This window comes from Eucalyptus grandis, chromosome 1 (genome assembly GCF_016545825.1).
Source record: "Eucalyptus grandis isolate ANBG69807.140 chromosome 1, ASM1654582v1, whole genome shotgun sequence".
Lineage (NCBI taxonomy): Eukaryota > Viridiplantae > Streptophyta > Magnoliopsida > Myrtales > Myrtaceae > Eucalyptus > Eucalyptus grandis.
Window position 1 is genome coordinate 11,845,670 of NC_052612.1, and position 72,089 is coordinate 11,917,758.

Below are 72,089 nucleotides of genomic sequence, written 5' to 3' on the forward strand. Positions count from 1 at the left end.
TTAGAGTTACATGTTAGTAGGACCATCAAGTAGTTGAGGCATAACTAAATAAAAATGTGTCTTTGATGAGGCGGGCACAGGATAAGTCTCTGATCCCACACCATCTAGGTGTAGGTTATTGCATTGATGAGGTGGGCACAGGATATGCCTCTGATCTCACACCATCTAGGTGTAGGTTATTGCATTGGGTAGATAAGTCTCATGTAATCTTAAATTGGCACAACGTGCTTTAATGCCATGTGGATACAGATTGTGCTTGTGAAGGTCTTGGTAGGATTTTTCGCTATCAAAATCAGCGTTGGAATGTTGGGCATCAGACATGTATCTAATCCCTCATTGCCCAAACTTAAGTTGTGTTAGTAAATAAGTCTCACATAGCATTAATTAAGACACGGTGGCTAAAGAATTAAGGGAAAATCTCAAATAAGAATCCAAAGTGAGCGTATTTTCTCAAATAAGGACTCGAAGTGGCCGTTGCCCCAAATAAGGACCCGAGTGACTAATAAGTCTCAAATAAGGACCCAAACCCGCTGGCCGGAGAGCGTGTGACATTTCCGGTGGCTGGAATATGGGCAATTTTGTGCATAAAAAATATAGATAAAAATTAACAAACCCTAAAAACAAAACCCCCAAGTCTTCATGTTCTTTTGACCTAAAAAAAACTCTTCACGTTCTCAAGTTTTTCTTCTTCTGCTCTTCATCTTCTTCGTTCTTTGTCCTCTCTCACTTGGAGCACCAAAATTTTCTGTTAATGGAACACGAATTGAAACACATCAAGAAACCCCTACCTTTGTTTCTTCACATCTTCTTCTTTTGTATTTTTGTCTTTGTTTCTTTCCAACGAAGAAGACAAATCTTGAGTAAAGCCACATTTTCATTATTGAGACACTCGTGTGTAACATGAGGGCCTCGATTCTTCATTATCTTTTCCTAGGTTCGCTATACACTTTGATTCACACTCCCGTTCAACTGAGGCCAGTTTCGTTCAAATTGGTGCAATCGATCCTTCATTCGTTCAAAGTGGTTGTAACTTGTCGAAGCAACATGTTGACAAGGCGTGGGTATGTGGTGGAATATCACACAGATGGCAGTGAGGATGGTGATGGTGGGAGGAATTCTTTTGTTTTATGTTGTTCTTTTTGCTTGTTTTGTCGGATTTCTGAGTTAATGTCTCTTTTGTCCAAAAAAATGCATATGAGTTGTGTCCAAACGAGAGGGGACTAAGAACGTAAAAGATGAAGACTAGAAGAAGAATAACATGAAGAGCTTGGGGTTTTGTTTTTACAGTTTGTTAATTTCTATCTATATTTTTTTGGGGACAAAATTACCCATATTCCGGCCACTAGAAATGTTGCACGCTCGTCGGCTGGTGGGTTTAAGTCCCTATTTGAGACTTATTAGCCACTTCAGGTTCTTATTTGAAACAACGGTCACTTCGGATCTTTATTTGAGAAAGTAGGCTCATTTTGGGTCCTTATTAGAGATTTTCCCAAGAATTAAATACTGGACAAGGTGATGGAGATAAATTATGTTCTTTTTCTGTGTGTCTAAAATAGACTCGACTTATTAGGATACTATCGAGAACCACAACAAAAGTTCTATTACCTCACATCTAAACTCATTGACCCATCTAGTTCGACTCAATATCACTGAAAATCTTCTGAATGGATTGGCAAAAGAAATCGCTGGAGAGCTAAATTCGGAGATTGGTGAGAGCTAGCTTCATTGAAGTTTGCTAATGGAGCACCATCTGCATAGGGTGCGTTTGGTTCAACATTTTGAAAGCCCATTGGTAAAATGCAAATTAGTTTAGCTTAAAGAACTTTAGGCAAATACAAATGCCATTTGGTAAATTATACTTTGAGAAACAACTTTGAGAGAAATGCTGTTTGGTAGAAAACACATTTGAAAAGCCCTTTGCATGATTAATATTAGTTTTTTTTTTTAATTTCATTTATTTAAAATTGAAAAATAATAATTTATACAACTTTTAAATATAAATTTTGACAATAATACTAAAAAAATAAGTACATATATAATTTTTTTTAAAAGACCAAACCCTTCATTGGAATTTTTAAATTTTTATTCGTTTAAAATTGAAAAAAAAAATCATGCATGCAACTTTTTAAATATAATTTTGACAATAATGCTAAAAAAATCAAAAATTTATATTTAATTTAAAAAAAGACCAAATCTTTCGTCGGAATTTTTTTACTTTTTATTTTTTTAATTGAAAAAATAATGTATGCAATATTTTAAATATAAATTTGAAAATAATGCTAAAAAATCAAACACATATGTATACTTTTTTTTTTAATTTAAAAAAAAAGACCAAACTCTTCGTCGGAATTTTTTTATTTTTTTTGGTGAAGTTTTAATTTTTATTTGTTAAAATTGAAAAAAAATAATGTACGTAACTTTTTAAATATAAATTTTGACAATAATGCTAAAAAATCAAATATATAAATATTTTTTAAAAGACCAAAATATATTTATTTTTAAGTAATTATATAATTTTGATTTTTTAGCATTATTTTGGCATTTAAATAAAAAATAACAAGGGAAAAATTAAAAATTTGAAGAATAAGTGATGATAGTTTTAGAAAAAATAAAAGTAAGTTTCAGCATTTGGCCAAATGCTGAAAACTCAAAGCTAGTCCCTAGTAGAGTTAGGCTTTCAGCATTTCCACTGTTGATTTTTCACTTGAAAATTACGTTAAAATGATTGCCAAACAATCCAAGCATTTTCTTAATGGGCTTTGAAGACTGAAAACTCATTGGGAATGCTAAACCAAACGCACTCTTAGTCCATGCCTTGGGGGAAGTGCAGTAAACCAAAACACAGCTGCAAAAGGGACTTTCTCCATCGCCCGCCCGCCCCCAAAGCTCCCCCAGGAACGATTGGCTTAGGCAGGGACGGGCGAAAGAAACTAGTCTAATTTTCGGTTGTCTTAAACATAATCGAAAGCAACCCACAACGCCCGTTGGGTGACTTATTCCTTATTTCGCTAATGACAGAAAGCAGCCCACAACGCCCATTGGGCGACTTATTCCTTTTTTCGCTTATGACAGAAAGCAACCCACAACGCCCGTTGTTGTGTTAGTAAATAAGTCTCACATAGCATTAATTAAGACACGGTGGCTACAGAATTAAATACTGGAGAAGGTGATGGAGACAAATTATGTTCTTTTTCTTGTGTCTAAAATAGGCTCGACTTATCAGGATACTATCGAGAACTACAGCAAAAGTTCTATTACATCGTGTCTAAACTCATTGACCCATCTAGTTCGACTCAATATCACTCAAAATCTTCCGAATGGATCGGCACAAGAAATCACTGGAGAGCTAAATTCGGAGAATGGTGAGAGCTGGCTTCATTGAAGTTTGCCAATGGAACATCATCTGCGTCAGATCTTAGTCCATGCCTCCAGGGAAGGTGCAGTAACCAAAACACAGCTGCAAAAGGGACTTTCTCCGTCGCCCGCCCGCCCCCAAAGCACCCCCAGGAACGATTGGCTTAGGCAGGGATGGGCGAAAGAAACTAGTATAATTTTCGGTTGTCTTAAATATAATCGAAAGCAACCCACAACGCCCGTTGGGCGACTTATTCCTTTTTTTTTTTTGCTTATGTCTCAAATGATTCACCATCTAATTTTCTAAGTCTGCATGATCTTTTGCTTGAAACAAGTTCAATGTCATTATTAATTAACAAGGTCGTTTTCTCCTGTGTAGTGATGTGATTTGATTGGCCGCCATTGTGAACCGGTGATATCTCATCCTAATGATTTTTTCGTTGCCAATGGAACACCATTTGCATCAAATCTTAGTCTAGGCTTCAAGATAAAGTGCAATAACCATGATACATGGGAAAGTCAGCTACTTGAATGTGCTAGCGAAAGAAACTAGTCTAATTTTTGGTTATCTTAAATAACCAAAATCGTCTCCTCGGAGACATCTGATAAAAAAAAAAAAAAAAAACCAAAATCAACCGACAATGCCCATTGGGTGCCGCATTCCTATTTTCGCTTATGTATTAAATGATTCACCATCTAATTTTCTAAGCATGCATGATCTTTTGCTTGAAAATTCATTACCGTTCCTGAAACAAGTTCAACATCGTTATTAATTGACAAGGCCATTTTCTCCTGTGTTTTTGACATGACGCAATTGGTCACCATCGTTAACTGGTAATATCTCATCCTTGTGATTTTTCCGTTTTGTCAATGGAACACCATCTGCATAGAATCTTAGTCCATCCCTCGAGGGAAAGTGTAGTAACCAAGATACAGCTGCAAAAAAAAAAGAAAAAAAAAGATACAGCTGCAAAAACGGGACTTTCTCCGTCGCCCACAATGTACGAGTGTCTAAATCAGAACCGAAAGCAACTCACAATGCCCATTGGGTGCCGCATTCCTACTTTCACTTATGTTTTAAATGATTCACCATCTAATTTTCTAAGCATGCATTATCTTTTGCTTGAAAATTCAATAACTTTGCCGAAACAAGTTCAATGTTGTTTTAATTAACAAGGCCGTTTTCTCCTTTGTAGTGACGTGACTCAATTGGCCACCATCATTGATTGGTAATATCTCATCTTCATGATTTTTTTGAGCCAAAAATAGTCCATTCATGTGTGGTCCACAAACTCGCTCATGAGGTCATCTAATCAAAGCAATGTCTTGATCAAATTGGCCTTGTAGTCACACTAATATGCAAGCAGATTCAGCTATATCATGCAGTTCACGCAAAAAATCAAGCCGATCTATAGTCACACTTAAGTGTAAAGGTGACAAACCTTTATTGAAGTGAATATTGTTGAAATTATCATCAAAGGACATTTAATCTATAATAAAACGATGTATAGTCGCACTGAGGTGTAAAGGTGATAAACCTTTATTGAAGTGAATATTGTCGAAATTATCATAGGACGTTTAGTCTATAATGAGCTTATTGTCCTAAGTTATAAGCAAACTCATGACAAGGAATTCTTGTTGTATTATAATATGTGCTCTATGTAATATAAATTGAATTACAACATCGATTTATTTAAGAAGATACCATGGCAACATTGGATTAGAGGGCTTTAATCATCAAGCATATCAAAGTTGATGAAAGGGATTTTGGATATTCAAGAATGGAGGACATAGCGTTGGTACTTGAGAATGGCATGCTCTCTTTGAGCACCGGTTTAGGCGAGATCATGGGATTAAATGAATCAGTTGGATAAGCGACCCAACCCGAAACTTGATTGTCTATAAAAAGAAAATGGAGTATTTCGTGCAAGCTTATCTGTAAACCCATGATTTTTCATACTAGCAACTTCTGTTTTGAAAGAGTTGGCTACTACTAGTCGTGTATTCAAGATTTACTAGCCAATTAAAGGTGCCCCTCCGAATTTCTTTGATTTAAATTTTCCAAATTCGATTTTTCCACCAAAATTCCAGGCTCGACGGAATTTTCCCAAAAGATGAGACGAGATTCTAAAAATAAATCGTGACAAGTTCGAACATTCAATTCCTGAAATTGAGTTCAATTTCGTGGTTGAAATCGACTGGATGCGATTTTAACGCGACCCAACTTATTGGGTAGCTTTTACGGATTTTATCGCGTTTGACCCGTGATCGATAATTTTCGATTCACGTTTGTGTATTTTCAACTCATCGGCGACTCTTGGTTGTCATAAAAATCTCAAGGTTTCAATTACGGGTACCGAGTATAGAATCGATAGAAAATTGGATTAGTGCTGTTCGATGCGAATTTTGCGATCAGGTGGAATCACCCACAATCTAATTACGTGATTCTGTTGAATCAGCCTATATCCAATCACTAATTGATTATAATGGTGCCTTATTGACCCTTACCGATTATCACGGTCAAGTAGTTGATTTAATTAAATTCTCAAATTTCATTTGTGTTTATATTCCTTAATGGCTTCAAATGATAGATCGGTTAACTCATGAGTGATTAGCTCTGAGAAAAAGGACAATAGGTGCGTCGACGAAATGCCCATTTCATATTATTGAGACGGCGTCGAAAATTCAAGATGTCACATGCGCATAACAAAATTTCTGAAACAAAAATTGATTTTTGGCCATAAATCAATTTCTCAATTTCTGTTCCCCAGACAAGTTTCCGAGCAAAGAAACCCGTTTGATAATAACTCAAAATTTCTATTTCTAAAACAAAAATCCGTTTGATAACAGAAAAAAATTTCTATTTCTATGAATCATGCTGTCCCTATCCTTTTACCTCACTCTTCTTGGTGCTTGTGATGGTAATATAATTTGATAAAAGTTGGTAAATCACTTTAATTTATATTGGTAATTCGATAGAGTAGTTAGGAACTTCAAAACATTAGCACTTTATGTAAATAAGAGCTAGTAATTAGTATAAAAAATGCTAGTATGCAAACTATAAAAGATTTGGTATTTTCAAATGCTAATATGCAAATAGTGAATGTATTTATTCTTCTCATTCAAGATTCGGGTTCAAGTCACTACGCTTTTTTGTGCGACTCGCGAACATCATTTTCAGATATAATTGCAATCGTGGAACTATTGTTACTATACTTTTTCTTTTTCATCAGCTCATGGCCATGGTGGTTCGAGACAGAATAGTATCAGATTTTTAGATATAATTGCAACATAAGCATCAGATTTTCAGATATAATTGCAACATAAGTGTTTCGGTAAACTATGCTGGAACTATTCACAGAACTTGGGCACAACTGAAGTTGGACATCTTTCTCATAAACTGCAAAGACTTTTTAAGACTTTAAGTGGAATTGGATTAAATGAATCATGAAACCACATTCGTTACCTTCTAACCATCAGTTTCCGGTGGTGCTTTGCTACGCACATGATACAAGCGAAGGTACCAACAAACTTCCTAGGTCTGCTGCTATTAACAAAAATATATATAACTGGCCAAGAAGAAACAAAAATTAACAAAAAAAAAGGGCACTATTTTTATATTCCGGGAACATGTCAAGGGATGCCAGCACCCTCCCTGGCCTTCATAACAACCTCCTCTGCAGTGGTGCCGATGATCTTGTTAGCATGTTTCAACTCTACGCAGGAATAATTTCCATTTGCATCTGAATCCAAAAACAAGTCACTCCTGGCTTTAGAGTTTGCACCAGCAAGAAATTGATACAATACATAAGACTTCTACTAAGCAATGTCAACCGGGGATCCAAGAGGAACAAACAAATGGAAATGCAAACCCCTTCAATCCATCCCATATCTGCAATAACACAAGCATAGACAACGGATAAACATAACAAAGGTCACTGAGGTGTCCTTAAATATCTCATAGTCCAATGAAAATCAACCAACACCTGCCTTGCCTGCACAACATACACACAAAAATCCACAACCAGAACATGGAGAAAGTTTTCTATGCTATTTAAAATAGTTCCAATAAGAAAACCTAGTCAATCACCATTTATTATGCCGTTCATAAAATCCCAAGTGCCTTGCACCCGAATGATACATGAATGCCCATGGGAAGTTCCACAAGCCATACTTGCAATTTGCAGAGCAACAAAATGCAGTCCAAATAGCCATTCTTCACTTTCCTCATAACAAATGGAAATGCAAACCCCTTCAATCCATCCCATGTTTCTCATTCAAAACGCGGGCTTCTTACCCTAGTGGCCTCGGCGGCGAAACCTATCATAGCTGAAAGCTGCCCCAAGAACGCGGGCTTCTCGCTTCTTGCTCTCGCCCGAGTGAAATCTACCTAAGAACTCGTAGCACAAACACCAACCGTAAATTTGCAGAGCACAAGCATATAACAAGCACAGAACAACCAAAAGAGGCGAAAAGGGAAGGATTGATCGAACCTCATGAGGAATCGAGAGTAGAAAGGGGCGATGACGACTGGAGTTGGGCGACGGCAACTGGAGCTGCGGAATCAAGAGCGGAAGGGGACGCGGACGAATATGGGCGATGGAGATGGACAACTAGAGTTGGGCGACGGCGACTGGAGATGGACGTGGCAACTAGAGATGGGCGACAACGATGGAGATGGGCGACTGGAGTTGGGTGATGGCGACTGGAGATGGGCGTGGCAACTGGAGATGCGTGACAACGACAGAGATGGACGGCGGAGTTGGGTGACGGCGACCGGAGATGGGTGACGGCGACGGAGATGGGCGACTGGAGATGGGCGACGACGAAAGAGATGGGCTGGAGATGGGTGACGGCGACAGAGATGGGCGACTGGAGATGGGCGACGGCGACTAGAGATGGGTGACGGCGACGAAGATGGGGGACTAGAGTTGGGCGACGGCGACTAGGGACGCGGATGGAGGAGGCGGGTCCGACGGGACGGCCGAGCAAATTGGCCGGTCTCGAGGACAACGATGACGAGATGAGTGGCGACAGCGTCGGAGTCGACGGTGAGGATGAACAGTTAGCGTTTGCTAGGTTTTTTGGTTGAGGTGAGGAGAAGGAATGGGAAAGCAAAGGGTAGTGAGGAGAGAAAGGAGTCGATGTCTTGAAGGGAAGAAGGATGGATAAGAAACAATTTCTATTTCTACTTCAGAAATAGAAAAGCTAAAATTTTTAGCTTATGATTTCTCCTCCAAAACAATCTCTGAAACAGAAATCTGTTTTAGAAATAGAGAAATCAATTTGCGTTACCAAATAGATTTCTGTTCCAAATTTATTCCAGGAAACAGAGAAATTGAGAAATTGAGAAACATAAATTTTACCATGCGCTGCCTTAATGTCCATTAGAAATTTCATTAAGATGGTAGAAGACTTAGTGTCTCATCAAAGATGGCCTAGAAAAATTTGATGTCTTGGGAATGGGTTTCATCAAAGATGGCCCAGAAAAACATGATGTATTGGAATCTTTCTCTCTCTCCCAAGTGTTTGACTATCACTATAACTGACTCCGGAGATATGCAACTCCAATAATAACATGGATTTTGTTATTGAGTATCCTTAGACACTCATTAAGAAATCAATTTAATTTTTTTACAGTTTTTAAGATACTATTTGCCTTCGTTTTGTCTTCGTTTTGCTCATAATTGGTCACTTGAAAATGGAATCATTCTAATAAGTTATTGCTTAATAAGTATCTCGAGGGCACTCTTAAAAAGAAAACCTTAATCATATATATTCATTCACCCGAATTTTTTTGGAGAACCCTAAACAGTTTTGCTAAAAAAAAAAAAAAGCACACGACGTCCATTTCGACTTTTGGTCAAACATTTACGTTGACATGGTCGGAGCAATTTTTCCATTGAGTACCAATTTATCAAACTTGGTTTTTGTCCCATACGCTGAATGGATAAAGAACTGAAGGTCAAATAATGAAGGGAAAAGCTAGCATGGTCCAAGCTGCTTTGCTACCAAGGATTTGCACCTACCATTGAACATTAATGAACGCTGGTTCATGGAGGCCCAAGAATTCATTATTGAATCTCTTTCTGGTGAACGATTTTCGTGTGAAAAGCATTTATCGAAAGTCTTTTTCGTGGAGAGTACGCCTCAAATCGCAGTTTCCATATGCTAATTTCCATGCTCCTGTGAATAGTGATCTAGGCGGGCGGTTTGTGGAACATAAAGAGTCAAAGTGGTGATGATGACGACAGCGGCTCTGTAGTTAACGAAGTGGTGATAGGAAGAGTTATCCAATGGGGTGGAGGCTCGTGTAGGTGCTGATATGCCCGCTTTGATGACGACGTTGGGCCAAAGTTTTCGACGCATGAGAACTGAGAAGGTGTGCAGCAGCTAATGTCAAAAGAAGGAAAGGGGTCTGTCCAACGATATTTAGCTAGTTAGTTCAATGCTCACTAGGTTAAAATTTAATGAAAGCTGAGTGCAACTGTATGAATTAATGACTCGGAAGTGAGGTCCTTCTTTGATATCTTGTCAGGATCAACATTCAGACTACCGTTTTTTCTTCTACCGACAGGTAGTGTCATGATCGTTATCGTGTCACCATGCTACGAGGATGAGATATCTTGGTAGAGACACGTGTTTGAAGTAAAGGGTTGTAGAGATAGTGAGCTCAGTTGCTGTATCCTTCCGGATTGTCTGCGGAATTTTGGGCACTTCATGAAGACTCTGTCGGAGCTTTACCCGTAAGATGATGGAGCACATCCGTAGAGAAGCTGACCGATGCGCGGATATTTTGGCAAAGAGAGGGAGAAGACAGTAACAACGTCTGCATGTTTCGATCACATACTGATTGCAGTGCTGGACGCATTGTCCTTGTGCCTTGATCGAAGGAACTGCTGTTTCTTGGAGCTGTTGGAGCTCCTTGTTTCCCTTTGCTTTTAGCACAATGTTGTTTCTCTTCTTGGCTATACCCACAAAAAGAAAAACAAATAGACTAACGCTTAAGGAAGGATTGGGGCTATTCAGCAACTGTGAAATGCTCTACACTTACATCATGGATCACACAAGCGGGCGGGTCCTTTTCTTCCGATTTAGAGTGCGCATGACAAAATTTCTGGAACAGAAATTGATTTTTGGCTAGAAATCAATTTCTCAATTTTTATTTTAAAATTGAGAAGTTAAAAATTTCTTATTTATTTTTCAAATTTATTTTAGAATAGAAATCTGTTCCAGAAATAGAAAATCAAATTGCGTTACCAAATGGATTTCTATTTCAAACCTGTTCCGGGGAACTAAAAATAGAGAAATAAAGAAGTATAAATTTTATCATGCGCGCTCTTAACTTCCACAAGTGGCTCGGGTGACCCAAAACGTGGAAACAGAATTTCTGGTGGGGCGACATGAAGGTAGGTAGGGCAAAGAGGCAAGACCCTATCAAAGAGAGTTAGCCAAACAAGAGGGCAAAAGATTTTCAAGGTCAGCACACGCGGTCTGCGCCCTAATAGAATAATGTATACATGGGATTTTCCCCAACTTGAAAATTTCCAAAGCAGTAATTGAGTTCGGCCCTCCCCAACAAAAATAGAATTTAGACCCGAAAATGAAAAGGAAAAGAAAAGCCAGATAGAATAATGGAGTACGCTCTCATTCCAACCCTTATAAAAACCCCCATGCTTGTGCACTAACTCATCACTTTCCTCCCTACACCACCCACCCCTTCCCTCATTTAAGTTCCTCCTCTTGGGAGCTCACAAAAGCACGCACTCCCAACTCTGCAGTTCTTGGCACTTTCAAGGTACACAACAACTGAGACATAGAATCCTGTTCCTTTCTATTATAAGCTCCATAATCTCTCCTGTTCCCTTCTGTTATAAGCTCCATAATCTCTCTCTCTCTCTCTCTCTCTCTCTCTGTGATATTCCATAGCTGGTTAATCACGGCTAATTTGCATAGACAATTTCATGCTCCTTCAGTGATTTACCAATCACTAGATCGAAAGAAAACGAAGAAAAGTAAAAGATGGGCCGTTTCTGTTTGCCTCGGACGTTGTAATTGAATTGTGTACTCTTTATGTGCGAGCTTTGTGTGGGCGTTTGTTTGGCAGATAAATATACAAGAGAGAGAGAGAGAATGTGGAAGCTGAAGATAGCGGAGGGCGGGCCGTGGCTGACCAGCGTGAACAACCACGTCGGGCGGCAGCATTGGGAGTTTGACCCCGATGCTGGGACACCGGAGGAGACGGCGGAGGTGGAGAGGGTCCGAGATGAGTTCACGAGGAACCGGTTCCGAATCAAGCAGAGCGCTGATCTCTTGATGAGGATGCAGGCTTGCATACTCTCTCTGTCTCTCTAATAAACTTCTTGCAAATAAATTATTCTAGAATTTTAAACTGTTTGATCTAAGCATGATTTAATATTTATATATTTTAACACTTTTCCTTACTTTTACTCAAGAGAAGACAAATCGAGCCTGAAAAAATAATCGAAAAACTGTTGGTTTGATTATACAATAATGAAAGCTTTCCCGTTGAAATTTTCACTTCTTGCATCATCCATAAAAGGTGTGGTTTGCCATGATGACAGAAGAATACTACGAGAGGATTGCTCCCAACAACCCATTTGCTCTTCCTTTTTCATTTGATTAAATTCTTTGGATTTAATTATATTTAAAAAAAAATCTGTAGTGAGTTTATTTTTAATATGTGCCACTGAAATCTAGAGAATTCTTATTTATTGTTCTCGAAAACCTAATAACTCAGTTGGATCTTTAACCTTCTTTTTTCATAACACTTATTTAGTTTACAGTGATTTACTCGTTTTTCTCCTTCAAATTTTATGAATGAAAATTTCTTAAAAAGAACGTTAAAAAAAAAAAAATCCTTACATGCGTGAAACAAATATTAAAAAGAAAAGAAAAAACAAGATCCGTTGACTAACGTGCATGAAAAAAATTCTCATCACTTTCTTTTCACGCCACAACAAATTAAAATTGAAAGAGGCCCCACAAGATATTCCTCGAATTTATAATACGAAATGTCCAAAAAAGATAAAGAAAAAAAATAAAAGATGTCTCACGGGTCGTAAATGGCCTTGTAGATGGACCCATTTCTTTTGTAGTAAAACCAGAAGGTAGGAAGCGACCGATTTACATCTAATTATTTAACCCTTTTTAAGCTGAACAATTTTTCCACTCCTTCCTTTGAGTTTATGGTTTTGCAAACTTAAATGGTTGATCGTGAGTTTCAATTCGATTTTGACATTACAGTACCCGATTTTTGCTACCATTAATATGTGACGCTAACATAGCTTCCACTTTGACCTTTTCACATAAGGCACGTTGCCTGTATTGGCAATATATATATATATAGCATTAATTAAACCACTTGATAACGACATCCTATAGTGATCCGATGGATGCATGAGCTTTTTACTTAGGAGAAATTAAAAGAAATCCACCTCGCTTTTCACCTCAATTTTAGTTCCCATTCTTTACATCTATAATCACTAGCTTGCATGTTGAGTTTTGGGTACTTGACAACAATTTATATCCCGCGTTATTTAACATGGTCTAGAGTTTCAGTCATCCATATGCTACGACAAATTTGCCACTCCCCCGACCTACAAATGCATGAACTTTGATGAAGAAACTTTCGACCCTTGAATCTGCAGCTCACAAAGGATAACCCAAGCGGGCCGATTCCACCGCCGGTGAAGGTGGAGGAGGGCGAAGATGTGACGGAGGAAGCGGTGACCACCACGCTGCGGAGGGCCATCAGCTTCTATTCATCCATCCAGGCCCATGATGGCCATTGGCCTGCAGAGAATGCGGGGCCCTTGTTCTTCTTTCCTCCCATGGTAAACCTCCGCTTCTTTAGGTCCAACAACCATCTAAAAATCTTTGTACGATGGGCAAGCGCCGTTAGATAAACCTCAAATGTATCAAATTCCCTCGTAATCTCGTAGTGCTAAAGACAGCATGAGTCGAAACAACCCAATCGAAACGTCGGATTACAGGATTGTTTGCACTTGAGATCCAAAAGTTGGATTCAAAATCGACAAGTTGAATTATGGATAATTAAGATTACCTTACCGGATCATCACGATTTCATTAAGATAATTTCTCTATTTCTTGCATTTTCTAGTTGATAATATGAAATATATATATTGAAAACACGCGTTGTAGGTCTTTGCACTGTACATTACGGGAGCGATGAGTGCAATATTTTCTCCAGAGCACAAGAAGGAAATCAAGCGTTACATGTACAACCACCAGGTGTGCTTTACTCATTCATGCAAGACTACATTTTTAATTTGATGCAAATACTTTCCAAATGATGATGACGATGTATCAATATTTGTTTGCCGACAAATCAAAAGAACGAAGATGGAGGTTGGGGATTTCATATAGAAGGCCATAGCACCATGTTTGGCTCTGCACTGAGCTACATTGCACTGAGATTGCTTGCAGAAGGGCCTGATGATGGCGAGGATGGAGCCATGGCTAGAGGAAGGAAATGGATTCTGGATCATGGTGGTCTAGTGGGGACTCCATCATGGGGAAAATTCTGGCTCACGGTATACTAATATATGTCTGTTAATTTCTTATTTGCACAAAACTAAGTTCAAATCGTTAATCTAACATTTGAAGAGATCCGAACACGCCACTGTTAGAGAAAGGAAAAAGTTCCTATAAAGAAGTCTTGCTAAGACATCTTGATTAAGTAGGGAAACCGACATGATATCGAGTTCTATCGACCCTACTGAACCGAAAAAAAAAAAAAAAAAAAAGGAAATGGGAAAAAATTGTTCTAGTTAAACAACATTGCATTATGCAAATTTCATGCTCAGCTCGAGAATTATGTTAAGGTGCTAAAACTTACAAAATTTTTGCAGGTACTAGGTGTTTATGAATGGGCAGGATGCAATCCACTGCCTCCAGAATTCTGGCTTGTTCCAAGAAAATTTCCCATCCATCCTGGTATGCTTGAGTTGATATCCTTTTATCGAAAGGAGATTACTTTTCCATAGTTTTGATCAAAGGTTTGATATGATTTTAGTGAACCGACATGTTAACTAACGATCCATTTTAGGTAACATGCTCTGCTATTGTCGTCTGGTTTACATGCCCATGTCATACTTATACGGGAGGAGGTTCGTCGGTCCGGTCACAGGACTAATTTTATCGCTGAGACAAGAGCTCTACACTGAGCCCTATAATGAAATTAATTGGAACAAAGCAAGGAGTACTGTCGCAAAGGTGTGGCTTGTGTATCCTATATATATATATATATTAAATCTTGACTGACTAGTTCTACGTTGCTTAATGATCTAATTATGATCTTTGTTAATGTGATAAATCTAAAATTTAAAATCAGAAATTGTCTCAATTAGTGAATAACTTTAAAACCAACCCTAGTACTGGAAAAAGCCATGGACATTTTGAAGCCATAGCGTCCGGCCGAGGGAAGGAGAAGAAGTGACTTCTCTCCAAAATGCAACAACTCGTTTAATGTCCAAAGTATAATATAAAATTGAAATATGTTTGGTGAACTAGGGAATCCTTCCTGATATGTATGAAAATGACAGAAATGCTCTAGTTAAGTTAATGAATATATGAAGCTTAACCGATGTACTCATCTTCAGGAGGATTTATACTACCCTCATCCTCTAGTACAAGATATGCTATGGGGATTCCTTCACCACGTCACGGAGCCAATTTTGAAGCTTTGGCCATTTTCCATGATAAGAGAGAAGGCTTTGAAAGTGGCGATCAAGCACGTACATTATGAGGACGAGAACAGCAGATATTTGACCATTGGATGTGGGGAAAAGGTTCGAAAAAGAACATGACAAGTAGCTCTCATTCATATGCTAACAAAATGTGTCAAAAACGGGACAATCTTAACGTGTGAATGTGTAATATTTGTAGGTTTTATGTATGATTGCTTGTTGGGTGGAAGACCCGAATTCAGAAGTCTACAAGCGTCATCTTGCTAGAATTCCAGACTACTATTGGATAGCTGAAGATGGACTTAAAATGCAGGTGATGACTTCATATCCTGACCCATATATCTTTGAAATGACAAAAGAGCGCTTCAAGTGCCAAAAGTTGGCACAAATGGACATTTAAGTGCCAAAACTTACGAAAGTGCCATTTTTTTTTAATGAAAAATGGGATACTTGAGTGCCATATCCGGCGAGCCTTGTCGGAAATCCTACATGACATTTTTTTTTAATTAATTTTCTCGCTTACGTGGCTCACGGGAATACTGAATCAACAAAACATACACAAAAACGATGGCATAATTTCAATTTTAATATAATATAAAATTTAATTAATTTGAATTTAAAACATAATAATAATAATAATAATAATAATAATAATAATAATAATAATAATAATAATAATAATTTAAAAAAAATGGAGGAGGAGTAGGAAGGCAGTCGGCGGCAAGGGCTTAGACCTTATCCATCCCTACCTCCCTCCTCCTCCTTCCCCCTTTTTTTCCTTAAATTAATTAATTTTTTAAATTTTAATTTAATTAATATTATATTAAAATTCAAATTATATCGAAACGACGTCATTTTGCGTGCAGCTTGCTGGAAAATTGCCACGTTAGTGTTCTGACCAGATTTTCTCGCCGGTGATACTTAAGTGATCCATTTTATTTCGATTTTAACAGTTAAGTATCACTTTCATAACTTTTGACACTTAAATGTCATTTTGCGCCAACTTTTGGCACTCTAGGGGTCCGGGTGTCTCTTTGAAATGGTGCCGCTCTCAATGGCTAAAGCATCAAAGAGAATTATTACTTTGTAATCCCATTTGGCATGCGGTGGCAAGCAATTTAACCAAAATTAGCATTGGTTTTATGAAATTCTCTAACAAAAATGTCTGTTTGCACAGACCTTCGGTTGTCAGATGTGGGATGCGGCTTTTGCCATCCAAGCAATCATATCAAGTAACCTAACAGAAGAGTATGCAACTACACTAAGGAAAGGACATGATTTCGTGAAAGCTTCACAGGTAATGTCTACTTTGAAAGATCAAACGAAGTTGGTCACTAATTGTAGTTCACACATCTGACCAAAACATGTTCTTTTGAAGGTTCAAGATAACCCATCCGATGACTTCAAAGCAATGTATAGACACATATCTAAAGGAGCATGGACATTTGCTATGCAAGACCATGGTTGGCAAGTTTCTGATTGTACAGCAGAAGGACTAAAGGTAATTAAATCGGTCGTATTCATTTGATGGGGTCTTGGAAGCCACTTTTTGAAGGGTAATTACATCTGTAACACACAATAATATTGTGTCTTTTACAGACAGCACTTCTGTTTTCGCAAATGTCTCCAGACCTGGTGGGTGAGAAGATGGAAACAGAGCGATTCTACGATGCTGTGAATGTTATTCTTTCCCTACAAGTAATCAAGAACTATTTGGATTTCTTTATTCCTTTGATAATCGATAAGATAACTTTAGAATTATGCTACCCAATTTCTGTAATACATTATAAAAACTATTGCAGAGTAGCAATGGCGGTTTTCCTGCTTGGGAGCCACAAAGAGCATATGCATGGTTGGAGGTAACTTTGAGCATTATGCACTCACCAAGTTTACCTTTTAAGGTTCTTTAGCTTTAACGAATGCAAAAATATATCTCGCAACTCTTAAAACCCTTCTTATCTCATTTCCAGAAATTCAATCCTACAGAATTCTTTGAGGGCACCCTTATTGAAAGAGAGTAAGCCCTAACAACCATCAACACTTAAAATCCGAACATGTCAGTTATGAGTACAACACTAACTCATTTGCTAACATAGATACGTGGAGTGCACTTCGTCAGCAATCCAAGGCCTTGCGCTCTTCAAGAAACTGCACCCCAAGCATCGTCGAAAGGAAATTGACAGTTGCATTGCAAGAGCGATAGACTACATCGAAGAAACTCAGTTGCCGGATGGTTCATGGTGAGATACTGAATGAGAAACCTGGACGTGTTGCCTTCTTCCGGTTGAACATAATGTAATATTGACTTAATGTGAGATTGTGCTGTCAATCTAGGTACGGATGCTGGGGAATTTGCTACACCTATGGAACATGGTTTGTAGTAGAAGGGCTTGCGGCTTGTGGGAAGAGCTACCGCAACTGTCCAAGCGTGAGAAAAGCTTGTGAATTCTTGCTGTCAAAACAATTACCTTGTGGCGGATGGGGGGAGAGCTATTTGTCTAGCCAAAATAAGGTGCGCAAGTCATTATATATTTTTTGCATACTATGGAAGATTAAAAAACTATAATCCCACCCACCTGTAGGTAGCTGTGATGGTTAGGTTTTACTACTTCATCACCGAGGGAACGAGTTCGAATCTCTGGATGCTCGCGAAAATTGTTATGGATTAAATTATAAGAAACTTTTGAAGTCAAAATGAGTGAGGGTCCCAGGGGTGGTTTAGTGGACCAGTCCCCGAGGGTTTACATTTAAATAGCAGCTTGCAGCAATGCCCCATTGGTGCTATTGAGCACCGAAGGGTCGTGTGATCCCCGAAGGATGATCTCCGGCGGTCCCTCGATCATTAAAAAAAAAAAACTATAATCCCTTTGTTATGATTGTCGATAATTAATTTTATATAACGATGTTGATGTAGGTTTACACAAATTTGGAAGGAAACCGACCAAACTTGGTTCAGACAGCATGGGCTTTGTTGTCCCTCATTGATGCAGGACAGGTTAGGGTTTAGCAGATATATGACATGATACACCGACTATGAATCCAATTCGTTGAACAATTATTGGAGTGCACCGGATTTGTGTGGGCTGCCTGCCCGAACGACATGCACGTACGCACGCAAGCAATGTTTGATAAGTGATAAGTTACAATAAATTATTGACATTTTAAGCTGACCGGCACACTTGACCAAGAATAGCAAAGAAAATGTTGCATAAAAACAGCAATGGATTTGTCCATTTTGATAATTATGAGATAATCTGTACTTTCTATCGACCCAATCATGCTTATGATCATTTACTTATTTGTTCATTCTTATTCTAGGCTGAGATAGATCCAACCCCTATACATCATGGTGTCAAAGTGCTAATCAATTCACAGATGGATGATGGTGATTTTCCTCAACAGGTAATTACAATAGTGCTTTCCACCATCATTACTAGTTATAAGTTTCATTCTAATGCAATTGCTTAATCTATCATCATCATCATCATCATTTACTTTTATTGCTTACTGGAAATCACTGGAGTATTTATGAGAAATTGCACATTAAACTACTCATCGTTTAGAAACATCTTCCCAATATGGGCTCTTGGAGAATACCGAAGGCGGGTTCTGTTCGCATAAACTTTAGACATGATGGCAGCAATAAATCATCATTTAGAAGCAACAAGTTTGATAATTTAAATAATACATGTTCCAAGAATGTAATGTGCCTTGTCGAGTCTCTTTCTCACTTTCACTTGTGAAAGTCATTTCCCAATTTCCCCAGAAAATATAGGTAAACTTGTATTACTTGCGTACGTCAAGTAACTGTACAAATATCAAGTGTACCGCTTAGCGAAGCTAATTTCATTTCTAGTGTGTAATTCTACCATCTAAACCTTTGGACCACACTAGAACATGAATCTCAAGTGTTTTTATGTGGGGAAATTGTTCAATCAGTCCTATATATATTATATGGACACCAATTCAATTCTAAATTTGCCACTTGGTCCTAAACATTTGCGAAAAATGCCAATTTTTGCTGAAAATTGCCAATACAATGTTGTGTCTCATAAGACAACCGACGATGTCTAGATTGCCAGGTCAGCAAGTTTCGATGAAAACTGGTCATAAGAACTACATAGAATTTCACAAGGAAAAGTACAAGAAGTCTGAAACTTATTACACTTGTAACATTTCAATCCTAAATTTTTCGATTGTACCTATTGAGTCATAAACCCAGTTTGTCAATGTAGTCTATCTAACTATTTTGACAAGAAATTGCTAACATAGATGCTAGCCGTCCTTTGTGGCATAACTGATATTAATGTAAATAATTTTACAATTTTTAATATCTTTTTTTTAAATTTTATCTTTATTCTTTTTTTTTAATTATGGTTGGTAAGAGTGGTCGAGGCGAGCTCTCATGAGATTCAGCAAGGTAAATCCAACCCTATACATCGTGGTGTCAAAGTAATAATCAACTCACGGTCGAATAATGGTGAGTTTCCTCAACAAGTAATTATAACAGTGCCTTCCACAGTCGTTACTAGTTATAACGTTTCATTCTAATGCAACGTGCCTAATTTAATTATTTTTTATTTACTTTTGTTGCCTACAGAAAATCACTGGAGTAGTTATGAGAAATTGCACATTAAACTGCTCATCTTTTAGAAACATCTTCCCAATATGGGCTATTGGAGAGCACCGAAGGCGTTTTTTGTTCGCATAAAGCTTCGGACACGAGGACAATCATGACGTAATAAATCATCATACTTAAACTCTATTCTCGGATAATGCATGTTAGTCCTCTTTCTCACTTTCAATTGTGAAAAGTCATGTCCTAATTTCACCAGATATTATATGTAATCTTCTATTACTTGTGTACGTCAAATAATAGTACAAATCTCAAATATACGGATTAGCAAAGCTAAGTTCATTTCTAGCGTGTATAATTCTACCATTTAAACCTTTGGAAAACTCTACAACATGAATTTCAATTATATTTTTGAACATTCTGTAAAAATTTGTTGAATATATAACTAAATTAATGAAATTGAATTGCCCTAAACCCAAAATGAGAGTACATTACTCTTAATGTGCACATTACATAGTGAATCTGACCAAAAAATGTATAGACGAAGTTTTGGAAAGCCAAAGCTCATGACTACAAAAGAGTCAAGCCTTCTTTTCCTCTCGTCCCCATATTCAAAGAAAAGAACTATTGAAACGACATTTCCCTAGATATTAGCTAGATTGTAGCGATCTAAGTGAAAATATATTTGCAACCGGGTACCTTCAATATAAACCAAAAGCTAAAACAAGGGAAAAATTATAATTTTAATTCTAAACTTGTTGTACGGATTATCTTAAACATTTCAATTGATTTGGTGTAGTCCCAAACATTTAAGTGAAAATGTAGTCTCAGTCTTTCAACTAAAACTTGCCTGAAATTATTAATATGGGGATTCCTATCATCGCTGGCCAACATACATGTCACAGCCGGTGATCTGACATGGACAAATTTAGTCAAAATGACATTGCTTTGCTTAATTTTATAAGTTTTCTTATTTTTGTTCTTTTGTTCTTTTTTCTTTATATCCTATTTCTCACTTAAATTTAAAATATTATTTAAACTTCAAATAATTTATAAACAAATAATATAAGAATCTACTTATCAATATTTAGGTGTTGTGAAAGTTTCGAAAGTTTCGGGTAAAAAAGAAAAGTTAAAATGCATGAGGTGCGAGATTTAAGTTCACGATGGAACAAGAAGTGAAAATCAACTCAGACAGCCCATACATAGTCAAGCTAACTTTGGTTCACCTCTTTAGAATATTAAGCATGTTATATGAGATTCTTCTTAGCCTAGGTTATATATTGAATTTGCATGCTGATTGTGTTGACATTTTATTTGGAACAATTTATTATATTTCTAGTCATGTATTGAATGGTTTTATGATATTAAACATTGACTATGATTTGTACAATATGTTACATTGAGTTATATTGATGGGTCAAGCTAGATCCATTCGCCTATGTTGGGCGAAACTTGGTCCATAAGAAAAGAGCCTATAAGAGGAATGGGGTAGTTATTTTTTAAGTGAAAAATAATTGCAATATATAAATGAAAAAGAAAGAACATTGAAAGTAGTTTTGATATAATACGTACTTATTTTTTAAGTGAAAAATAACTACAATATATAAATGAAAAGGAAAGAACATTGAAAGTAGTTTTGACATAATAGGTTTTTTTTTTCTCCATTTGAGACAATAATGTACTCCTTGAAGAATGGAACTCCAAGACTTCAATCAATTCCTCTGAGACTACAATAAGAACTTAATCTATGACAAATAAGGTATGTCCGTCTTCGTGATATGCCTTTGATTAGTGTTACATGTTTTATAGGCACGTTTCCGCGTTTGTTTTCAATATGCGACCATTTGAGTATCGGTTAGTTTTTCATGAATCTATTTTCCTACATTGATATCAAAGCGATGTTGTCCATGTTTCTTAATCATTATTGACATTTATAATTTATTTATGGCTGGAATTTTGAGAAACGTTGCCATCGGACATTCGGGGACGGAAATCCCAACTCTTGCATATTGTTCACCCTCTCTTTTGATTTTCTGTAAGTCAGAACTCATTTTTCGAAAGTATAGGGTTGCAATTTTCATCGAGATGAGAAAAAGAACAGTTGGCTTGTCACCGAGGGTTGTCGAACACATTGCCACAAGCGATCGGAAGTTTCCTAAGGCGTGTGCCCCACATGCGTTGGCTGACGTCATCATGATGTCAACCGGCTATTGTGTGCACACATATGGGACATGTGCTGGTGACGTCACGGTGATGTCATCTAGTCGAGTCAGTTGGTTTGACCTGACCCAATTTGACTCGACCAGCCTAACTTAACCCGGTTATCTGTTGACCGACGTTGACCATTAACTGTTGACTTTGACCTAAAAAATGGAAAATTTACTTTTCAATTTTGTTCATTGTAGATTATATGTAATCCATTTTGTTATGCATTTGTTGCAGAACAATGATGTGTTTTGTTCGCATGCCTATATTCCCAAGAACGAACGAACAAAAGGTGAGACTTGGAAGGCCAAAAATAGAATTAGCTAATTATCGGTGGAATGATAGTAATGTAGTGTCACACATGGTTAGGGTCAATTAGATGATACAAGAAATCATATGAAATAGTTATTTTATGATGGATTTTCAGAAGGTGTCGGCCCTAATAAATGTTCTTCCATTAGAATGGTAAGCAATGTTAGAATGCCTATGGGAGGTTAACATGGTCTTAGATTATAAAAGGCTTGTAGTAGCTTTTGTGAGAGAATAATATAGAATTGAGGCAACCAAGACTTCAACGCTCAAGTTAAGTGTCACTTGGCGCATAATGAATGCATCTTGGAGAAGCCATAAGGACTCTTTGAAGGTCTTTCGTGGTTGCCCAATGTGCCTTTAGAATTGTCAGAGGAATTTATTAAGGATTAGAAGGGACTTTCCTAGTTTATGAGATAAATTAGTATCTTTGAATTTATTTATTATTTTTCTTATATTTGCTTGAGATATTTTAGGTGTAAATACTTCTTTCTATGTTGACGTTGATATGTTTCCTCTAAATACATTACTTCATGTAAATGGCATGTTTACTTAATGAAAGTTCAATGTTATTTACTGTTGTAAATTATTATGTTAATTTAAAATTATTTGTGGGAAGTTCAAGAAAGTTTTAGTGACTTTGGTGAACTTATTTTTTTTGCATAAATGATTATATTAATGCTAATTTCAAGTTATGATATTTGGATGATGACTAAAAACAAAGTGACCTTTCGACTCTAAAGCCTTATTTGAAATTATTCATTAATATGATTAGTTTATAAAATATAGATGCATAAATGATAGGCATTAATAATTCGTGTAAGTATGTCAAATATGTTCATATCCAATGGCTTCAGTAACTAAGAGCATAATCGTTGAATTGAACAAATGTAAGAAGTTGCGTGGTGATAATTATGAAATATGACATATGAAAATCAAATATGCACTGAAAGAGTAAGAGGTACTAGAAGCTCTTAACCTGATTATGGAAGAGCTTGAAAATGGGAACGCTACACAATTCAAAAGAAATAATGATGCATTTGCTGCATGGAAAAGAAAGAACTCCCTTACTTGTATTACGTTGCTAAGTAGCATGTAGAATAATATCATGTGAAAGTTTAGACATTTTGAGAATGCCAAAGAAATGTGAGAAGCATTGACAGCGAGATTTAGTCATATATCGGTAACCAAACTGAGATAGCTCACTATAAAGTTTGACTCTTACAAGAAGCCTCATGGTCAGATTATGAAATAACACTTGAGAAAGATGTCAAACATGATTAATGAGCTAAAGGATGTTGGTCACGTTCTGACTGACGAGTAGCAAATGCAAGTAGTAATCCGTTCCTTACCTAAAAGTTAGAAGTATACAAAGGTACACCTGGCCCACAATGAGAACATTAAAACTTTTGAGGATGTAGTATGTCATCTTGAGGTAGAATAGGACCATCTCCTAGCGGCTAAATTGGAAATTGACATTTATTATGCTGGTTTTAGCTCATAAGGGGCTTCGAGCTCCAAGTGCAAGCATTCTAATTCGTTTAAAAGGTGGAAAGGCGAGGGAACGAGCTCTTCGGGAAAGAAACTAAGAGTTGACCGACATGAAAGAGGAAACTATCCTCGAATGAAGAAGTTAACAAAGGTGAAGTATTACAACTATGGCAAGAAATGTCACTATACTCGCGACTATCGCAAGTCAAATATGGTAAACACTATTTGTATTCTTGAGAACTTTATTTATGTATCAAATTATGTATTCTTAACTAAATCTAATTCTTTTGGGACTATAGATTCGGAAACAATAGACCATATAACAAAGGATAGAGAATCATTTGTGATATTCCGACAAGTATCAACTGGAACAAACTTGATCTATGTAGGGAACAATACCAGAGTTAAAGTAAAAGAGATTGACACCTACTAATTAAACATACATGGCGGATGCACTTTGTTCCCACTTGATGTACTAGATGCTCCGGAGGTTCGTCAGAATTTAGTGTATGTATTAGTGTTGGTTAAACATGGTTTCAATTTAAACTTTCATAATAATTGTATAGATTTATATTTGGATACAAACTATTATAGTTGTTGTTATTTTCTGAATGATTTTTTTGTATTGGATGTTGATTATGGTAATGTTAATGTTTGTTATTCCCTCTTCATGTTTTCTAATTTATATGATAATGATGTGAATGTGTGACATGCTAAACTTAGTCATATTTGCCAATAATGTATGAATAGACTAGTCAAAGAAAGTTTGTTGGACAATATTGAAAAAGTCAATTTACCCATGTATAAGCATTGTCTAGTAGGGAAAACGACAAAAAAAAAACCTTTTGAAAAAATAAAGAAGCTAAATTTGCTTTGCAATTAATCCATTTTAACATGTGGTTTAATGAATGTGAGAAAAATGTATGGGGCTATTTATTTTATCACGTTTATAAATGATCATACTCAATTCAGACATGTTTATTTGAATTATCTTAAATCTGAAGTATTGAGTTGTTTGAAGAAGTTTATGAGCTTGGTAGAAAATTAATTATATAAGAAAATAAAAGTATTGAGATTCGATTGATGTCGAAAATATCTATTTGAGGAGTTCATAAATTTATGTTATGAAAAATGAATAGAAAAACAATTGTTTGTTCCCTTCAACAAAATGGTGTTTAGGAAATGAGAAACAAAACCCCACTAAAAATTGTTAGGTCCATGATGGCACATGCTAACTTACTTATCACATTTTGGGATGATGCTTTATTAATTGCTATTTATATACTTAACCGTGTGCCTTCAAATCAATCTTTTCAACTCCATATGAGTTATGGACATGTAGAAAACTCGATTTAAGTTTTCTTAAATCATGGGGTTGTACTGCCTATATTCATAAGCCCTCTCATAAGTATTAGAAATTGAGTCATGGAGGCAAGAATGGTATTTTTATAAGATACTCAAAACACTCGAAATGGTATGTATTTACAAATGAATAGGAAAATAGGAGTGTACTGAATTTGAATTTGATGTCACATTCTTAAAGAATGAATTCCTAAGAAGGGAAAAATAGATGAAAACTATTCCTTATTTGAAACCTTGGATCAAGATAATGAACTTAATGGAGTTTGTCAAGTAGGAGTAATATGAGGAGTGAACAATTAAATTCAACTCAATAATGAGATGATATTGTATTATTTAATCCAAGTGGGAGAGTAATGAACAATAATGTGTAAAGTGTATAATCACTCATACAACGAGCAAGTTGCAAAAGTATTTCTCGTCGACTTTTTGACATTTAAGGAGAAACTTTTATGATTATTCCATAAGATGAAAATGAGCTAAGGAATGTAAATGAGGCTTTGAAATGCTCTTATAAGGAAAAATATATGCATGCAATGGAAAAGAAAATGGAGTCAATGAAGTCAAATCATATTTGGGAACAAAGCCATTGGAAATAAGTGGGTTCTCAATATAAAGCGTAAAGCTAATAGCTCAATAAAAAGACATAAAGCTCGTCTTTGCGCGAAATTGTATAATTAACATGAATGAATTGATTATGAGAACACATTTTTCTTATAGTGAGATTTATCTCAATCGCCTTATTCCGATAATAGTAGCTAATATGGATCTTGAGTTATATCAAATGAATGTAAATATTACTTTTCTCAATGAAGAATTAGAAGAAGAAATTTATATTAAATAACTTGTTGGTTTTATTTTGAGAGGCTAAGAACAAAAAGATATGTTGACTTTTGAGATCAATATATGGCTATAAGTAGTCATCGAGACATTTGTATAAACGTTTTCATAATGCCATAATGGCATATGATTTTACAATGATTGATGAGGATTATTATATATATATCAAAAGCTCCAAATATCATTTTGGGATCATATCATTATATGTTGATGATATACTGATTGCCGGAAGTAATATGGAATTTGTTAATACTGTTAAGAATTGGTTGTCTTTTAATTTTGAAATGAAAGATTTGGGTGAGGTTGTGTATATTCTTGGAATTAAGATTTCAAGAGATCATTCAAAAAGATTATTATCTCTCTCACAAGAAACGTATATAAACAAGGCTTTTGAACGATTTCATATGCAAGATTACAAACTTATAAATATTCTTATTGCAAAAGGTGAAAGATTGAGTCATAGATTTTGTCAAAAAATTCCACAATAGAAGGAACAAATGCAACGTGTTCCTTATGTTAGTGTTGTTGAAAGTTTAGTGTACGTTATAATGTGAACATGATTTGATATATGATTTGCAATTGAAATGGTAAGTAGATACCAATTCAATTTAAGTCAAGTACATTGGAAAGCCGTCAAAAGAATATTGAGGTATTTTAAGGGAACTGTTAATTATATGCTAAGTTTTCAATGAAATGATCTACGATTTGAAGGCTACTCAAGATATTGATTGTAAATGAGACTTAGATGAAAGGAAATTTACTTTTGGATTTGTTTTCATACTGAATAATGACGCCATATCCTAGAGCAGTAAGATATAAATGTGTATAGCCTTGTCCATAATAGAAGTTGAGTTCGTGATATTATTAGCAGCAATAAAAAATTGTGTTTGGCTTAAGAGATTTTTGAATCATTTAGGTATCGTTAAGAATATTGCAAACTCATTGTTGATTAAATTTGATAGCCAAGCATCAATAACATACGTCAATGATCTAAAATATCATGTCAAGACCAAGTATATAGATACCAAGTATAATTTTATCAAAGATATGATTGCACGAAAAGATGTGAATTTATAGTATATATCTATGTATAAAATGATAGCAGATCCTATGATGAAGTCAATACCTAGAGATATGTTCCGTGGCCATGTAAAATCACTATGATTGCATAGAGGTTAGTGTATTGAATATTGTAATTTCTATAAATGTTCACATTTAATGAAATTGTCTTTCATTATTAATGCCTATGTTTTTTGTTTGACATTTATACATCTTAATGCTTAGTGTATCATATAACATTGAGAATCTCGGACAGATAAGAGATTAACCCACTGCATGAGTAATCGCATCTATTTACTATGTGATAAGTAGAGATGAGATGATTTTTTAAGCTTACTATTTAGGTGATAATTGAGAATTCAAGCTTAAAATATAAATATAGCCTTAATTGAGTGTTAAGATGATGACATAATATTTACTACATCTGAAAGTAAAATAATCGACATATTTTACTTTATCTATCTTTGATGCTAGATATTAGTTCTGATGGATTTTTTGAGGGAGTAGATATGTGAACTCAAGTTAGATATTAAGTATGTATAAACTATCATATGTACCATATTAAAATTGAAGACATATGCTCCATGAGAAATGAGTTAATATTGTAATACTAACGTATACATGAGAAGACTAATAAGAGTGGTAAAAGTTTTTATCTCAATTTTTATATCATGTGAGACTCTTGAGAAAAATAGTTCCTCAATTAAGTGCTCTCTCGATTATTATTTGTTCTCAAGATTTCTATTCAATGTTTACTATCTTATAATATTGCTAATGATCATAAATTGATTCGATATAATGAGATATTTTTAGAAAAGTAAGTTGAATTGAAATCGAGAGTTTTAAAGAAAGAGGAAAATCGAGTTTGGGATGTCACATTCTCGCTTTGTATTAACTGGTCAATCAATTATGATTGTTTTTAGGATAATCATAATAGTGAATACAATATATTATTATTGAAAAGAGATTAAGAGAGATATAAATGTGATCGATCGATTTAGGGTATTGCATACTATATCCACTAAAAAATGTGATGTCCATTTTGAGCTGTTATATATTCTTAACAGATATATGGCAATGAACTCTCAAAGTATGTAGTCACACGGATTATTTATTGGTATGAACGTTGTAAAGAGATGAAGAAAGAGTTCTATTTGGCTTACCATGTGTGAGTGAGAGATGATAGGTTTTTATTTGATGGGACAAGTCAAGCTCGTCCGCCCATGTTAGGCAAAAACCTATTCATAAGAGAAGTACCCATAAGAGGAAAGGTGTTAGTTATTTTTTAAATGAAAATAACAATAATATATAAATAAAAAAGGAAGAACGTTGAAAGTAATTTTGACATAATACGTTCTTTTTTCTCCTTTTGAGACAACAATGTACTCTCTCTTGAAGAATGGAACTCCGTGACTCCAATCAATTCCTCTGAGATTGCTACGAGTACTTAATCTATGACAAACAAGGTATGTCCGTCTTCATGATATACCTTTAATTGGTGTTACATGTTTTCTGGGCACATTTCCGCTTTTGTTTTTGGTATTCGATCATTTGAGCATCGATTCATTTTTCAAGAATCCATTTTCCTACACCTTTAGTTAGATGGAATAAGTTATTGAAGCCCTACCGAGTACAAATTAGTTTAGCTGGGAGCTAGATGCACTTATTGCTAAAGGGCGTGATTTGCTCTCTCTTTTCAAACCTAAACAACCCCATTACAGTAAAGAGACAAAACAAAGTTGCGGATTGGATAGCTAAGGCCAAAAGGAAAAGAAGTCTAACTAACAATGGGATCATTTTTCCTCTTCAAGCGCTTTGGATACGTTTGGTCTTCTAGATTTCTAACCTAGATAAGATTGGATAAGATATGATATGAAATTCAATGAATTTTACTATATCTATCCACTGTTTGGTGATTGTAGTAATAAAGCTAGATATATTCCTATCGTATCATATATTGTTTGATAAAAATGACATGTCAATATAAATGAACTACAATTTTTTCAAATAGATATGATAAAAATTTCTCGCAACAATTTTGTCTACTTTGCTTTTATTTTCTTTTACTCTTTTTTAATTAATTTTTTTATTTCTTTCTTCCCCTTCCTCATTCTCTAATAAAATTTTATTAAATGGAAAACTGTACTAATATACCTAAAATACTAATACACCTAAAACATGTAATAAATTTATATTTATATATTGAATTATAGTGTCAAATAGAAGTAAATTTGAATATATATAAAAATAAGATTAAATTAAAAAAACCAAATTGTTAGTTTTTGGTATTTTGAATTTCTTATATTATAATTCAAATATTATTTATATTGAAATATAATTTTAGATTTGTAAATATAAAAAGTTTATTATTTGAGAAAAATAATTGTCCTATTATAGATATTTAAAAATTTAAACACCTTTATCCTACCCCCATAAGATATTTTTATCCAGTCTATATCCCTTTTATATCTAATTATATCTCATCTTAAGCAAGCACTAAATGTAGGATATAATAAATATTATACTATCCTATATTTTTTCCTAATCGCTAAACGCTACCTTTGAGGTTTATTTTATTATGATGTTTTTGGATGTGTATTCACAAAACTCTCTTTAATGAATCTTTTCTACTTTTTCCGAAAAAAAAGAGAGAAGTGATTGCGCCCATAAGTTCACTTGGTCCTTGATCAGTTCTTAGTTTTAGAGCTCATATTTTCAGAGTTAAAAACAAAAAAGATGCATGGGTTTGGGCTTTAGTGACATAGGTAGTGTTTGTTTGTGTTCTTATTTTTTGTTCATGAACATAATTCTTTTTTTTTTTTTTTTTTTTTTTTTGTTCTGGGGAACAAAAAAAAAAAAATAGAAACGCGGTTGTTTGCGTTTTTGTTCCAAATCTATTTTTGTTCCGGGAACAAATTTGGAACAAAAACAAAAAAATAAAAAAACTTCTTTATTGTTTATGGAACAATTTGGAGAAACAAATTTTCTCTCTCTTCATTCTTTTCTTCTCTTTCTTTCTTTTTATTTTCTTCTTCTTTTTCTTTGCCGCCGCGGCCTCGGCCATGATCGGCGACCGCCGTCAAGGGCCAATGACGCCATCGAGGGTTGGTGACCTTGCCGGAGCGTCGCCAGCCCGGCGAGGCTCAACCTTTGCCCGCGCTAGCAACGCTCGGCCTCACCTTGGCTGGGCGAGCTTGAGCTTGTCCAAATTTGGCGAGGCCAAGCTCGCCCAGCCACCGGCGAGGCTCGGCCTCGTCGGGCCACCGCCGGGCGACCGGTTGCTAGGCGAGCTCGGCCTCGCTGGGGGCAAGCGAGCCTCGCCGTGGTGGGGCGAGGCCACTGGCCTCGTCGGCCGGTCGCCGACCATGGCCGAGGCCGACGACCGGCCAAAAGAAGAAAAAAAAAATAAAAAAAAAAAAATAAAATTAAAGAAATGAAAAGAAACAAAAAATAACACAAATTTACCAAATGTGTTTCAGTTCTTTTTTACTCCGGAACAAGTTTACCAAACACATTTTCTGGTAAAAAATTATTTCCCGGAACAGAAATAGTTTTTCTATTTCTGTATCCTAGAACAATTTTTGACCAAAAATATAAACAAACGCACCTATAAAGTATCCGAGAGATATAGGATTTATGTGAATCCAACATTTTCACTTTTTTTCCCTTCATTATTTATTTATTTATTTATTTATTTTATGTTCCAAGTTCTACATTGTCACTTTGATAAATTCATGTTTTAGAGAAATGAAGAGAAAAATTGAACACCGTTAGATTTCTTGATATTTATCTTTATACCACGTAACAATGAAATCAATCACAACCCCATTGATGGCATGATTATATCTATTTACAGGCATGCGCATTTACTTACATTCCCGTTAGCACTTACGATACTCCAGTAATCATTGGCAATGATTTACCATTCTAAAACTATTTTTTTTATGACCTAGGAAACCCCGAAAGCCGATAGCCGGCGGAAAGAACTTGGGGCTAACGTAAACTGGCCACCACACTCACGCCAGCGGTTAAGTCACCAAGTAACGCCGCTGGGATTCGAACTTGGCACCTTTCGTGGGAGGCACAAAGCTCAAGCTAACGATGCCACCACAGTGGGTGGTACCATTCTAAAACTGTTCATAACTCCCTGAAACAACAAATTACGCAACGGCCCCTGTCACGCCCTGAACCTCGAGCACGTGCCCATCCCTCTCTGGTCGATAATAATTTGCGACTTCCTAGGACGAGTTGCCGACCATTTTCATTTTATTGCACATGCGGAAGCGAAAAGAAATCCCCTGACAATAATCATCTCGGGATAGAAAAGCAGGACAATAGATTCACAAACAAACATGCTTTTATATATACACTGAGTCATGTACAAAGGTCTATGGCTAAAAGACTACAAAAGATTGGCCTTCCAAAAAGAAGTGGTCATAACTAACCTATACTTCCGATCACCTCCTCTCAGCTCTAGGTCTTCCACTCGATGACACTGAAAATGTTGTTCCACAACGAGGTGAGATATCATCTTAGCGAGTCTAAACTCTAAACCCCAATTAGGAGGGAAATACGCCAAAAAGTGTCATAATCACACAATCACACAAACAAGGAGACTTACCTCGTCTTAGATCCACCCTGCAGGTCAGTACAATTTATATCCCAGACAACATGAGAGCATGAGCAACAATAAGCTTTAATAACTGAAACGCCACACTCAATTAATCATGCGTTCCTAGTTTTGATCTCGGCACATAGCACGACCTACTCTCAGTTCGGTGGTCTTCTGGCATTGCCAGGCTTCGTCTCACCCCATTGAGCACGGCACGTCTATTTATCAAACGGCTTTCCCGAAGGAGCATAGGGTCCAAAATCTACTGCAACCGGCTTCCCGTTGTCCAGGGGTATCCCAAATAGGGATAAAGTTCAGCTCAATAGCCCGAGACGATTTCTTTTAACCATCACACGATCACTCAAATATGGCCCATGGCACCGTACATTACACTCAATTGCTTCAATTAAAATGGTGAGCCTGGCATTTTTCTTCGTATTAGAAATTCACATGAAATTACTCGTGTGTTGGTATACGGTCAATTTGACCTCAAAAAATTGATATCCTTCATTTTTGAAATCCCACTATTTCATATAGTACAAAAAACTATTTTTAGTGTCAAAACCCGACACCCGGGATTTTCTGAATAAATATTGGAAATTCACAATTTTTGGAATTAAATACCAAAAATCAAATCAGCATTCAATTTACATAATTTAACACTCAATTGCAGAAATTAACCACACCATTGCAATCAGCACGAAATTCCGGTCACCGACTATCCCGGCCTAATTTCAGAAAAATAATTAATAAATAATTAATTTCGAAATTTAATTAAATAAATCAATTTAAATTCTAAAAATACTAACCTAGGCCAGAATCATTAAATTAATAACCAATACGGAGTCGGAAAATTCCTGAACCCTTCTAGATAAACAGTACAATTTATTTAGGCCTTAGTTAAACCATGCTAACAACCTAACATGCTCAATTAAATAATTACATTTCTAATTTAATCTAACTAACCACCTGATTCATAATAAAATAAATCTAAACACCCTTTAAACGTCATTAGCCTACTAAGTAGAGTTTAGAGTATAAACTCACCGGTTAATTGCGGAAATCGGTTCACCGTGACGTGACGACGACGACGACGACGACGACGACGACGCGACGGTGGCCGAAACCTAATTTTCGGCGGTGTCGGTGAACTCTCGGACCGAGCCTAAAATGGGCCCAACAAATCTCAGCCCAAATCTGAGATTTGTTTTCAACTTGGGCTGCTGGTCGCGGGCTTGGGTCTCAAAATCGCGGGCTTCGCTGAACTCAACAGGCTGAAGTTGCTGGACTGAAATTGGAAGTGAGCTGCTGATGGACTGAACAGAATGGGCCTGCTAGACTAATTTTGCTGGGCTTCAAGGCTGAAGTTCACGAGCGACAGCTTGGGCTACTGCAGGAATTCTGTGGACTCGTGGGCTGGGCTGTGGGCTGGCGTGCAAGCCGGGCCAGGCGAGAGAAGCAGCAAAGGAGGGGAGTTCACTGGACTGCTGGCTTCGGTGAGGAAGGGCTGAAGATGCGGACGAAGGAAGCAGCAAGAGCTGCTGCTGGGGAAGACCACGCGGACGTGAGAGGTGGCAGCTGGGACGTTGCTGGCGCGAGCGAGCTGGCCGATTGCTCGATGAAGACACACGGTAGTAGGGTCAACAAAGCAGGAACTCAGCTGACTTCGGTGGGCTTTGGAGATGGCAGCGCGGCAAGACCGAAACTGTTTCGGTGGAGAAGCTGGTCGAACGGATTGCTGGCTTCGCTGGCGAGCTGGTGGAGGCGGCGTGCGGATCGTGGGTGGACGACGAAGCAACGCCAAAGAAGGGAAATGATGGGTCAACAATTTGCCTCTGTGAGTGGCGTTGTTGACCAAGATGCTGGCGTCCAGGGAGCTGAAGATCGGTGGAGAAGCACGAGCTGGCGTGAAGATGGGTCAACAAAAAGGAATCTTGAGGGATGAGGGTTGACTGAACAAGCAGCACATGGTGGACGTGTGGCAGCTTAAGGGTGGGGGAAATTGGAGATGGGATGAACGAAGTAAAGGAGAAGAAAAATGAGTAGCTGCCGGCCTGTGTTGATCCGTGAGAGAGAGAGAGAGAGAAAAGAAGTGGTGTGCGGTCTTCAGCAGGGACAAGAGACGCACGAAGATGGAGGTGGAGGCGGTGGTCTTGTCGTGCGGAAGAAGCAGCCGGTGGAGGGTTCCAAAGTAAAGTAACTCAATCCATTGCATTAATTGCATGTCCCCTATTTCTTTCCACTTGATAATTCCATGAATTAACAAATTGTAAAGCTAAAATTGCTGCCCCTTTGTAAAGCTCCGAATTTCACTTAAATTCTCTTGAATTTCTTCATCAATTCTCCAAATCGAGGTCCAATTTCATCGAAGAAAAATCTGTACAAATTTTTGCAAGTCCTCGACACTCAAAGGCTAGCTTGGAAGTTCCAATTTTCATCAAATGAGTCCATCCAAATTTCAGTTAATTTTCCGCAGCATCCGAATCAATTTTCCGTAAAAATCTCGGAATCTCTGAAAATTCTTTGGAGAATGAGTCAACGTTCCTCAAATAGCTCATGACACCACAGAACTTTCAATTTCTAAAATTGAGTTCAAATTCGCGGTTATTTTCAATCCGGCTCGCTTTTATCGTGACCTAGTCTACCAGGTATCTTTTAGGAATTTTGGTGCAATTGACCCGTGATCGATTTATCTCGAGTCACAATGTACATCTTCGACACATTGGCGACTCTAAATTATCGTGAAAATATCAAGGTTTAAAATACGGACATAGGGTACCAAAAACAATAGAAAATCAATTTAGTGCCGATCGATGAGAATTTTGCAATTAGGTGGAATCACCCACATTTTGATCACTATCTCAGTCGAATCGACCTATCTTTGATCTCTGATCGATTTTTAAGTGTGCTATAATGACCATTGCAAATTAGCACGGTCGAGCAGTCGATTCCTAGTCGAATTCTCAAGCCTTTTGCATTAAAATCCCTTAATAATTTTCCCAGATAGTCTAGTTATCTCTTGAGTGATCGGCTCAGAGAATAGCACTATAAACACGTCGACGAAAGACCCGATTTATTCAATTGAAATTAGATTTGAAAAATCAGGATATCACAGCCCCATTCATGAATTTGAAACAATATAAGAGCTATAGCACGAAAACACAGGAAAATATAGAGAGAATCATCGTCATACAAATATGAGTCTCTTTGACATAGCTCAGTACATTTATCTAATGTTCCATCCACCCAATGCCCAGCATTCTTTGTGGATGGCAGACAAACCAAACTCTACATGCAAGTGACCAATCCAGTACCCTGGTATGAACCAATTTGGATTCCAAATTCTTCAAACTTCTCCCTCCATGGGTTGTATAAAACCGTATAAAAGGGAGATTCAGAATGAGCCCACAAAACTCGCCTTTACGAGGAAAACTTCCCTGGAAATTGCAAACCCAAGTGGCTAATGATACGTAATGCCTCTTTCAGAAACCTCCAGCTTATACAAATTGGTCCATGAATCAAGGACGCCGAACTCTTTCATAACCCATACTTCATAGTCTTCGGAGTTATATACCATTGAGACAAAGCATCCATCGAGCAAGCTAATGTGTTCCAGTCCACAACGTACTGTATAGGGTAGCGCCATTTTCAGGAAGACATCTCCGACTACATCAGCTAGGATCAACACAAGAAAAGAAGGGCACCGATAGATGAAATTATCGATTATAACTTGAGTGCCTAAGTGTTGAAGAAGCAATGGAAGGACAATATCACCGAGTGGCTTCCAACGATTTCTTCTCAAACTATGCACCTCCAGTTGGGAGGTATAGTTCTGGTGTTCTTTCAGATAAATATTACATTGACTACTTTAAAATCGTCAAGATGGCAACTCAAGGGATCGAATCCAAAATCCAGCCAAGTCTGACACATGAAAGTTGGGTTGAGGAAAGGCTTCGTTTTGACCAGTTGATGGGTTCCATAAAATGATCTCTGAGTGGTCAGGGTTCTTATTCTCGATAGCGGATAAGCAAACGATTCCATTGCTTTAATATAAAAAATGAATCATACTTAAAAATAAATTTATTTTATTTATAAAGGACAAGGAAAATAAAAATATATTTATTAAATTTATTTTTAATAAACTAAAAATAAAATGATAAATAAAAATAAATTATTTATTTTTAATAAATTTTTAATAAATTTATTTTATTTTTTAAATGAATAAAATGTTCTTGGACACATGCGAAATTAGAGTTTAGTATGTTTTTGAGAATAGATAGCTCGAAAAATTATTTATGGAACAAAATTTTGGTTATCACGCACCCCTGAGTGGTCAGGGTTCTTTCCGGAGAATACCAAATCTGCACTCTCCAAAGATTGTCCATGTCACTTAACAAGATCAAATTTTCGCAGTTTGGTTGATCTCTCAAGATAAGCTCTTATGAAGGTGCAGCTAGTAAGAAGAACACTCCCAAGATCTACATACACACCTGAACCAAACCAAAGGGCCTTGCAGGGAGTCCAAATAAGATATCCAATAGAAGGTAAACCGGAAAGCTCTCCATTGTTTTTCTAGACTTGTTCAAGTAGCAGATATCTTTGGACTCCATAATTGATTCTGATTTCAATGGAAATGACGATGCATCTATGTTGGGCGTAACGATGCCTCTTGACTTATCTAGAAGATATCGTTTTGGGCCCTATCCAATTGTTACATCTAAATAAAAGGTCTTTGTCAAATTATTGGCAATCAATTCAGGGTTACCAAAGAAAATAATTGAATGGGTTTCATGTTGTGTTTTATCGGGAACCAGTCAATTCAACCAGCATATCATTTATCCCAATTTGAATCTGATCGTTGTTACAGTAGTTAGCTAAATTATTTTCGTTAGTCTTGTACCATCCACGTTAAGAAAGTTCAAGTTGTCATTAAATCTTTTATCAAGTATCCTTTTGCCCTTGGTTGTAAAAACAACACTAAAATACAGCAAAGGGCAAAAACGTTAAAATTAAAGAGATTTGAAAATAGTTGCTAAAGGGATAAGCACAATGTAAATAAACATGATAACGGCAAATTAATTAGGGTTGACAAGTTTTATTTTTTTTTTGGCAGAAAGGCGTTCAAAATAGGGTATAGCTGTATTTAATCATAAAAACGCCAACTTGAACAAGAATATTAGACACTTTCTATGTTAAGATGACTATTTTTAACCCGTTTATGACACGCTTTACCACAAGTTAACTTTTTATAGATATCAAAATCAGTCACGTCGTACTCCATTTAAGAGCGTTGAATCTATCAAACAATCTCTATCAAATAATCGAACATTTTTTTGACCTCACCATATTAGCATAGTTATGTCGTGTTTCAACGATTTGGAAAAGAAAAGGAAAAAAAAAATAATAATGGTATGATAGCGACGCTGATGTTGACCCAAAGAAAATAGCTCATCCGCTGATCAGAATTATCAAGTTAATTAAAAAGCATTCGGCTTGAGCGGATAAATGATGAGAAAGTTGGTGGCCAATGTGACACAAGGCGACATTTAGTAGGTGGAAAATTTTTTTTCTTAATCTCTTGATCTGTATTTCTTTAATTTGACTAATCTTTATAATAAAATATGGAATATATGGACAGGTATTTCCAAATATTTGAATGGTCCCCAAAATATGACTAATTTAATTAAGGAGAGATTTGAACACTTTTTTTGTCCGTAGATTTGAACACTTATTAAGTAATATCATACGCGTAAGTCTTGATATTCATGACGAAATACTTTAAAGAATGTTCGCCAGTCAAGCACGCAACCACCAAGGAGTTAGGCCGTCCAACTTTGAAAGCACCGTTTTCAAATTTAGAAAATTGTTAACATTTGGCTACGGAAAATATAAGTATTAGCAATTTTACGCAAACGGTATCGTACACCCTTAGTTAAAAATTATAACTATCTCTCTCAAATAAATTGCTAGAGGATGCTACAATTATTTTTCGATAACTGCTAGAGGATGCTACAATTATCCCATTTTGTTTGAGGTTCGATGTGGTTTTCACTAAAATCAGAAGGAAACAGAGTTTATAGTGTTCTTTGCATCGTGGCCCAATAAAATGAAGCCGAAGATTCCGACATCTCTAGTTCGTGTCTTCCCTGATCTCAAACTTATGTCGAACTCACTTTATGGGCAAAAAAACATAAAGAGGAAACAAGATCGTATAGATGACACGAAAGATGAAATAGAAGTTCAAGAACACTTATACATATTACAATAATAGAAATACGACGACAATATCATGTCCCGTTTATGGCCAATCGAGTGCTAAACACAAAGAGCGATGTATAGGACGGACGGCGATCCTTTCCAGGTATTCCTAGCAGCATTCCTCTAGTACGCAGCAGCAGCACAGCGCAGCGCAGCTAGTAAAGAAAGAAAGGAGACCATTAGGACAAGCGAATGTATAATTAGCTGAACCTACCAATATAAAAAGAAAATAAAAGAAAAGAAAATGTTAGCAAAAAAAAAAAAAATAGGGCTATATCTTGAAATAATTACGTACCAGCCCTTCCAAAAGCCATCGCCCCTAGTCTTGGTTTCAATAGGGACGGCCTTCTGGGCTGGCTGTGGACCATCCCTGGTGGGATAGCCGGCCGGTGGGGGCGGTGCCGTGTAGGTCGTTGCCAACGCCGATGCTGGTGGTGGGTAGGCCACTGCGCAGATATATGAATACTCAAGTGTCATCGGTATATGAATACTCAAGTGTCATCGGTATATGAATACTCGAGATTACAATTCAAGCTGAATAGTTCGAAAAAATTTGTTTGAACTTCCATGTGGGGCCAACGGCCGCGGCTGCAGCCGCCACCGCCGCAGCTGCCACCGCCGCTGCCGCCAGACCCCTGAAGACTGCCGGCGACTCTTCCCAATGATTCAGACAACAGTCGTAACAAAGAAGAACGAGTAATAAATTTGATTTCTATGTCAAGTTTAAAAAAAGGACGGACAGACGAGAAAACGAGTCGTGAACTGCTGCTGCAACATCGTCAATCGACCATTATCTGATCTCGAAGGTCTTACTTAACCCTAATCATAAGCAACCAGCGATCCCGCAATTCCTAAGTTTAACATAAATCCTTTTCGCTGCAATAAAAAGAGCGGCCAAAAGAAACGATCTTGCCAAGATCAAATCGGCAAAAAATTAGAGAGAGAGAGAGAGAGGGAATCGAGATCAAAAGGGCAGGAGGATCGACGGAGATGGAGGATCATTGTTACCTGGGATTTGGTTCTGGCTGTTTTCTTGGCTCATCTTCGATCGGAAACGTTGACTGAGATCTCTTCTAGCTCAAGGAATAGTCTGCTTGGAGAGAGAGAGAGAGAGAGATGATGGTATACGGAGTGAAGATGTGGTGCGAGATTTATAGAAGAATGAAAGCGAAATGACACATGTAGGAAGAGTGGAGCAGGTGGTGGTTGACGAAACTTGCTAGGGAAGGCGCGTCACGACGCGTGAGTTCCAATGCACGAAGCGAAGGAAAAGCCGAAGCTGAAGGAAAGTCTAGCTTCATTAAAGACCAATTTGACTATGGATGTCGTTACCCTAGCCAGCTAAGACTCCGCTCATTTTGCATAAAACAATTATCGACAAAATATTTTTTTATCATTTTCATTTTTCCATGTTTGATTCGCTAAGAAAAATGAGATTAACGAAAAATATTTACTTAATCAATGAAAAAGGTTTCCTACAAAAATTTAAATTCAAAACAATGATTTTCTCTTTGAAAGAATAAAAAAAACACTTTCCAAAAAATGATTAGGTATCAGTTTTTGTACTTGAAAATCTACTATTGGGTATTAAAATCCAAAAGTGGTTATGAATGCCGGCATTCAAGATCAAGTCTTTGATGGTTGGGCTCGTGTTCGTCGAGGCTAGGCTCAAGCCTCAGCCTTCGACACCCACACTTGAGTCCATCAAGGCTAGGCCTGAGCCCCTAGTGCTTGTACCAAATGCTCAAGCACTAGAACTCAAATCCATTAAAGCCATGCTTGGGTCCCCGACATTACAGATATGGTCTCACCCTATGGCTCGAGTCCACAAAGGTTGTACGTAGGTCCTCAACGTTTGGGTTCAGGTCATTGATTAATGAAATGTTTGCTCTAAAAAAAAAATTTGTTTAAAAAAATCAAATTTTAATTTTTTTAATTTTGAAAATTTATAATTTATAATTATTGTTATTTGTTAATTATTTTTAATTTTTATATATTATTTTCTAATCTCTTCTCTATTTTTTATTTTCTTTTTGCTTTTTCTCAGTCGTTGACCACAGTGATGGCCAATGATTGGCCACAACGAACTCAAGGTCGGCGAACTCAAGCCTCCTAGTTGGCAAGCTTAGAGCTCACCAATGGTTGATTCACTGCGACTCGTGAGGCCTTGAGCTCGTTAGATCTAGCAAGCTCGCTTGTCGAACCCAATCCAATCAAGTCAAGCACACAAAAACATAGAATCGAGAGAATGAGAAGTGATCGAATTGGGGATATGGTTGATAAAATTGAGAAGAGACAAGAGGAAGGATTAGGGGTGAGCATCGGTCCATGGTCAATTGGTGAACTAACCTTGGATCGGCCCAACCTTGTCGTTCCTATCCAGTTTCCAGAGAGACTGAGTTGGTCTTTAGTCCTAGAACTCCTGGACCCTCCACTTTATGGATTGGTCCACGGTCTCAATAATTTAGAGTAAGTCCAACCCTGACTACATATATGATATTTATATATAATATTCTTTTATTCAACCCTAACTTAATGGTGTTAAGTTAACGCGTCCTCCTCCTGCAGCTGCAATACTCTAGTCTCTTATTTCTTTCTTTAGAATCTTATTTCTTTTTTATCCTCTTCAATGCCAAGTAAAATTGAAAGAAATAACTTCACTCATAAGGAATGCTCGCCCCACTCACTGCTCAATGCTCGCACTATTCACCGCTTGATGCTTGCGCTGCTTGTGTGGCATCCGAAAATCTCGACAACCTGAAATATTAATTTTTGAAGGAAAGGAAAGTGTTTTTGAATGGCCATATGGACAATTACATCATCGGCCATGTTATTTTATCTCTTGGACCAAACCCCCTATGTAAAATTGGTTATGGGAATGTTAATTGATTTCTATAAAAATCAAAATGCCCTAGAGTGGTGTAGGAATTATGGGCTTATTATTATTATTATTATTACTTTCTATGGGCCATTTAAATTGGACATCTAGGCCCACAAATTTTAGGGCCCAAAGCAGGCCGAGAGGCCCACAAAACCGTCGGCCCATGGGGGAGGAAACCGGATGGAGAGGCCACGCCACCTCCTCCATTTGTCCTCTTGTTGAAGACACTTGTCTTCCTCTTGGAGCCAAGTGTCTCTTGCATGCAAAAATCCAATGATTACTAGTCAATTAAGCAAAAAAAAAAAAAAGGGGAGAGGGGGAGGCGGATTGATCAAGGGAACCCGAGAGAGAGAGAGAGAGAGAGAGAGAGAGAGAGTTTGAGCGAGCGAGCAAGTGAGAGAGGAGGGGAAGAAGGAGACCAGCCCCACCGTGTGTGCGCTTGCTGCCACCGTCGACACCGCCTAGCTTCGCCGTCAATCGAGCCACACCCAAAGTCCTCAAGTCGTTGTTTGCTTGTTGTGGTTGCGTTGGACTTAAGGCAAGTGAAGTCCATTGATCTACACTTTGCTTGCTGTAGTTGTGTGTGAAGTGTAATAGATTTTGGAGATGCTGGATGTTGGGAATTCAAAAGGATGGAAGTAGTTCCTTAGGACTAGTAAACTGTTTCATGAAAAAACAGCTTGACCTTTCGCGAGTCTATGAATTTTATGCAATTATCCAGTTGAAATATGACTTTGTGCCCTTGATGAAAGTTTTGGATGACATGTTGAGGAGTAACATACTAAAATTTGAGAAGAAACGGACAATTATTGGTCGGTGAAACAATTTTTCTTTGAAAGTGTTAAATCTGGAAATCGTTACCGAGGGTTAGGGAGAGTTATAGTGATTATAGCTCATGATATATAATGAATCTGACTTCAAGTTCTTCATGAAACTTTTACCTCTAGGTTTTTCTATAACATATCCAAATTTCAGAATTTTCTAAGTTTATTTAGGGGTTATACCGAATTTGTTATTAAAATTGTGCAATAGTGATGTTTGAAGTTTTATGGCTGTGATGTATGGACCATAGCGACTCGTACGATGTTCTCTTGGCATGGTTTTCTTCATAAAAAAAAATTATCTAGATCTCGTTTATAACATGTTAAATTCTCATAATTTATTAAGATCGTTTACTAATTTTTCCAGAATTTTAATTAAAGGAGTGCATTCTGTTTTATCTGAAAATTGTTTTATTTTCAAGAACAAATGAATTGCTCTATGAGATGTGATATCTTGGGTTGTTATTTAGACAGCATATGCGGTGATATTTAGCATATCATATGACATAAAAAAAAATGAAATTGATGAGGCTTTGTAAACTCATTGAAACTTCTGATCATATTGCATCAAAATAATGTTTTCAAAGTGAGACATATATGTATACATCGTGATGTTGATGATACCATTGGACAACTAATCAACGATGCCGCGGGAGTGTCGGGATGCCCGGAGGTGTGTGCCGGATGCCCAGATGTGTGTGCCGGATGTCCTCGGGAGTTTCGAGATGCCCGGAGGTGTGTGTCGGAAGCCTTGTGATGCCAGTTGAGGTGCGGGATGCTCGGAGGTATGTGCCGATACCCGGAGGTGTGTGCCAAAAGCCTTGTGATGCCAGTTGGGGTGCGAGATGCCCAGAGGTGTGTGCCGGAGGTGTTGCGATGCCAAATTGGGTGTGGGAGCCAGGAGGGATGCAAAGATTGGTCCCTGAGAAAAATGAGATCCTTTTGAATATTAAAATGAGAAATGAATCATGCGCATGTGTGTGCATATGGCATGGTGCATGAATTATCTATGAATTTGAGTTGGAACTATTTGGTATTGAAAATGTGGTCATTAAGGCATTGAATGGATCTCATGGTGCATGATTGCATGGATGATATGTACATTTCACATGAAATCTTGGTTGTCTTGTTTGTTGCATTGTGTAGTTTGATGGATCTTTTACTGCTGAGTAGTTGTACTCACCCCTTTTGGGGACTAACATTTCGGACTAGAAGTTATGTCTTTGTCGCCAGTCACCCCCGGTACTTTCTATGGCATACCGATCGACGTCGAGGTTGAGTGTTCGGAGCATCATCACCCCGAGATGCGGGGGTTAGTTTTTGTTCATGTGCGGGTTCTGGTTTTGTACGACGTTGGATCACTCGTCGGTCCTATCATTCAGGAGTTCTTGTTCGTGCATGTCCACCGCGACGGGGTTATGCTGGGGGTATTATCATCGCCGCCGGCTGACGGACCAGGTTGGGTGTGACTAAGCGTGATGGAGGGAGGATTAAGCTTCTTCTTGGACTGCTGACACTGAATGATGGACCGATGTACATGACTGCTATGGAGTCGGGTACTTTTGGTTATAACCGAGCTTAGTAAAGTCTTGGCCTTTTGATGTGCTAACTCATGATGTCCATCAAGTTATGTAAATAAAAGTGTTCGGCTTTAACTTATATAAGATATGTAGTTGGTATGCATTGCATTATCCTGTTGAGCATGGGGTAGGGAGATATTGATTTTGCTTCCGCTATATGAACTGCGTTGGGACCGATTTAAATGATATAAACCCCTAGGATTCATGGACCCACTATAATTCTATGGTATCAGAATGGCATGTTATTAGGGTAAAAGGGAAGGTAAGTGGACTATGGCGACCCTAACAGATAGGGGGCCGTTTCGGGGGTGCCACAGCTTGCCGCTTGTTGCTTGTTGCTTGCCCCTTGTCATGTAGTTCGCCTCTCTTTGTTGGCCTCGCTCACCACCAAGTAATTAGACATAAATAAAGTCCTAAATAGAAACCCTCTTCACTCATGAGCAACACTCATCGTCGCCTTGCTTGCACCTCACCACTTGCCTTGCTCGCTCTTTGCCTTTGTTCACTCCCTTTTCGGAACATAACTTGGCTAGTGAGTTCTACTTTGTGCTTGATTTTAGAGCTTCAAGCTTGTGTATGTTCTCAATTTGTTCTAAATTTTTATTTTTCCATTGTTGTTTCATGATTTACGCTTGATCTGAGAGCTTCAAGCTCATGTCATTTGCCGTTAGTCAAGGGGAAGAATTAAGTGCAAGGGTTAGATTTGAATTAGGTGGACAAATAGTAGGCTTGTCTTTGTTGGGAGTACTAAAAATGAAACAAAAAAATTATTAGTTCGTCCCAAGTTGACCTTGGAACCAAACTAAACCCATAGGGTCGGTCTATCCTTAGTCCCAAGCTCAATAGAGTTGGTCCTTAATTCAAAAAATTAAGGACCAACATTGTGTAAGTTGGTCTCAAGGTTAGGTGCTAAACTGGCTCAACTCGAACCATGCTCAGCCTTAGGAGGGATGTCGGATTGGGTAATGACTTCGTTTGTAATGGGAAACACAAATTGGATTTAGGAGCCTTTCATCTCGCAATCAAGGAGGAAATGGTGAAAATGAAAATCATCAACAAAACAACTAAGGACGGAAGGGCGAACCTTTCCAGAAAGTTGCCAAATCTAGCAAGCTTGCTTGTCATTGCTCACAAGGCCTCAAGCTCGTTGCGACTCACCAACCCTTGACAAGGGTTGAGTTCATTAGCCTCGATCTTACTGGCCTTGAGCAAGCTTAGGCTTGCCAATGGCCGATCATCGGCCGTCATCTTTAGCCATGGTCAGCGACCAACCAAAGAAGAAACAAAAAGAAAAGAAGAATATATAAAAATAATAAATAAATAATGCAATTTTTTGATAATTTTATTAGATTTTCTTTATCCAATGATGAAAAATACTTTTCGGGTTTTTTCCAAGTTTCATGCTTGAGTCCCCAATGACCTTGTGACATCTGAAATTTCCGTATTTATAATTATGTAAGATTCGAAAATTCTTGTTTGTGATAATAATGCTTGGATTTTAAGCTAAGTGTCATTTGTCTTAATATTCGGATGCGTTCGTGAAAGTTTTAGTCTAATCATAAGTTTCGGAAGACATGGCAGATAATTTTTTCGTCATTGTAGATTTTCTTGAGTCCAACATATGAATTGAATTGTGTGTGTGCTAATAGTAGAATAGTATTAATCAAATTATTGTTGTCTTAATAGTTGATGGGTGTTATAAATTGTGTAAAATTTAGTTAATTATTAATAATAATGGATAACCTGTGATATCCGAAATTTATGTATTTATAATTATATAAGATTTGGAAATTCTCATATGTAAGAATAATACTTAGATTTCAAGTTAAGTATTATTTGCCTTAATATTCGGATGAAATGTGAAAGTTTTAGTCAAATCATAAATTTTGAAAGATGTGATGGGTAATTTTTGTAAACGTGCATTGTCCCGAGTCCAACGTGTGAATTGAATTATGAGTACGCTAATATTAGGGTGGTGTAGTGACAGTTTATATTAATTGTATAAGTATTAGTTAATTAATAATAATAGTGAATAACTTGTGTTAATTATGCTAGAAAAGGAAGATTACATTATGCTTGTTATATTTCCTTTGCAAGATTTATTAATTAGAATTTTAAGTGCCGCTTGTCCTTAAATTATGTATTGCATGGTCATGTATTCTTGCAACATAATATTTTTTGTGATTAATTTCTTTTACACTTAAACTAAGTAATAATTATTTTAAGATGACTCATTTTTTTTCTTACAATTTCCTTGGCCACATGCAAGGGCTTTGCCTTGCATTTGTACCAAATCAAGTTGAAGATTAACATGTAAATTTACATCTAACAATGAGAGAAAATTAAATTCTCTTAATTAATTTTAACAAAACTTATTCTATCTTGCCGAAGAACCCATTTTTATTCCTTTAAAACTCAAACAGAAGTTGCATATGAATTCCAATTTTCAATCCAAGAATTTGGAGAGCAAAATTTATATTCAAAAGCTACCAAGGTAGGGAAAACTATTGGTGGCTTGTGATTTGCGACTGTGTTGAGGTAAGTAAAATTTATAAGGTTAAGTTGGCTTAAATCTATTTAGTTACTTCTATCTTGATTGGTTGAGTGAGAGGTGAGGTTTTGACATGGGTATGTTGGCTATTAAGTGGCTTTAATAATTTTTAGCAAATTCATTTTGGCTCACTTGTGTGATTTTAGGTAGTCAAAATGTTGTCATTCTGTTATATTTGTTTTGATAACCCATTGCATATTTGTTCTACTTTTTTCCGTTTTATTGTGAGTAGTTAGAATTTGGTTTTTCTGCTATCTTTGTCATTGGTAACTCATTGCATGTTTGTTTCACTTCTTTTTGCCTCATTCTAGATAGTTAGAAGCTAGCTATTTTGTTCTTTATCTTGATGACCCATTACATGTTCATTCTACTTTTTTCTATTTCATTCTAGGTAGTTAGTATCTGGCTATTTTGCCATCTTTATCTTGGTGACCCATTTTATACTCCTTTTGTTTCTTTCTACTTCATTCTAAGTAGTTGGAATATGGCTATTTTGTCATCTTTGTCTTGATGACCCACTACATATACATTTTGTTTCTTTCTAACTCATTGTGGATAGTTAGAATCTAGTTATTCTGCCATCTTTGTCTTAATAACTCATTGCATATTTGTTCCGCTTCTATTTGCCTCATTTTAGATAGTTAAAATTTGACAATTATGCCATCTATCTTAATAACCCATTGTATGTTCATTCCACTTCTTTCTGCCTCATTCTAGGTTGTTAGAATCTAAGCATCCTACCATCTTTGTCTTGATAACTCATTTTGTTCCATTTCTTTTTGTCTCATTTTAGGTAATTAGAATCTAGTCATTATGCTATATTTGTTTTAATAATCCATTGCATGTTTGTTTTGCTTCTTTTTACCTCATTCTAGGTAATTAGAATATGGTTATTATGTCATTTTCTTCTTGGTAACCTAGTACATGTTTGTTCTGTTTCTTTCTACTTCATCCTAGGTAATTAGAATTTGGTCATTTTGCCATATTTGTTTTGATAACTCATTGCATGTTCATTCTGCTTATTTCTTCTTCATTCTGGGTAGTTAGAATCTGGCTATTCTACTATATTTATTTTGATAACCCATTGCATATTCGTTTGGCTTCTTTCTACCTTATTTTAGGTAGTTAGAATATGACCAATTTGTTATATTTGTTTGGATAACCCATTAAATGTACATTTTGCTTCTTATTATTAGAACTCTACTAATCAGAATTTGTTCGTTTCACTTATTTCTGTTAGAATTTCCTATGACAAAATCTATCTATATGTGAATTTGCGCTTTTATGAATTTACTCATTTGGTCAAATCTATTCACTTGTTGAATTTGCCAGCTTGTGAATTTATTCATTGATAAATCAGTTATTGGCTTGGATAGACTTTACTAAACATGAATTGATTCCTTGCTAAATCCGTTCACTTGTTGATTCTATCAACTATTGAATCTGTTCTTTGTTCTATAAGCTTTTATCAAACTAAAACTTGCCCATTCTTGGTGTTCATGCTTTACAACCAGAAATTACTTATTCGTTCAAACTCAGAATATGATCATTTGATTTACCAAATTTTAATGTCCAAATCATGTTCAATGTCTAGACTTAGAATGTACTCATTTAAATGTCTAGACTGTAATGACTAGAATACGTTTGTATTATTTAATATGCGATTATTTAACAAATGCATTAAATTGAGTAGAGATATGTATATACATACATACATATATATACATACATATATATATATATATATATATATACATACATACATACATACATATATATATCATAATTTGAATTAGATTAATGTGATTCCATCAACCATATTGCAGTAAATGACAATGTTTGGACGCCTCGGATAGTACTTCGAGATATCTTGGGAGTCAAGATGCCCGGTATATTAGGATGTCATGTGGTGGAAGTTTGTAGGATGCCTTGAAGTTGAGATGTCCTGTGTGTCGGGATGCCCTGAGAGTGTTCGGAAGGATGAAATATTAATGAATAAAGTGCTTTGTTTTGTGTAGAACCAAATCATGTGTGAAACATGATGTGTATATGCATGAGTTTAAATGTTTGTTTTGTTGGTTAACAATTTATGTGATAAATGAAAATGAAAGGTGAAGTTTATTTATGTTTGTATCACACTTAGTGGATGATTATGCATTCATTTTGTGTATACTAGGTGAAATCGTAAGATAATTTTTCTAACTTAAAATTATAGATATCATTTATTAGGTTTTGACTTATTTCTTTCATTTTTAGTCATGTATGATGGACACCCTTCAATGTACTATGAGTCAATGTGTATAATGATTTTTTTTTTATAAAGGTGTACTTAAACCAGAGTTTGGGATAATATATATCAAATATAATTCTACGATATGAGTTGATATAGGAGGTTTCATGGAGTGGGTTCCTTTTCAGTTTATTGCCCGGTACCAAAACCTTCATGTTGAGTTAGTCGGTCCATTGAGTGGTTTTGATTTGGATGTTGGAGACACAATAGATGGAGAAGTTATCAACTCGTGACTTCAGTATAGATATTTGTATAGGCAAACTTTTGGAAGTATAGTACAGTACGGAAATAGGTCTCCCTACTACTACCTAGACTTATGTTTTTTTCCTCATAATGTAATGAACTTGTGAGTTCATATGTAGTATGAAAAAAAAAATTAAAATATGTTGGTTGTATACATAAGGTTTTTAATTGTTAAAAATATATTTATAAATGTTCATTTACATTTCCACATACTAAAAGAGAGTAATAATATACGAAACACGTGTAGGGTGACGTTCTAGGCATTACATAGCCTATGCTAATAAATGCCTAAAAAGGGGATTACGTTTTGCTTGCTACATTTCCTTTGCAAAATTTATTAATTAGAATTTTAAGTGCTACTGTCTTCATATTATGTATTGCATGGCCATATGTCCCTAGCAAACAATATTTTTATAACTAATTTTGACTCCTAGAATTAAATCATAATTTCTCCCCCCAAATGACTCATCATCTTCTTGCATTTTCCTTAGCCACGTGTAAGGGTCTTGCCTTGCATTTGTGTCACATCAAGTTGAAGATTAACATGCAAATTTATATCTAGCAATGAGAGAAAATCAAATTATTTTAATTAATTTAGCAAAACTCATTCTATCTTGCAAAAGAATGCATTTTCGTTTCTCCAAAAGTTTAACAGAAGTTGCATGTGCTAATTCCACTTTTCAATTCAAGAATTTATAAAGCAAACTTCATATTCAAGAGCTACTAAGGTGGGGAAAACAATTGGTAGCTTGTGATTTGCGGTTGTGTAAAGATAAGTGAAGTTTTTATTGTTAAGTTAGCTTAAGTTTACTTAGTTACCCCTACCTTGGTTGGTTGGGTGAGAGGTGAAGTCTTGATGTAGATATGGCGGTTGTTAAGTGCATTTATAATTTCTTGCAAGTTTGCTCCGTTTCCCTTTGGTTCATTCTAGTTCATTTTGTGTGGTTTTAGATAGCCAAAACCTAGTCATTTTTTATTTTTATCTTGATAACCAATTGCATATTTGTTCTGCTACTTTCTATTTCATTATGTATAGTTAAAATCTAGTTATTTTATCATCTTTGTTTTGGTGACCCATTGCATTTTTGTTCTGCTTCTTTCTACCTAATTTTGGATAGTTAAAATTTGGCAATTCTATCATTTTTGTCTTGTTGACCCGTTACATGTCAATTATGCTTCTTTCTGCCTCATTCAAGATAGTTAGAATTTGGCCATTATGTCTTTTTTTTTTCTTGATGATCCATTGCATGTTTATTCTACTTCTTTTTATCTTATTTTGGGTAGTTAGAATTTGGTGATTCTATTATATTTGTTTTGATAACCGAGTATGTTCCTTCTACTTCTTTCTGCCTCATTCTAGATTGTTAGAATCTGGTCATTTTGCTATATATGTCTTGATAACTTATTGCATGTACTTCTGCTTCTTTCTATCAGAATTCTACTAGTTAAAACCCGTTCATTTCACTTAATTCTACTAGAATTTCCAATGACAGAATCCTTCTATTTGCGAATCTGCTCATTTATGAATCTACTCATTTAGTCGAATCAATTCATTTGTGAATCTGTTCACTTATTAAATCTTCTAACTTATGAATTAGTTTGTTGATAAGTTTATTTATTGGCTCAGACAGACTTTATTGAATATGAATCGATTTCTTGTTAAATCTGTCTATTTATTGATTATGTTCATTGTTGAATGTGTTCCTTTATTCTATAAGCTTTTATTAAGCTAAAACTTACCCCTTTTGGGTATTTTGATTTTACGACTAGAAAGTGCTTGTTCATTTAAACTTAGAATATACCCATTTAATTTACCAGTTTTTAATATCCAAAGCCTATTCAATATCTAGACTTAGAATGTATTCATTGAATGTCTATACTGTAATGACCAGAATATTTCTGTGTTATTTAATATGAGGTTATTTGACAAATGCATTAAATTGAGTTGAAATATGTGTGCTATGTTTGAGAGTATGCATATATCATGGCTTAAATGAGATTAATGTGATTTCATCACTTGTATAGCAGTGAGTGACCCATGCGTCAGAATGGCCTGGGGAATGTTTTAGGATGCTTCAAAAGTCGAGATACCAGTGTGTCGGATTCCAAGATGCCTTGGAGTTAAAATGCCCCGTATTTAGGATGCCTTGATAGTGTTTGGGAGGATAAATGATTAATGAACAAGATGCATTATTATATGCAGAACTAAACATTACTTAAATGGTTTGTTTGTATGAAACATGATGTGCATATGCATGAGTCTGGATGGACGTTTGTTGGTTGACAATTTTTGTGGTAAACGAAAATGAAAGGAAAAGTCTATTTATATTTCTATCACACTTATCGAATGATCATGCAATTATTTTGTGTATACCAAGTGAAGTGATAAGAGGATTTTTCTAACTTAAAATTAGAGATTTCATTTACTGACTTTGGCTCATCTCTTTTATTTTCAAATGTATAGGAAGGTCACTCCTCAACCTTTGCGCTATTGAGTCCCTATGTTTAATGAATTTTATGGAAGTGTGCTTAAACTAGAATCTAAAATAATGTATACCAAATGTAGTTCTACGATATGGATTGATATAGGAGGTTTCGCAAAGTGGGTTCCTTTTCGGTTCGTTGCCTCGTACTAGAACCTTGATGGTGAGTCGGTCCCTTGACTAGCTTCGATCTAGATGATGGAGATGTTAGATAGATGTAGTAGAAGTTATCGACTTATGACTTTAGTTTTGACATTTGTATAAGCAAACTTTTGGAAGTATAATATATCATGGAGATAGGTCTCCCTACCCTACCCAGACTTTTGTCTTTTGCTTGTTATATAATAAATTTGTGAACTCATATGTGGTGTAAATAAAAGAAGTTTAAGTATGTTGGTTATATTTGATAGGTTTTAATTATTAAAAGAATATTTGCAAATGTTTGATTACACTTCCGGATACTAAAAGAGAATAATAATATATAAATAAAAAATAAAACATAAAAAAAACACGTGTCAGGCAACGTTCTAGTTGTCATAGATCGTGCCTAGTTACTAGATTTCCATGCCTAAGTCAATGGTACCCAAGTGCAAGTTGATTGAATTTGAGCTTGGTTCCTCAGCAACTGAATTCAAATCCACAAAAGTTAGGCCTATATCCCTCGATGCCAAACCCAAGGCCCCGGGAACTAGTTCCCACACCTAGCTTATCGACGCTCAGCTTGGATCTATCAAGGTGAGGCCAAGGTCCTCGATGCTTCTCCTTGGGTTCACAGTGGCGGGGCACAAGAAACCTTAAATCCTATGACTAAGACTCCAGGTCCCTAATGCTTGAGCCTTGGACCTGAATACTCAAGTTCAAGACCCTAGTGAGCAAGCCTAGGTCCTTTGAGACCACTCCTAAAATCTCAGTGCCAGTGCCCAAGTCTTCATTAGTGTGAAGTCTTCATTAGTGTGCCCAAGTGCCTAGGACCCCAACGAGGAGTTTGACTCTTCCGTGATTGGGTCCAAGACCTCGATGCTAAGGCCTGAGTACCCAAAGGTTGGATTGGGGACCTAAGCATTCGAGCCTAGGTTCCATAAGAAAAAGAAATTGTTTATAATCATAAAAAAATTATACTATGAAAATTTAATTTGATAAAACTTTATTTATTGATGATATAGAATGCATAGACTTCACGGCATAATTATCTCGATTTACATCACATGCCCATTCATCTACCTTCTGATAAACCTCCACAATACTCTTTCAATTATTCAGCGATATTATAATTCTCAAACATCCCAAATTCACTTAATAACGTATTACGTACGCTAGAATGTCCTAATCGGTGGAGGGAGACACTCTCACATGCGCAAGCTAGATAAGATAAGATCACACACTCAAAATAGATTAAAGCAAAACTTGATTATGATACTATGTTTGATTGGCCAATGTAAAGTTCAAGTTGATAGGTCAAAAGAAACTACGTGTATATAAAGAACATAGGGATTGGTGCACCAAAAATCTTAAAACTTATTGAGAAAGTGCAATTAAATTCTATGACTTATCCAATTAGTGCGATCAAGTCCTAAAACGTATCCAATTAGTGCAATCAAGATCTTCAAGTCACGAGGATTCTTGCTGTCACAAATGGATAAACAAACAATTCCAATACATGAACCAACTAAGGACCTTATCGTGATTTTGGATAAATCAATATCGAGATTAGATTGTTCGTCTTCATGAGAATAGCGCATCTACACTATTGAAAGCTTGTGGAACTCATAATTAACAGGATCGAGTTTTTGCAATTTGATTAATCCCTCAAGATAAGCTTTGATGAAAAAGATGCTAGGGGGAAGAACCTTCCAAGATTTACACAGCTCTTGCAGGGGAATACATCTCTTAGAAGGTCAACTCGTCAGCTCTTTGTAGTACTGCTCGAGTAGCAAATATTTTTAAACTCCATAATGGCTTCTTATTTCAACGCAAATGGTTATGCGTTTACATCAGATGTGACCATGTCTTATGACTTATCTAGAAGACATCTTTTTGGCCCTATTGAACTGTTATATATTATAAATGGTCATTTGTCAATTAAAGTTTTTTTCATATTAACAAAAGAGTGGATGGGATGATCAACGCTAACGGTCTCTTCTGAACATTGCCAAAAGAATCTCATGCTCAGTACGAAATGTTCGGCTTAAGATATAATTACTTTACACCACCGGACATTTTGGGGTCCAAGATTGGAGATCAATTCACAGTAATATAATGGGACACATGTAATGCTTTATCGTGAACTAGTCAATGCAACCTGCATAGTGTGCGGAAAGACACATAAACACAAAAGACACATATAATTACTCTCTTCATTAAAGAGGTACACTATATCCCAATTTGAAATCGAATGTTGTTACAGTACTTACCTAAATTCTTTTTGTCAGTCACGAACTATGCACGTGAATAGGGTGTAATTTCTCAAGAAATCTTGTCCTTTTGCCCTCGGTTGCACAAAAAAAATAAAAAATAAAAAATACAGCAAATGGGAAAGACATTAAAATTTAAGAGATTGGAAATAGTTGCAAAAGGGAGAAGCAAGATATAAATAAATAAAATATTGCCAATTAATCAGGGTTGAAAATATTTACAAAACCCCTTACAAGATGCGCATAAAGGGTGTTCAACGGCGAGTTTAACGGTGATCGACCGTAATGGGTCAATCCCTTTTTTATTTAGAATAACAAACACGTATAAGTTGGCCCTTTCAACTAATTTATGACATGATCTGACATGGTTAATAAATGGGTCAATTTTTTTATTCCTAACAAAGTTTGTCACATCACATTTTAGATGAGGGCTAAGAGAGAACGAATGAATGCTTGATCACATTATATGGAGAAGCCCTCTCAAACAATCAAACATTTTATTTGAAATTACTATGCTAACATTAATATATTATGTGATAATGATATTAAAATTTTATAAGGCTACCACCAGCTATTCTAAATGCTTAGTCTAGCTTTTTTGCGTATTACTAATCGTGAACATATTTAATCAGAAAGGCAATTGAAACCTAGAAAGATTTGAACTTAGGATCATTTGTTTTGATTTATGGGGTTATTGGTAATTATTCTAAAAGTTTAACGATGTCTGAAAAAAAATAATAGAATGAAAGGATCGCTGATGTTACCGCAAAGAAAGTGGCCCTTTCCACTTGAGCAGGTGATTTATTATAAAACTGGTGGCCAATATGACATAGGGGAACAAGGAACTATTACACATAATTGGAATGATCTTACAATATCGCAAATTTTGTTGAGGAGATCCTTAAAACACATATTGAGCAATACCACAAGCATAAAATTTTATATTTGTGACAAATTCTTTAAGGGGCTAATTTCTTCAAAATTTATGAATGTAGGTTCAATCCCAATTTTGCCTTGAACTTTTTATTCTATCAAAACCCTAGAACTTTCACTCTAATTTCAAATTTTCCCACACATCCAAAAATTGCCAATGATTTCTTCAAAATTATCAATATCAGGAGGTTATTATTGTTCCACTATGAAGATCAATGTGTTGATGATGACACGGGTTCTAGTTAGATGTTGATAGTTTTGATCAAACTAGTGGCAAATTGTTGATACATGGGCAAATTAGGATTAGAGTGAAAGTTTGGGATTTTTTAGATAAAAAGAAGTTCAACATAGAATTGGGATAGAATTTAAAGGTTGAAAATTATAGGGGATTATGTCATTACTTAATGAAGATTGGCGCGCTAGTCAAGCAACAAATTGCCGAGGAGTTAGGCCATCTAATTTGAAAACACCATGAATTTTACTTAATTGTTATTTTGACCACGTTTTAGTGATGATAGCAACATTTTGCTTTAGAAAATGATATATACATGGTCTCGCACAAACATTTGTATAGGTTGGTGAAGTGTTAGAACTCTCTCTCTCTCTCTCTCTCTCTCTCTCTCAAATAAGTAGTGCATAAAATCGCAACCTCTAGAGGAGGCTATAATTACGCTTCTGCTTTTAACTATGTTACGCTCTAACTCTCACCCCCGCCGCCTATTTTGTTCAATGTTGGATGTCGTTTACCCTAAAATGAGACGAAAAATAGAGCTTCTAGCTTTCTTTGTATTGCGACTGATTAAAACGAAGACGTACATTTCACGTTCACACCCACTCCGATCTAAACCTTAAATCCATCTCGGATTCGCTCTTTTAAGGTTTAAAAAAAAAAAAAAAAGAAACACAGAAGAGGAAAAGGAGGACTCTAGAAACACAATGATAGATGCTAACAGTTCTATTTATCAAAATGACGAGAAAGGACTCTATGCTTAATAGCGACAAATCACAACGGAAGCCGAACATTTCCGGGGATTCCTAGAAGCAGGCATCTAGAACGCAGCAACAGCACAACGCAGCGCAGCTGGTGAAGAAAAGAAGAAGAGCAATTAGGACAAGCGAATGTACAAAAAAAAGAGTTTTGAACACCTCAAGTGTCAAAATTTAGCATGAGGACAAACTTAAGTACCAAAAGTTCAGACAATTACACTTAAGTGTCAAAATCAAAGCAAAATGGGTTAACTAAGTGTCAATAGTGAGAAATTCCGGTTAAATGCTGACGTAGCGTTTTTCCAATGAGACAAATGCAAAACGACATCATTTTGCTTGCTGACGTCACTAGATAAGCCCAAAACGACATTATTTTGCCTCCGATTTGAATTTAATATAACCATTAATTAAATTTAATTTAAAACTAAATTTAAAAAATTGCAAAAGGCTCCTTCGGTGAGAGAATTCTCACTGAATGAGCCTTCGGCAATCTTCTTCTTTTTCTAGTTTTAAATTTAATTTAATTAATATTTATATTAAAATTCAAATTTGAGGAAAAATAATGTTGTTTTGGCTCTTCTTTCCTAACTCAGCTTTTTGGCAAGTCACGTTGTCGACTTATATTATTAAAAATAAGCCACATTGAATTTTCGGCACCCTTCACCAGAATAGGCAGTTAAATGTCCCTTTTTCAAAAAAGTGACACTTAAATATACATTTTGGAACTTTTGACACTAAAATGTCCCACGTGTCAAATTTCAGCACTTGTACTATACTTTTCCAAGAAAAAAAAAGTAAAAACAAAAGATGGCTACATTGCAAGATAATCACTTACCAGCCCTTCCAAAAGCTGTCTCCCCTAGTCTCGGTCTCGATAGGGACGGCATTCTACACAGGCTGTTGGCCGTCCCTCATGGGATAGCCGGGCGGTGGAGGCGCCACGCAGGTCGTTGACGATGCCGATGGTGGCTACGCCACTGCACAAATGGTGCGTACCATCATCGCAAGTCATCGGTATATAAATACCCATTAGCATAATTCAAGCTGAGTAGTTTGGAAAAAAAATTGTTTGAACTTCAGTGGGGGGCCAACGGCCACATTACCACCTCCACCAGCTGCCTGCAGACCGAGTGTGACTCCTCCCAAGAAGACAAACAAGAGTTTCTCGCCAGAAAGAACAAGTACAAATTGATTTCTTTGTCGAGTTTAAGAAAGTTCAAAAACAAGAAAGACGGACAGACAAACAAACGACTCCTGAACTGTTGTGACAATCGCCAATTGTAGTCAAGAAAGATTGTGGGATATTCTTGCATGAAAAGGAGGGGCAAAAGGAAGCGATCTTGCTGATGGTTTTAATTGGTGATGGGCTTAAGGCCCATCCGCCCATGTTGGGCCCAAAAGGCCCGGCCCACGGGAATAGGGCCAGTGGATGGGGGAAGGCATAAAAGGGAGGAGAGAGAGAGAGAGAGATGACATGGGTTGGAAACAGAAAACGAACGTACGTCTTCTCCCGCGCGCTCTCTCTCTCTCCAAAAAGAAAAAGAAGAAACAGTAAGTATAAGACACGTTCTTCTTCCCTTCAAGGCGTCATCGGATCGAACAGGGCCGGTTTCTCTTCCTCTATCGGTGTCGGTGTCTAATCTGTGGCTAACAAGGTACGCTCAAATCTGTGGTGTACTTTAGGATCAGTGATATGTGATTTTTCCCGGGCTTCGCTTCCGCATTCGTTTTAGGGGTTCGATTAAGTGTCGAATCTGGTTTTCGGGGATCAGTTATTCCCAACATTAGTATCAGAGCCCTAGTTCATGTTTTCCCGATCCCTTTGATGTTTTTTCATTGATTTTTCGCGAAATTATTCGGCCGACACGAATCGGGGCGAGAAATCCCGACACCCGAGAACTATTCCTCCATTTTTTCGAGTTTCTGTAAGTCAAAATCGATTTCGGAAGGCACAAGGAGAAAGGGCTCGTCGAGACCGTTGGAGAAATCTTTCCAGAATATTTTGAAGTGACAAAACATTTCTATCAGTCTAAGTCTGGATATCGATAGTTAAAGTCTCAAGATTTTATAGTCTCAAGACTCGTTATCTCAAGACTCAAGACTCAAGACTCAAGACTCAAGACTCAAAGTTATTCTCACCGCAGTCTTTCTAATCCGGTGTTGAAGGAAATCCAAAGTCGAGGTTTATGATTGAGGATTTGATCCTATACTGGGATAGATTCTTTGGTTGGATAATCATTTCGGATTCTTTATATCTTATCTAAGAACGATTGAAGATCCGATGGTCGACGAAATAATCTTGGATTATTCTATTCTTGGAAACCGAGATCCTGATTGTATGGGCGAACAGGATTGATGGGCTATCATCAGATTCCTTATATAGCTCGGATGATCTTCTTGATTGATTCCGTCCAACGGGTAGATTGGAGGAATTCCTTTGGTAAGTGCCAACGGCTATGATGGCATGAAGGAGTATAAAAGGAAGACGTTCTAGTTGTTTTAAGTGTGTGATCGATAGAAAAATTCCAGAGTCGAAGATCCTTTGATTGTTAGTTGAGGGCGAGCGAAATTGTATACCGAGAGTGTTTATACTTGGTGACGCCTTGAGCAAGTGTGGTAGATCATCTACACCTAGAAATCAAGGAAGATCAACACTTTGTAACATCTCTTTGATCATAGTGGAATCCAGCCAATCGGCTGTCGGTGCGAAGAGTGGACGTAGGCTTGAATCAAGCCGAACCACTATAAGCGAGTGTTCAATTCTCTCTTTCCCTTACTCAGTCTTGCGATTGAATTTTCAACTGTTGCAAAGTCTCTAATTGTTTAAATATCGTGCAAACATCGAGAAATTTTTTTGTATACCTATTCACCCCCTCTAGGTACTCGTACTAGCTATCTCAATTGGTATCGAGCCTGTGTTCTTACTTTGTTTGAAGTGTTTTACTTCGAGTAAAAGATCCATGGCTAGTATGCTAGCAAGGGCTGATGGAGGGGCAAAGCAATACCAGACCTCCCTACTTCGATGAAAAGGATTACAACATCCGGAAGAACAAGATGAAAGCTTTCCTACGATCAAAGGATCCTCCGGAATGGGACGTAGTGGAAAAAGGAATCACTATTGCTGCTGCATCAAACACCGAAAGAGGAAAAGAAACCGTTGAAACCAGCGGAATGTCTCAAGAAGAAATAAACAAGAGACAAGCACTTGATGCTAAAGCAATTTATTCTTTATATTGTGCTTTGTCACCAACTGAATATAACAGAATATCTTCTTGTGTCACAGCAAAAGAAGTCCAGGACAAAGTTACATATCACTTATGAAGGAACGGTCAGTGAAGGAGACCAGAATTAACATTCTTCTTGGTCAATATGAATCCTTCAAAATGAAACCAGGAGAATCTATAAGCGACATGTTTAGTCGTTTTACAGATATTGTCAATGGTCTTGAGAACCAAGGACAAAAATTTCTGATCCCATGAAGGTGAACAAGCTTCTACGTGGACTCTCCAAGGATTGGAATCATATAAAGACTTCAATAAGAGAGACGCAAAGAATCATGCCATTATCTCGTAGACGAACCGATTGGAACTCTTCAGTCTTACGAAGTGGAACGAATTAATGAAGACGAAGATCCAAGAGGTAAGAAATCTATTGCACTAAAATCAAATGATGATTCCGATGATGCAGATTCGAAGATGATATGAATGATGAGGAGCTCGCCCTCATGATAAGAAGATTCAGAAAACTGAATAGAAAAGGCAGAAGGTTTATCCCAAGGAAACAAAATTCTCAGAGACAGCAGACCAAGTCTGTTGATGATGAGGAACCAAACAAAGAAGTAGTTTGCTTCGAATGTAAAAAGAAGGGACACATCGAGACCCAATTTGTCCTCTTCTGAAAAGAAAAGAGGAAAAGCTGAGAAATTTCGAAAAGCTCTTAAAGCCGAAAAACACGGAGCGTCGAGTGTGAAGAGAGTGATGAGGAATATGCCAACCTGTGTCTAATGGCGCAATCAGACTCAGACTCTGGATCAGACTCAGACAGTGAATTTGAGGTAAGTAATTATAAAATCCCTGTCAAAGTCTCTAAATATATTAATGAGTTATGTTTTAGTCTTAAGACTTCTCTTAAAAGGATTTCCGAACTTAAAAAGGAAAACTCATTTTTAAAACAAAAGGAAATCATTTTAGAAGAAAAGGTAAAAAATTTAGACTTGAATGTTTCTACTCTTAAAGAGAGTGAAGACAATCTTTCAAAAGAAAATGCTTTCTTAAAAACTGATTTATCAAATATTTCAAAGAAATTTTCAATAGGGTCCGAAAAACTTGAAAAAGTTCTTTCAATCCAAAGACCTTACTTTAATAAGTCGGGTCTAGGTATGACAGAAGAAACAATCCCTTTGATTGATTTTCCAAAAGTAAAAGAAAGAATTAAGAAAAGACCATCGAGAGAGGCTTATAAAATCATTTCAAAAAGTCTTTGTAAAGCCCGTAGGTCGAAATGCTTTAAGGTGTTCTAAGTGTAATGATCGGGATCATTTTGAAAAAGAGTGTCCTATGGTTTGGAAGCCTGTGAAGAGAGTATGGCCTAATAATGCTTATCCTACTAACACGAAAGGACCCAAGAAAATTTGGGTACCAAAGAAAGCTTGAGACTCTTTTTGAATGCGGAGGTCTCTGTCAAAAAAGAAGGTAAAGTGGTATCTTGACAGCGGATGTTCAAGACACATGACAGGAGACTCAGAGTGTTTCATAAAGCTTATTAAAGTGAATGGTGGAAAAGTTTCATTCGGAGGAAATAGCAAAGGAAGTATTGTGGGATTCGGAATTGCGAAAATTGGAAATCTCACAATAAGCAATGTCTCTCTAGTGGAAGGACTCAACTACAATCTACTCAGCATTAGCCAATTGTGTGATTTGGTTACAAGATCTTCTTTCAAGAAGGCATTTGTTCGGGAATTAGCAAAGATTCGACTCGAGTCTTTCATGGGTCGAAGGCATGGAAACATCTACCTCCTTGATGTAAAGCCAAATGAAGAACAATGCTTAATTTCAATTCAAGATGAAGCAATTCTATGGCATAGAAAGCTTGGCCATATCAACAAGAAGCAATTAGCCAAAATCTCTTCAAAGCAGCTTGTTAGAGGTCTACCTAAACCGCCATACCAAAAGTCTCGACTTATGTACTCCATGCATTCGGGAAACGGGTAAGAAATTCATTTAAACAAATAAATCATGTATCTACTAATCATGTAATACTGATTTGCTTCATATGGATCTCTTCGGACCAACAAGAACCCGAGCATTGGAGGTAAGAAATATTGTCTAGTAATTGTAGATGATTACTCGTTTTACCGGGTATATTTTCTAGCAAACAAATCGAAACCTTTTCGTACTTTGAAAAGTTTGCTAAAAAGGTTCAAAATGAAAAAGGATGTGCTATTTCTAGTATAAGAACAGATCATGGAAGTGAATTTGAAAATCAAGATTTTACGAGATTACGTGATAAATCTGGTGTTAATCACATGTTCTCCTCTCCGTATACTCGAGCAAAATGGAGTTGTGGAAAGAAAGAATAGATCTCTTCAAGAAATGGCTAGAACACTTTTAATTGAAAGTAAAATTTCTTCACGATTTTGGGCTGAAGCTGTTTCAACCGCTTGCTATATTATAAATAGAGTCTTTTTAAGACCTATTCTTGATAAAACCCCTATGAATTGTTCAAAGGTAAGAAGCCTATTGTTTCATACTTTCATGTGTTCGGTTGCAAATGCTTTATTTTGAAAAATGCAAATGATCGAGTTGGTAAGTTTGAAGAAAGATCGAGATGAAGGCATCTTCCTTGGATATTCTACATCAAGCAAAGCCTACGAGTCTACAATAAAAAAGCCATCGTGGAAGAATCAATGAATGTCAAATTCCAAGACTCGGTGCAAGATGAATCCAGCGGACTCGGCACGATGAGACCGAATCCGCTCTAGATCTTCAAATGTCTACATCTCAAGAAGCATCTCAGATTCTGAAGTCCATCATCAAGACGATCATGGAGAATCAAATAAAGAAAGAGATCATCAACCGGTAAGCGGAAACACAAATCCAGTCATCCCAAAGATCTTATTATTGGCGAACTTAATGAAGGAATCCGCACTGATCAAAAAGGCATGAAGAATCTAGTGCCGTGGCTCTCATCTCGAAATTGAACCAAAAAGCATAGAAGAAGCTTTATCCGATGAAAGCTGGATCGAAGCTATGCAAGAAGAGCTTAGACAGTTCAACATCAATGATGTCCGGGAATTGACATCTAAACCAAAAGGTAAAACTGTTATTAGAACCAAATGGGTATTCGGGAACAAAATGAACGAAAAAGGAAAAGTCGTACGAAACAAAGCAAGGCTCGTGGCCAAAGGGTATACGCAAGAAGAAGGAATAGACTATGACGAGACTTACGCACCCGTTGCAAGGTTAGAAGCTATTCGTCTATTACTTGCGTTTGCTTGTTACAAAAATTTCAGGTTATTCCAAATGGACGTCAAAAGTGCTTTCCTAAATGGATTTATCCATGAGGAAGTTTATGTGGAACAACCGCCTGGATTTGAAGACCCAAAGAAGCGGACTCGTCTTCGGACTGAAAAAGGCTCGTATGGTCTAAAGCAAGCACCTCGAGCTTGGTACGACAGATTAAGTAAGTTTTTATTACAAAATGGTTTTGTCAAAGGTAAAGTAGATACTACTTTGTTTATCAAAAAGGAAAACAAAAACTTTTTACTTGTTCAAATATATGTTGATGACATTATTTTTGGATCTTCTAATGAAAGTCTTTGCAAGAAATTTTCTAAGTCTATGCGGGATGAATTTGAAATGAGTATGATGGGAGAATTAACATTCTTTCTTGGACTCCAAGTGAAACAAATGAAGGAAGGAACTTTCATCCATCAAGAAAAATATGCGAATGATCTTGTCAAAAGGTTTCAATCAGATCCTAGAGAATCACATCTCAGTGCCGTGAAACGAATTATCAAATACGTTGCTTCATCTTCAAGCATCGGTCTTTGGTATCCAAAGAAGGGAGACTTTAATCTTCTAGGATACTCAGATGCAGATCTGGCCGGTTGCAGAATCGATAGAAAGAGCACTTCTGGAACTTGTCAACTACTTGGAAACAGAACGGTGTCTTGGTTCTCGAGGAAACAAAGCACGTAGCTCTTTCAACAACGAACGAGTATGTAGCTCTTGGAAGCTGCTGTTCGCAAATTCTATGGATAAAACAAGCTACAAGACTTTGGCATTGAAGACTCATGCACGAAATCAGATGTGACAACACCCGGTGCTATAAATCTCACCAAAAATCCAATCCTTCATTCAAGAGCAAAGCATATTGAGATTCGACATCACTTTATTAGAGATCATATTCAAAATGGAGAAATCTCGATTCAATTTGTTGATTCAAAAGTCAACTAGCGAGACATATTCACAAAGCCTTTGGAGAAGAATCGGTTTGACTTTATCCGCTCAAGACTCAACATTTTGAAGCTTGAAGAAGTTAAAGTCTAGAGACTCACCAACTCTAAAGACTCTGATCTCTTAGACTCTAAGTCCTGAGACTCAGACATTCGTGGATAAAGACTGTAAGTTGTATTTCTTCTAAAAGGTACTAATTGTCATTTAGTCGAAAAGGTACGATCTTTTGTTTAATAATTTTGGCAGTTATAGATTTTGAAAAGAAGTAATCGTTCACTTTCCATTGCACCGATTGAACTTCCCTTTTCAAAAACTAAGTTATATATATATACGCGATTTTTCTTTCCCCAAATCTTCAAAACCCTAAAAAGCACTCTTCTCTCTATCTTTGTTTCTACTCTTTGTTCATCGTCGAGAAAGTGGTCATTTTTCTTGGGAAAGCAAGTGAAGGAATCCTCCAATAGACAAAGAAAGATGTCGTCTTCAAGGAAATCATCAAGAATCGCGAACGGGGACCACAAAGAATGAAGAAGGGACCGACTCATTTCGATCTCACCGAGGAAGAAGACTTATCTGGTCGGCGACAAAGTCCGATTCGCTCTCCTCCACGTCATTCAGCATCTCCTGCCCCACAAAGTGAAAGTCATAACTGGAAGAAGAGATAATCGAGGATGCCGACCCGGTAAGAGTTCAAAAGCCTTCTTTTTGTATAAACTTTATTGTGCATTGAAAAGCACAGTACTCCATTGAACTACATAGATGACTTCCTTAAGGACAAAAATTATGGGAATGAGTATCTTTTTCTGAAGAAAATGGAGGAATGGGGAATTGCCCCAAAAGGAAAAGCGAGAGGAAGCTCTTGCGAACATTCCAAGAGATCCTCGTATGCGAGGACAAAATCTGATTGACGCGAATGATGATGACAAAATGTTCCTTGAATTTGAACCTAGAATGGGTGTGGCGGCAAAGGCGAAAGGAAATCGGATGGATTTGTTTAAATCCAAGGATCAAGAAAAAGTGTATTGATACCGTTGAAAAGAGGGGTAATCAACCCTAGAAGTGTCGATTTTGACTTCCTGGATTCCATCAACTTGAACCTAAGAGAGAAGTTGAATTTGCTTCAACTTGAGACTTTCGCTCGACTCTGAGACGGGTATGATCATCCGATTTTGCTTATTTCTATTCAAATCTTAGCTTTTGGATGCGAATAGAATTTCATTGATGTTCGAGACAAAGTCTATGTGGTAGATGTGAATATGTTGGCGGACATAGTTGGAGTTGAACGGGGACGCTATCTCCCAATTAAAGTCTCACCTGCTCGAACTACTCCGGGATCTTGTCAAAGATAGGGATGTAGATAAGAAAATTATCTATTCCGGAATGAACGCTATCAACATTGTGCTTCACAAGATTGTGATCAATTGTCTAAGACCTAAGTCTACTTCAAAGACTTTGTGTCTCTTTCTGAAGCAAAGTTGATGTATGCGATCAACTCAGACGGAAGTTCTCTCTCCCGCACACTATTCTTTTCCATATGTACGAACTGTGTCAAAAGACAAAGGACAATTGCCTTATCCCAGTGCAGTGACCAAGATCTTCAGACATCTGAATATTGAACTGCCACATACTTTTTGTGTTCGACCGTGTGATAAGATGGTGGTAGGGTTGAAAATGTTAATGAAGATGCGTCTGCAAGAACTTTCTAAGGCAATGGAGAAATTCAAAGTGAAATCTCCAGTCGATCCGCTTCAAAAGGAAAAGGAAAGAAGGCATTTAGTGCTTCTTCGAAAAGAGGAAAAGAATTCTTATCCTGGAGGATGAGGATGAAGATGAAGATGATGAAGATCCCACTATTCCAGATCGACAAGAACAAGACGTTCGTGTCTTATTCGACAGAACTTCAGCAGAGCAGAGAAGAAGAAGAACAGAGAGAGAAGGAGAAAGAAGTTGAGGAAGAAAAAGAAGAAGTAAAAGATCAGTCTGCTGATAAATCTGGAGAGAAGGGAAATCAAGAGATTGATCATCACTCTTCCCCTTTCGATGTCCTAGAGACAGGGGGAGTTAGCGAGCAAGAGAGGTCTCCACCTCATGCTCTTTGAAGATCAAAGAAAATCTCCGAAGACCTAAGAAGCTCAGTCTCTCAATTGCCGAAGAAGATGATACGACGATTCCAAATCTGCAAGACCGTTCGAAGCGCCATCGTCGCACACACACCATCCGAGAAAGCCAATGCCGGTACACGACGGATGATTCGTAGATCTTCGTAGTATCATGAATATTCTTCCGGAAATGCGTAACTGATATATATTCTGATTGTGAAATCCAAGTCTTGAAGCATTTGGACAAGCATCTTGATCTCTCGGAAGAAAAATACAAAGACCTCGCTCTACAACTTCAAGCCAATGCCAAGAGAGAAGAGGTAGCTCATGCGAGAAGATCCGAAGAAGCTCGAAGGAGTAGTCCATCCATTGGGGATTTCCAGATCGTGCGCATTCCCAAGCAGACATGACTCCTTTCTCACCCTCTTTTTAATGATGACAAAAAGGGGGAGAACCAATTTGAACAAACATTATTTTAAAACTTTATTTGACTTTTGTGGTTATGTTTATTTTTGAGTATGACTTGAGAACTTGAACTTGAGTGTTAGACTGAATTGGTTGTGGATTTTGATGCTTGACTGGTTGCATTTATATCAAGTATTGTTACATGGTATTACTCATGAAAGACTAACCAATTTGCTGTGGATGCAGAGTCCGGTTGTTTATTAATCTTTATGAGTTAGCCATATTGCTTGAGAAATGTTTTTGCAGGTCAAAGTTGTTCAAATCTTCAAGAAAGTTTTGTCACCATCAAAAAGGGGGAGATTGTTGGAGAAATCTTTCCGGGAATATTTTGAAGCCGACAAAACATTTCTATCAGTCTAAGTCTGGATATCGATAGTTAAAGTCTCAAGATTTTATAGTCTCAAGACTCTGTTATCTCAAGACTCAAGACTCAAGACTCAAGACTCAAGACTCAAAGTTATTCTCACTGACAGTCTTTCTAATCCAGTGTTGAAGGAAATCCAAAGTCGAGGTTTATGATTGAGGATTTGATCCTATACTCTGGGATAGATTCTTTGGTTGGATAATCATTTCGGATTCTTTATATCTTATCTAAGAACGATTGAAGATCCGATGGTCGACGAAATAATCTTGGATTATTCTATTCTTGAAACCGAGATCCCGATTGTATGGGCGAACAGATTGATGGGCTATCATCGATTCCTTATATAGCTCGGATGATCTTCTTGATTGATTCCGTCCAACGGGTAGATTGGAGGAATTCCTTTGGTAAGTGCCAACGGCTATGATGGCATGAAGGAGTATAAAAGGAAGACGTTCTAGTTGTTTTAAGTGTGTGATCGATAGAAAAATTCCAGTCCGAAGATCCTTTGATTGTTAGTTGAGGCGAGCGAAATTGTATGCGAGAGTGTTTATACTTGGTGACGCCTTGAGCAAGTGTGGTAGATCATCTACACCTAGAAATCAAGGAAGATCAACACTGTAACATCTCTTTGATCATAGTGGAATCCAGCCAATCGGCCATCGGTGCGAAGAGTGGACGTAGGCTTGAATCAAGCCGAACCACTATAAACTGAGTGTTCAATTCTCTCTTTCCCTTACTCAGTCTTGCGATTGAATTTTCAACTGTTGCAAAGTCTCTAATTGTTTAAATATCGTGCAAACATCGAGAAATTTTTTTGTATACCTATTCACCCCCCTCTAGGTACTCGTACTAGCTATCTCAGAGACGAGTTCAGCGACATGTCGTGCGCCGCTGTGAGACGCCGCACGTGCCCACACGTGCGGCCAGAAGTCGCTGCGTGTGGGCGCCACGCGCTCGAAGCGCTGGCATCGGCCAGCGCGTGTGTCACACGTGCTGGTGTCGAACCGGCACATGCGCACCGGCGGCCGGTGAAACGGCACGCGCTGGTCGGCGAACCGACGCGTGCTGACGTCACCGTGACGTCACGGTAACCGCCGGGATGACGTCATCGCTAACGACTGTTGACCGGCCGGCGACCCGACTCGACCCACGCGGAAGCCCGGCATGCGCACAGCATGTCCCGGCTGATGTCTGCGTGACGTCAGCCCGGCCACGCTCGTGGCACGTGCGTTCGGTTCGTCCGAACCGGCCCGACCGGCGCGACGGTTCGACCGGCTCGACTGGTCCCCCGGTCCGACGACCCGCGCTTGCTGACCCGTTGACCGTTGACCTGCGTTGACCCGTTGACTTTGAACGTTGACCCGAAAAAAAAAAAAAAAAAAAAAAAGAAAAAGGAATTTGTTTCTTTTTCATGTAAGCCTATGTGGTTTATATATAATCCATTATTTATTCTGCATTTGTTGCATGAATTTTGGAAAATTATGTATTTTCCCTTATGTAAATTATGGATTATGGGTAATCTAATTTTAGTTCTGCATTTGTTGCAGGAACTATGATGCGTTATGCACGGATACCTGCAATCCCGAGAACGGACGAGGGAAATGCATGACTTAAAAAGCTGATGTCAGATTTAGCTAATTATCGGTGGCATGACGGTGATTTAATATCACATGTGATCAAGGTCAATCAGATGATACATGAAATCATCTGGAATGGTTATCTTATGCCGGATTTTGAGAAGGTGCCGGCTTTAATGAACACTCTTCCATCTGAATGACAAGCAGTGTTAGATCGGCTATGGGAGGTCAACGTGGTCCCGGGTTATAAGAGGCTGGTGGAAGCTTTTGTAAGAGAGTACTATAGGATTGAGTTGGCCAAAACTTCAACCCTTAGATTGAGCGCCACATGGCGTATGAATGCGCCTTGGTGGCGACATGAAAGCTCTCCAAAAGTTTTTCCATGGTTGGCAAATGTACCTTAAGTTTTCTCAGATGTTTTGACTGATAGATTAGAATGGACACTCTATTTATTTCTTAGATTAATTATGTAATGTTTACTACCTGATTGTTGTTGATGTAGCAACCAATATGTTAGTTGTATTATGTGAAAGCATTATTATTCTGTTAAATGTAAAATATTATTTGCTTTCTGTTATTGCCGGTTGCTATGGGTAATTAGCTGTGGGTAGTTTAGAAGTTTTTGTAGCTTCATAGAATTGATTTTGCATATAACAATCATATTAATGATAGTTTTAAGTTAGGATTTTTGAAGGATGATTGGAAACGTAGTGACCTTTTGATTCTGAAACCTTACTTGAAATTATTCATTGATATGACGGGTCTGTGCAAAGTGGATGCATAAATGATAGGCATTAATTATTTGTGCATATATGTCTGATGTGTTCAGATTGATGGATTCAGCAACTAAGAACGTAATTGCTTATGTGAACGGCAACAATTGTGAAATATTGAATATGAAGATTCAATATGTGCTGGAAAAGCAAGAAGCACTAGTAGCTCTTGACCATGTTATGGAAGATCTTGAGGATGCTGTGCGCCACCTTGAGCTAGTAAACGACCGCTTAACGGCATGTGAGCTGAAAATAGAAATTTACAATGCTGGTTCTAGCTCAGAAAGGGCTTTGAGCTCTAAGCGCAAGCGTATTGATTCGTTCAAAATGTGGGAATGCAAAGGATCAAGTCCTTATTGCAAGAGATCAAGAGTTAACCAACACAAGAGAGGAAAACGTCCTCAAGTGAAGAAAATGTCAAGGGTGAGGTGTTATAATTGTGACAAGAAAGGTCACTATGCTCACGACTGTCGTGAGCCAAAGAAGGTAAACACCTCTTGTACATCTGAGAACTTTACTTTTGTGTCAAGTTCTGTATTATTAGCTTAATCCAATCCTTTGTGGACTGTAGATTCAGGAGCAACAGACGATGTAGCGAAGGATAGAGGATCCTTCGTGGAATTCCGACGAATACCAACTGGAACTAAGTGGATCTATGTGGGAAACAACTCCAGAGCTGAAGTTAAAGGGATTGGCACCTGCCAATTGAACATGTGTGGTGGCGCACCTTGTTCCTACATGATGTTCTATATGCTCTGGAGATTCGTCGAAATTTAAGTGTCTGTTTTGATGTTGGTTAAGCTTGGTTTTAGTGTGAATTTCCCTAATAACGGTGTAGATTTGTATTTGGATACAAACTACTATGGTTGTGGTCACTTTCTAGATGGTTTTATTGTACTAAATGTTGACTGTGGTGATGTCAATGTTTGTTATTCCTTTGTTTCACATCTTTTATTTCATATGATAATGATGTGAATGTGTGGCATGCTAGACTTGGTCATATTGGCCAATAATGTATGAATAGACTAGCCAAAGAGGGCTTGTTGGGCAACATTGAAAAAATCGATTTGCCTATATGTGAGCATTGCCTAGTAGGAAAAATGACAAGGAAACCATTTGGAAAAGGTAAAAGAGCTGAATTTCCTCTGCATTTAATCCATTATGATGTTTGTGGTTTAATGAATGTGAGAAGAAGGCATGGGGCTGTTTATTTCATCACTTTTATAGATGATTATACTCGATTCGGATGTGTCTATTTGATTTCTCATAAATCTGAAGCATAAGTTGTTTCAAAAGGTTTATGAACCTGGCAGAAATCAATTAGACAAGAAAATAAAAGTATTGAGATCCGATCGAGGTCGAGAATATTTATCTGATAAGTTCGGAAAATTAAGTGATGAAAAGGAATAGAAAGACAATTGTCTATTCCATATACTCCTCAACAAAATGGTGTTGCAGAGAGAATAAACAAAACCCTACTGGAATGGTTAGGTCCATGATGGCGTATGCTAACTTACCTATTACTTTTTGGAGTGATGTGTAGTTAACTGCTGCCTATATACTTAACCGAGTGCCTTCCAAATTAGTTACTTCCACTCCATATGAGTTATGGACAGGTAGAAAATCGGACTTAAGTTTTCTTAAGCCATCGGGTTGTGCTGCCTATATTCATGAGTCCTCTCACAAGTTTGGGAAATTGGGTCCCAAAGGAAATAAGAGTATTTTCATGAGATACTGCGAACACTCGAAATGGTATGTGTTCATAGGTGAGCAGGAAAGTGGGAGTATAACTGGATTTGAATCACGAGATGTCACATTCTTAGTGGATGAATTTCCTAAGAAGGGCGAAATAGGGGAAGATTACTTCCCATTTGAAACCTTGGATTAAGATTATGATATTAGTGATGTTCATCCAAGTGGGAGTAATATGAGAAGTGATTAATTGAATTTAATTCATTCTCAATTGCAACCACATGATGAGACAACGTCATTATCTAATCCTAGTGGGAGCATTATGGAGAATGATGTACTAAGTGTACAATCTCCCATACGGCGAACAAGTTGCCAGAGTATTCCCCGTCAACGTTTTAACATTGAAGGGGAAACTTTTATGATTGCTCCGCAAGATGAGGATGAGCCAAGAAATATTAATGAGGCTCTGAATTGCCCTAGTAAGGAAAAATGAATTCATGAAATGGAAGAGGAAATGGAGTCAATGAAATCAAACCAAGTATGGGAACTGGTTGATCTTCCAAAAGGACGCAGAGCTATTGGGAACAAGTGGGTTCTCAAAATAAAGCGAAAGGCTGATGGCTCGATAGAAAGGCTTAAGGCTCGCCTTGTGGCGAATGGGTATAATCAACAAGAAGGAATTGATTATGAAGATACATTTTCTCCTGTAGTGAGATTTACCTCGATTCGCATTATTCTGGCAATAATGGCAAGTATGGATCTTGAGTTACATCAAATGGATGTAAAGACTGCTTTCCTCAATGAAGAATTAGAGGAAGAAATATATGAAACAACTTGCTGGTTTCATAGTGAAAGGCCAAGAAGAAAAGGTATATCGACTTTTGGGATCGATATACGGCCTTAAGGAGTCATCGAGACAATGATATATACATTTTCATAATGCCATAATGGCATATGACTTTACAATGATTGATGAAGATCATTGTGTATATATCAAAAGATCCAGAGATCAATTTGTGATCATATCATTATATGTTGATGATATACTGATTGCCGGAAGCAATATGGAGTTTGTTAATACTGTCAAGAGTTGGTTATCTTCCAACTTTGAGATGAAGGATATGGGTGAGGCTGCATACATTTTTGGAGTTAAGATTTCAAGATTGTAAACCCATAGATACTCCTATTGCAAAAGGTGAAGGATTGAGCCATAAACTGTGTCCAAGGACTCCACAAGAGAAGGAACAAATGAAACAAGTTCCTTATGCTAGTGCTGTTGGGAGCTTAATGTACCTTATGATGTGTACAAGACTGGCATATGTTTTACAGTTGGAATGGTAAGTAAGTACCAATCCAATCCAGGTCCAGCACAATGGAAAGCCGTTAAGAGAATACTGAGGTATCTAAAGGGAACTGCTGATTTTACGTTGAGTTATTAAGAAAATGATCTGCAACTCTAAGGCTATTCTGATACTGATTGGGGAGAAGATTTAGATGAAAGATAATCTACCTATGGATTTGTTTTCTTACCGAATAATGGCACCATATGTTGGAGCAGTAAAAAACAAACGTGTATAGCATAGTCCACGATGGAAACTGAGGTCGTGGCATTATCAGCAGCAGTATAAGAAGGTGTTTGGCTTAAGAGATTTTTGGATCATTTATGTATTATTGGAAGTGCTGCAGATTAATTGTTGGTTAATTGTGATAGCCAAGCAGCAAAAGCGTACACCAAAGATCCAAAATATCATGGCAAGACCAAACATATAGATACCAAGTATACTTTTGTCAAGGATATGATTGCACGAAAAGATGTGAACTTAGAGTACATACTACGCATAGAATGGTAGCAGATCCTATGACAAAGCCAATACCTAGAGATGTGTTTTGTGGCCATGTGAAATCTCTAGGATTGCGTAAAGTCTGATGTACTGGATTATAATTTCCCTGAAGTGTTCACATTTGATGAATTTGTATTTTTCATCATTAATGCCTATGAATCTTTGTTTGATCTTTATGCATCTTAATGCTCAGTACATTATTTTAAGTTGAGGAAGTATGTCGGACAGATATAAGATTAGCCCACTCACACGGGTAATCGCCTCTATTTACTGTGTGATAAATAGAGATGAGACTGTCTTTAAGCTTATTATCTAGGTGATAATCGAGAGCTCAAGCTTAAAATACGTATGTCGCCTTAACTGGGTGTTAAGATGAGGACATAATACTTACTATGTCCGAAAGTAAAATACCCCACATATTTTACTTTATCTGTCTATGATGTCAGATGTGAGTTCTGATGAATTTTGTGAATAAGTAGATACATGAACTCAAGTTAGACATTGGGTATGTCTGAACTATCATCTGTACGGTATTGAAGGTGTAGACATACGCTCCATGGGAAAGGAGTTATTACCATAATACGTATTTCATACTACGTATGCATGAGACGACCAATAAGAGTGGCAAAAGTTTGATCTCAACTTTTTATGTCTTGTGAGACTCTTGAGGAAAAGAGTTCCTCAATTTTTTAGTCCCCTCATGACTCTTACTTATTCTCAAAATTTATATTTAGTGTTTACTATCTTAGAATGTTGCCAATAGTCATGAGTTTGATTCGATCTAATGGGGCATTTCTAGAAAAGCAAGCTGAACTGAAATTGAGAGTTTGAAGGGAAGAGAAA

The 72,089-nt window shown here is 37.1% G+C and overlaps 2 protein-coding genes across 2 annotated transcripts; one reads left to right on the forward strand and one right to left on the reverse strand.

Annotated features, from left to right (window-relative positions):
- Positions 1–10,985: 10,985 nt before the first annotated feature.
- Positions 10,986–19,063, forward strand: LOC104454355 (lupeol synthase). The gene is made up of 19 exons (XM_039307715.1): positions 10,986–11,152; positions 11,462–11,682; positions 13,026–13,211; positions 13,540–13,629; positions 13,734–13,931; positions 14,250–14,334; positions 14,447–14,613; positions 15,000–15,188; positions 15,286–15,399; positions 16,264–16,383; positions 16,465–16,587; positions 16,686–16,784; positions 16,889–16,945; positions 17,057–17,103; positions 17,183–17,326; positions 17,421–17,598; positions 18,001–18,081; positions 18,405–18,488; positions 18,597–19,063. Exons 2-19 carry the CDS (start codon positions 11,488–11,490, stop codon positions 18,705–18,707), a joined length of 2,268 nt encoding a protein of 755 aa, XP_039163649.1. The 5' UTR covers positions 10,986–11,152; positions 11,462–11,487; the 3' UTR covers positions 18,708–19,063.
- Positions 19,064–37,731: 18,668 nt separating this feature from the next.
- On the reverse strand, positions 37,732–38,960 carry LOC104433588 (cysteine-rich and transmembrane domain-containing protein WIH1). Its single transcript, XM_010046391.3, has 3 exons — positions 38,807–38,960; positions 38,094–38,244; positions 37,732–37,953 (listed from the first exon to the last, which is right to left on the reverse strand). Exons 1-3 carry the CDS (start codon positions 38,838–38,840, stop codon positions 37,908–37,910), a joined length of 231 nt encoding a protein of 76 aa, XP_010044693.2. The 5' UTR covers positions 38,841–38,960; the 3' UTR covers positions 37,732–37,907.
- Positions 38,961–72,089: the final 33,129 nt, after the last annotated feature.

Excerpts from the sequence above, each read along its gene's own strand:
- LOC104454355 (XM_039307715.1), top strand. The coding sequence starts at position 11,488 with ATGTGGAAGCTGAAGATAGCGGAGGGCGGGCCGTGGCTGACCAGCGTG. Across the intron at positions 13,212-13,539 it reads TGTTCTTCTTTCCTCCCATG|GTCTTTGCACTGTACATTAC; the intron begins GTAAACCTCCGC and ends CACGCGTTGTAG. Across the intron at positions 14,614-14,999 it reads CAAGGAGTACTGTCGCAAAG|GAGGATTTATACTACCCTCA; the intron begins GTGTGGCTTGTG and ends ACTCATCTTCAG.
- LOC104433588 (XM_010046391.3), bottom strand. The coding sequence starts at position 38,840 with ATGAGCCAAGAAAACAGCCAGAACCAAATCCCAG. Across the intron at positions 38,245-38,806 it reads CAGCCAGAACCAAATCCCAG|TGGCCTACCCACCACCAGCA; the intron begins GTAACAATGATC and ends ATATCTGCGCAG. Across the intron at positions 37,954-38,093 it reads GATGGCTTTTGGAAGGGCTG|CTGCGCTGCGCTGTGCTGCT; the intron begins GTACGTAATTAT and ends TTTCTTTACTAG.